This window comes from Antechinus flavipes, chromosome 4, assembly GCF_016432865.1.
Source record: "Antechinus flavipes isolate AdamAnt ecotype Samford, QLD, Australia chromosome 4, AdamAnt_v2, whole genome shotgun sequence".
Classification (NCBI taxonomy): domain Eukaryota; kingdom Metazoa; phylum Chordata; class Mammalia; order Dasyuromorphia; family Dasyuridae; genus Antechinus; species Antechinus flavipes.
In genome coordinates, this window is record NC_067401.1 from 122,288,747 (window position 1) to 122,360,835 (window position 72,089).

Below are 72,089 nucleotides of genomic sequence, written 5' to 3' on the forward strand. Positions count from 1 at the left end.
TTACTTTACAGCTATGGAAGCTGAAGCAAACAGGGCAAAATGACTTGCCCAAGAGATAGTAAGGATCAGAAGCTGAATTTGAATTCAACTCTTCATGACTCTAGGGGTAGCACTGTGCAATCTAGCTTCCCCAGTAATACCCTACTTTTTTCCTATACCCAGTTTGTTCAGCAGTAACCTACTGATATTTATCTACCTAGTTCTTTCTAGTCCTTTGTTGTCAAAAAGCGTACTGCTACAAATATTTTTGTGTATGTGAATTATTTCTTTCTCTCTTTGACTTCTTGTCTAAAGAATCTTTTATACTTTCATCATGATCTATGGAAGGGAAAAATCTAAGGAATAAAGTTTTAGAGAATAAAATTATGTCAAGGGTAAGAACACTTATCATCGCTGATGTTTCCTTGAGTGGTAAGGGTAGGGTTCAGGAATGCAGTCTGTAAGGCAAGAAAATGTTTTCTTCAAAGCAATTCTTCTATGTTGTCATTGCTTACCCCATAATATTCACATATTTAAAAGTCTTTTTTATTGTGGGCTCCTTCTCTAGATCTCTTCAAATCAAAAGGCTCAAGATTTCCCTCTTGGCAAGGAGCCAATATAAGTATCCACTTTCTTACCTATAGAACATGTTAAAAATGCAATTCCTGAGCACTGGCCTTTGTTCTGAAACCTGTGCCTAACAATGATTTTATTGTGGGGAAGGTGGAGAATTATGTGCTAGATGATGTTACAATTAGCTGGGTTCAGCTGTTTGAATGGCAGCATCCCAAGAGTAGTCATTAACAGTACAATGTTAATTTGGAAGGAAGTCTACAATGAAGTTCCCTAGGGATCTGTGTTCAGCTATGTGCTGTTTAACATTTTTATCAATGAGTTAAATGACGGCATCGATAGCAAGCTCTTTAAATATGATGATGATACAAGACCTGTGGTGATTCATAACACTATCTACAAGATCACAAATCCATTTTAGCTTTTGCCTATAATGATAATCATCACAACAGACATTTAGGTTATGATTTCCTAACTACTTTATATGTCTTATCTCATTCAAATCTCATTTTGGGATAATTATGCTGTACAGATAAGGAAATTGAGGTTAGAGGGAAAATAACTTGCATGTAGTCAGAGAGAATAAGTATCTGGAATGGGCATCAAACTCCAGTCTTTCTCACTCATATCCAACAATAAGATTTATTTATTTAACCCTACTGCCCTAGATGGGAACATATCAAAAGTCTGAGAGGTGGAGCAAAATAAATATGAGCATCAAGTTGCTAAAGTTCATTATCGCATCCACATCTTTAAATGAGTTTGACCTTAAACAACTGAAAATCTCTTAGATTCCCAAAGTAAAGGCTCAAAAATCCACTACACTTGCAATTCCCTCCCTCTACACCCTCCAATCCATAATATAAGAGGCCAGTTCTCCTCAAAAAAGACCCAGATTTCAAAGCACTTTCAGTTAATAATTTTCCAGTGAGGGAGAATTCATTCTTGGAAAATGGTGCATTTTTTTAAAACAAGCATGCCAAATAAACATATCCAAGTTCCAAGTCCTTCTCAGCCCTAACAAGTGGATAATAAGATAAAATTGGCTTCATTGTAATCATTTGGAAGCAGGCTTCAGCAGGCACGATGACAAATCCCTATAACTCCATTAAACATTTTCCACAAGGCTACTCAGATGCATCTGGTCAAACACAATACTGCTAATGTTGCTGCTGTTCCCAGATCCTTTCTTGGTGTCATCCTTTGCTCTGTTTCTTTTTAGCACCTCATTTTCTACTCGAGTAAATCCCTTTTATCATCCTGTTTGGGGAGTTAGGATTATATGACTCAGCAGAAAGAAGCACATATTTGGAGTCCTAAGACCTCAGTTCAAACCTTAGTTTTGTCATTTACTACCTGTACAATGCATGACTAGGGTGCAAAATCTGGAGTCAGGAAAACTTGCATTCAAATCTGACTTCAAGCACTAACAGCTGTGTGACCTTGGGCAAGATATTTCATTTCTATTTGCTTCAGTTTTTCTCAATTATAAAATAATGACAATAATAATGCCTCTCTCACAAGGCTGTCATGAGTATCAAATGAGATAATACTGATCAGTATTAGTACAGTGTCAGGCACATAGTAGGTATATAAGTACTAATTATAATGATATTAGAATTAAATGTCATGTTATAAATGCATGATATATGATTGTGTATTCTAATATACAATTATTATAAAACTATCATCAAAATTTAATTAATTGAAAATTTGAATTATCATTAATTTAAATTTTAAGTCATTATTATCACAATCTTAACTTTTTTTTTTTTTTACCTCTACGGACATTGGTTTCCTTCTCTACAAACAAGCTTGATAGGGTAAAAATACTAAGTTTTTAGAGAGCCACAGATTCCTAGTCTTTTAGTGCTAAAAAATACCTTAAATAGCATTTTATTGAACTTTTTATAAAAGAGGAAACAGATGCAGAGTAGAGAAGGGACTTGTCCAAGATCACAAAGCTAATTAGTGGCAGTCTTCAAGCCTGGTTGTAATGTGTCAAAAGACAGACTTTGTCTATTGTGGGTATTTAATATGCATGTTTTGAACTGAAATTACATGATTCAACATGAACTGGAGTTAGCTACTGAACCTGTGACTTCATTACTGATTTCATTGCTGAAGGATATGTGACATCTCTTCTCCAAACAAATTGACACTTTCCCAGCAATTTATAAACTTATATATATCTATCTATGTCTATGTCTATGTCTATCTATATCTATATATGAAAGTTTATACTGGTTTGTCCAAAGTCCTGCAGCATGTGTCAGGGGCAAGACAGAAGCTCAAGCATTTTGGACTTTGAGCCTGTATATATATCTAGCAGATATATATAGGAGTGGATTTTACAAAGAACGGAAGGAAAGAAGAAAGGAAGAAAGGAAGGAAGAAAGGAAGGAAGGAAGGAAGGAAGGAAGGAAGGAGGAAGGAAGGAAGAAGGAAGGAAGGAAGGAAGGAAGGAAGGAAGGAAGGAAGGAAGGAAGGAAGGAAGGAAGGAAGGAAGGAAGGAAGGAAGGAAGGAAGGAAGGAAGGAAGGAAGGAAGGAAGGAAGGAAGGAAGGAAAATTCCTAAGGAAAATTTCTTATTAAATGCCTACTATGTACCAGACATTGTTTTATAAGCACTTAACAAAAATTCTTTTATTTGATTCTTACAACAATTAGAGAAGTAAATGTCATTATGATTCCCATTTTACAGTTGAGGAAAATGAGGCAGTCAGATTTAGTAACTCCCAGGATCACATACTAGTAAGAATCTGAAGCCAGATTTGAACTTCAGTCTTCCTGACTTAGAACACTCAGTACTCTGTCCACTGAATCTAATTAGCCACCTCTACAAGTTGCTACAAAAAGCATCATGCTAATACATATTGACTGATTACTTATTCATATGGTGGCTTAAGGTTTGCAAAATGTTTTGTTCAAAATAATCCTGAGGGGCAAGTTATTCATTTTACAGATAAGCAAACTGAGACTCATAAATATGAAACACTTTGGCTAAGTTATCATATGTATTAAGGACTAAAATTGGGTAATCTTTCAGTTTTATTCTTTTTTCTGAAATACCAAATGGAAGGAGAAGTTATGGCTCTCTTCTAGGGAAATTAACTTATTTTAGAAGACAATAAATACAAATCTAAGAGAATTCAAAAACAATTCCTAGGCAACATATAGAGGGAAATTCATTTTCACACATCTCCTTGTAGAGAATAAAACTTGGGGAATTCAGTGCATTACCTAGAGAGCAAATGAGCTAATATATGTGAAATGTTCTATGCAATGATAGGTATTATTGCTATAACTATTATGATTTTGAAACAAAGTCAGATGGTATAATGTGGCAATTCTCAAACTTTGCTCTCAAAAAACCAAAACAAACAAACAAACAAACAAACAAAAAAAGCACTGACAATCTCCCTGAAAAGAGCTTTGACTTCTGTAGGGCATATCTCTCTTATTAGAAATTAAAATGTCTTAGTATTATTGGTTATTAAGATAACTTCGAGCTCAGGGACCCCTGAAAGGGTCATGAGGAGACTTCTTTGGGGAGACCATGTATTGAGAACTGTTAGTAAGCTAGATATATAGCAGGCTCAAAGTCCAAAATGCTTGAGCTTCTGTCTTGCCCCTGACACATGCTGCAGGACTTTGGACAAACCAGTATAAACTTTCATATATAGATATAGATAGACATAGACATAGACATAGATAGATATATATAAGTTTATAAATTGCTGGGAAAGTGTCAGTTTGTTTGGAGAAGAGATGTCACATATCCTTCAGCAATGAAATCAGTAATGAAGTCACAGGTTCAGTAGCTAACTCCAGTTCATGTTGAATCATGTAATTTCAGTTCAAAACATGCATATTAAATACCCACAATAGACAAAGTCTGTCTTTTGACACATTACAACCAGGCTTGAAGACTGCCACTAATTAGCTTTGTGATCTTGGACAAGTCCCTTCTCTACTCTGCATCTGTTTCCTCTTTTATAAAAAGTTCAATAAAATTCTATTTAAGGTATTTTTTAGCATTAAAAGACTAGGAATCTGTGGCTCTCTAAAAACTTAGTACTTTTACCCTATCAAGCTTGTTTGTAGAGAAGGAAACCAATGTCCGTAGAGGTAAAAAAAAAAAAAAAAGTTAAGATTGTGATAATAATGACTTAAAATTTAAATTAATGATAATTCAAATTTTCAATTAATTAAATTTTGATGATAGTTTTATAATAATTGTATATTAGAATACACAATCATATATCATGCATTTATAACATGACATTTAATTCTAATATCATTATAATTAGTACTTATATACCTACTATGTGCCTGACACTGTACTAATACCTGATCAGTATTATCTCATTTGATACTCATGACAGCCTTGTGAGAGAGGCATTATTATTGTCATTATTTTATAATTGAGAAAACTGAAGCAAATAGAAATGAAATATCTTGCCCAAGGTCACACAGCTGTTAGTGCTTGAAGTCAGATTTGAATGCAAGTCTTCCTGACTCCAGATTTTGCACCCTAGTCATGCATTGTACAGGTAGTAAATGACAAAACTAAGGTTTGAACTGAGGTCTTAGGACTCCAAATATGTGCTTCTTTCTGCTGAGTCATATAATTCTAACTCCCCAAACAGGATGATAAAAGGGATTTACTCGAGTAGAAAATGAGGTGCTAAAAAGAAACAGAGCAAAGGATGACACCAAGATATATTGTAGTAGAGACTACAAAAAACTCCTTCTTCCTTCCCAGCTCTTGGGTGATGTAGAACTTGCAACTACCCAAGACTACTTCCACCTTTGGTCCTACTTCTTACCTGGTTATGGCAGAAATTCTGGGAGCATGAGAAAATGAAAATGAGTGAAATTGGGCAAACTCCTTATGTATACTTCTCCAACTCCACCAATTTCTCAACCCAATGCTAGTATCCTAGATAACATTAATGATAATAGTTATCATTAATATAACATTTGGAGTTGACAAAACATTCTACCTACACTATCTCCTTTAATCTTCACAATGGCTCCAAGTTAGATACTGTTATTATCCCCCTTTTATAGAAAAAAAATTGAGACAAGTGGAGATTAAGTCATCTATATGTGGTCACACAGTATCTAAGGCAAGGTTTGTACTTGTTGCTATTACTGTTGTTAGTCTTTTGTTTTCAAAGAGAATCATTGTCATCATGAGGATGATTTCTTGGCTTGCAAGTTCAACACTGTGATACTTAGCAGCCTTGGTAGGCTATCATCACCAATGTAACTTCTAGTTCTATCACAATCTCTATTGTGCTCTGAGAATTGGGGTAAGAAATATATTTTCCCTAGACAAGATTTGAAAATCTCATTCTTTAGAATAGTGGAGATCTTGAGTCGTCACATTATCTCCTCATATAATAAATCACAGTGAATCAACAGAGAGCAGCATTTTCTTCCATTACAATATAAAAAAAATGAAAAAAGTCTCTCTTATTTTACATCTCGCTAGCTATGTAAATATGATCTACTGATTCTACAACCAGTCTTGCTGTACCTTACCCCAGATTTTCTGACTTAGTTTTTACAATAAAACACCTAAGAGAGAAGTTGAATTTTCTTCTGAAGTATAAATAAATCTTGCATTTTTTCTTTACTCAAAGACTTGTTATTATTACCTGAATGCATCTGTCCCCTCCGGTACTTAAATGAAAGAATATATTTATAATGGAGTCTTTTTACTTCCTATTTCCCATTGTTATTTAGAGTAAAAAAATGCTAAAAATATTAGAATCTTTTGAAAATCCCAAAGGACTTTATGATTCTTTAGGGATAGGAGAAGAGGGAAGGAGTTACAAGATTTTGTTCTGTTCCATGATGAGGCTAGTGGAGAAAAGAAATCTCTCCTCTACTGGAAATAATATGTTTTACATTACAAGAATACACTACCTAGCACTAATTGGTAGAAACATGCTGTTGAAAGGAATGTTTCATTGTCCATTCGGTGGAACTAATACTTGCACACACATAAGCTATATGGCAGTGACAAGCAGTTCAATTTTCAAGGGAGTTAATAGGGCAGCTAAGGGGCCCAGTGAAGACAAATACTAGACCTGGAAGCAGCAAGATTTGAGTGCAAACCAATTTCAAATACTAGCTCTATTGGAATGTTATTATTTTATAAGAAATTATGAGTAAGTTGATTTCAGAAAAGTCTGGAAAGATTTATATAAACTGATTCTAAGTGAAGTAAGTAGAACCAAAAGGATATTATCCACAGCAACAAAAAGATTATATGATGATCAACTGTGATGGTCTTGGCTCTTTCAATAATGAGGTGATTCAAGACAATTCCAATAGACTTAAAATGGAAAGAGCCATTCCTACATTCAGAGAGAGAACTATGGAGACTGAATGTGGATCAAAGCAGAGTATTGTTGTTGTTTATTTGCTTGGTTTTTTCTTTTTCCTTTTTCCCCTTTTGATCTGATTTTTAATTATGTGCCACATAATAAATGTGGAAACATGTTTAGAAGAATTGCACATGTTTAACCTTTATCGGATTAATTACTGTCTAGGGGAGGTTAGAAATGGGGAGGAAGGGAGAACAATTTGGAATACAAGGTTTTGCAAGGATAAATGTTGAAAGCTATCTTTGCATATTTTGAAAAATTAAAAAAAACTATTATTTTAAAAAAGATACTAGCTGTGAGATCCCAGTGAATAATTCAATTTCTTTTTGCCTCAGTTTCTTCAACTGTAAAATGAAAATCATAATGGCACCTATCTCCAAGAACTGTGAGAATTCAGTGAAATAATCTTTTGTAAAGTGCTCAGCACAGTGTCTGACACCTAGTAAACATTATATAAATACAAGCTATTATTAACACTATAGGACTCATATTCAAGCTTAGATTACTACTGATCAATCAATAGGTATCTTTAGAAAAGGGCCAAATGACTTCACAGTAAAGTTTTTCAATGTTTCTGTGGGATTTGGTTTTAATTTGTGCTTAATAAATGTGTCCTTCAGATTTGGTTTCCCACAATGATTAAGACTGAGAAAAAGTCACTCATTGGGATACTCATTGGGATTCTCTAGTGTAATGACCTCGTATTTAAAATCAGCTGGAGTCAGGAATTCAGGTTAAGGGAAAAATCTTCAATCTTTATTGAAGTGAAGAGGTGAATAAGGATTGCAATAGCAATATGGGCAGCTGCGACAGGAAGCCAGCTAACAAAGGGATATCTGAGCTGAAAAGCCATCGCAATGGCAATGCAAGCAGTCTCTCCTTCCCCTTCCTTTTCCACTCCCCTGCCTCCACCCACCAAAATCGTCATTTCCTATATAACACATCAGGACTTGCACAAAGAGTGGGCGGGACCCATTCTTTCTCCAAGCATATATATTAATAGAGTATGGTCCAATTACTATTTAGCCTCATGTGCTTGGGACCTCAGTGCATCAACTCAAGCCTCAGCCCATTACACTCTAGACTTGTCTTTTCCAAAAGCCTGAATGTGAAGCTGAAGCAGGCAAGTCCATTGAGTGTTGGAAAGTATTCTACAAGACAGAAATTCTAAAAAGCAATATGAATGGGGAAAAAGAAGAAGAAACAAATCTTTAGGAGAGTGGAGGAACTGATTTATTGTTATTTCATTATTCCAGTCACTTCACACTCTTTGTGACCTCATTTGGAGTTTTCTTGGCAAAGATACTGGTATAGTTTGCCATTCTCATTTTATATATGAGGAAACTGAGGCAAATAAACTTAAATGATTTTCCCATACTTATACAAGTAATAAGTAATCAAAGTTCAGATTGGAACTCAGGGTCTCCCTAACTTTTCTTTCAGGCAAGGGCCTGAACTATGGTCATAATGGAGTGATCACATATAGTAGTATGATTATGATATCCTTTTACAACCTAATTGAAACTGTACTGTGATACTCTAGAGGTAAGGTTGGAAGTTTCAACCATAGTTCATTTTATACTGAAAGGCTGTGCTAGATAAGAATGGCAGATAGCACCATATTCTAAACATGTACTGTTCAGGTTGTTAGTCTGGAAATGGATGTGTTGTACTGTTTTTCTGAGCAATCAGTTAATTTAAAGATCTTCTGGATGTATAGAAAATTGTGTATAGTTTAAGAGATTATAGTAATATTGGATTCCCTTCATTGTTATTTAGATTATTTCATGTCCTCAATTAATGCTACTATTACTGGATTGATGGGACTATCATATAACCTAGTAAGAGAGAGAAAAGGTTTGTACTAAGTAGAGATTTGGAGACTGTGACTTGAAATAGCTGCTTTTTAAAAAAAATATCCATATTAAATCTAGAATATTGTGTAAAGTTACAAATGACATTACTGACAAATTACATTTGTTGAAGCAACATTATGCAGAGTATGTCTATATAATTATTCATACAATATTTTATGATTGTGAGACATGGAACATTATGTATTTTGAAGAATTAAAATTGAGTATCATTATAATGCAAAGGAATGAGATGTAATGAGTGTGACAAGGCTTCAAACAAACAAAAGGATAAATAAAAACAAATAAGAAACTACAAAAAAAACAAAGTGTTCCTTCACATAGATCTATCAAATTGAACAAATAAAAGAGATAGACTGGTCATACATCAAGAATGAAGGGTAACTGCTGCTGATTCATTTGTTTCACTGATATTTTTGTTATATAAAAAGAAAGCAAGAAAAGATTTTGCACAAATAAAATTAATGGAGTTAGAATTGGCCAGGGAAATCATATGGGAAAAATCTCTGATATCAAAAAGTATAAGGATTTATTGCAACTATAAAAGAATAAGACCATTCCCTTAAGAATATATGACTAGATAGTTCTCAAGGGGAACTATCAACAACCATATGAAAAAAAAATGCTCCAGATCTCTACTAACAAAAGAAATGGCAATTATAATAATTCTGAAATTCCCATCATTCTTGTCAGATTAACAAAAATTATGAAGATGGAAATCAATTGTTGCAGGGTCTGTGGGAGGACAGACACAGCAACGGAGTGCTGTTGGCACTGTGAATTGGTCCAACTATTCTGGAAAACAATTATATATGCTTTAAAAATCACAACTTGACATCTAATAGGCCTTTTCAATTTAATGTTTAATTTTTTCTTCAATTCTTGAAAATACTTATGGTTGTTCATATTTAATAAATTCATAATAAAAAGGGGCATTAAACACTTTTAAAAGAAAAGAAGAAAAAAAGAATGAAGGAGGGGAAGAAGAAAGATAGAAAGATAGGAGGGAGGGAAGAAGGAAAAAGAAAGAAAAGAAAGAAGGAAGAAAGGAAAGAGGGCAGGAAGAAAAGAGATAAAGGGACAGGGAGAAAAAGAAGGCCACAAGCATGTTTTTGGAGCCCATGCGGCAAACACATTACATAAACTAGATTCACAGAATGGGCAAACATGGATGGATTATGATCTGTATCACCAGAGGAGCCATATCAATGAGACTTCAGATGTATTTGAATAATTCTAGTATTCAATAGCATCTCTATTAAAATGTAAATACCATAAAGGCAGGGACTAGACATAACCAAAAGTTAACAAATGTTAATTGAGTGGATAAATGGATAAATAAAGTGTACAAAAAAGGGGTAACAGGATAGAACTGGTCCTGATTAAGAACTGTGCACTTGAAGTCAGGAAGTCTCATCTCCCTTAGTTAAAATCTGGCCTCAGGCACTTAATCCTGTTTGCCTCAGTTTCTTCAGCTATAAAATGAGCTGGAGAAAGAAATGGAAAACCACTCCAATATTTTTGTCAAGAAAACCCTAAATGAAGCCATGAAAAGTCAGACAGTACTAAAATGACTGAACAACAAAAATATCTAAGAAGCCAGAATCCTAGGGATATGCTAAAACCAGGCCAAACCAGTTCCCCAAACCTGACTGTTAAAGTGAAGCAATTATACTTCAGAAATCAGTAAATGCTACAAGTCCAGACTTGATTTATTATTATTTTTTTAATCTTGATTTGATAAAATGATGATAAAAATGTTAGTAATGGAGATTAAGTATGACATGGGTATAGGTGGGTTTTTGATTGTTTTGGAGAACTCAAGTATTAAACATTTACTCCCAGTCTTGCCTTTTCCTGTGAACCCCATGATTTTCTGAATCCCTTATCTGAACTCCCCACCATTCTCAATTCCTGTCCTATCAGATTCTCTTCCTTAAGCCATAGAAGCCATCATCTTGGGAGCCAGAGAAGTCCCTAATTCCAATGCCAAGGTTAAAGTGAGAGAAGATAACATAGCTTCTATTTGACATAAGATCTCCAAATACATTTTCCCAAAGAGATATTGTTCCAAAAGTGGGTTTCATTATATAGTACTATTGTATAGTATATTGTACAGTACTACATGTTGGCTACATTATAGGTTATATAAGTAATTGGGCCTTGTCTGGAAACCTAACCATTTTCTATGGAAAATTGCTTTCTAATTTCCAAACAATTGACTTACAAATAAACCTTTGGAAAACAACCTGTCCATCTCTTGGGGACTGATTGTACTCTGTTCTGCTCTGAGCAGAGTGGGCACTCAATCCACATGGTTGATTATGCTGGATTTTTTCCCATTATCTGAAGAGGCATTCAGGAAAAGATAAGAATAGAAAGGCCACCTAAATAATAATCTGATATAAAAGAATCAGGGAGGAAACACTTTGGCAATGTAAGGGGTGGCAGGATGGGGAGGGGCATTGTACCAAGGCTTTTGTCTTAGGGTGGTGAAAAGTGCAGTGAGATTGAGTCAGAGTACCTGTAATTAAGTACCTATAGAACCTTAGGCAAGCCACTTCTTTCAGGGCCTCTGCTTTCTCTTTTGCCAAATGAAGGTTCAAGATTAGATGACTTCAAAAGTTTCTTCTAGTTATAAATCCTGGAATGACATCCCATTTTCTAATAAATACTTAAAATTTGGGAACAAATTTTAAAGCTCATATTTCTCTACTACATTAAGATTTATAAAAAGTTATATGTAGATTGCCTTTCTTGAGCTTCACAACAAGTCTGTGAGGCAGGAGCTATCATTACTCTTGTTTAACAGATAAGAAAACTAAGGCTGGAAAGTAAATAGACTTACCCAAGTTGTCATGATTAATTAGATATCTAAATCAGAGAAAAAATGTCCCCCCCCCCCATTTTCAGGGCTAGTGCTCTATTGTTAGAACTTACTTGTAAGGAAAGCATGTAACTGTCTCTGTCTCTGTCTCTCTGTCTCTCTCTCTCTGTGTTTTGGACAAGTTCTGTTTGAGATGCCTGTAGAACATCCTATTTAAAATATACAGTAGGTAAATTATATTTTCAGGGCAGGGACAGCTAGATGGTGCCATAGTGCATAGGGCTCTAGTTGTAGAGTCAGGAAGACTTCCTGAATTAAAATCTGGCCTAAGACACTTACTAGTGATTGGCCCTGGGCAAGTCACTTAACCCTATTTGTCTCAGTTTAGTTATCTGTAAAATAAGGAGAAAGAAATAGCAAACCACTCCAATATCTCTGCCCCCAAAAGGCCCAAAAGGGGTCATGAAGACTTTGGAAAAGATTGAAAAATGACTAAATAATGAGTACAAGATTGTAATACAAGATTGACATCCAGGAGAGATATTAGGAATAGACATATAGATCTAGCATGTTCTGTGTAGGAATATTAATTAAATCCATAGAAGCTGCTGCTGCTGCTGCTGCTGCTGATATGTGTGAGAGGGACAGAGACTGAGACAGAGACAGAGCTAGAGGCAGAGAGACAGTGACAGAAAAACACAGAGACAGAGAGACAGAGAGATAGAGGAAGAAGAGACAGAGAGGCAGAGAGAGATAAAGACAGAGGCAGAGAGAGACACACAGAAACAGAGACAGAAATACACAGAGAGAGAGAGAGAGACAGAGATAGAGGAAGAGGAAGAGACAGAGAGGCAGAGAGAGACAGAGGCAGAGACACACACAGAAAGACAGAGACAGAAATATACAGAGAGATAGAGATAAAGGCCGAGAGACAGACAGAGAGAGAGAGATGCCAGAGACAGAGACAGAGAGACACAGAAAGACAGAGACAGAGAGATTGGGATGAGAAGAGGAACAAGGGAAGAAAAAAGCAAAGAGCCTAAGACTCTGGGGTGCACTTAGATTTAAGAAATTTAACAATGATCCAGTCAAGGAGATTAAAGTAAAGGCTAGCTTTACTTAAAGAAATTCCTGTGGCCTACAGTTAGGAAGAGCTGAGTTCAAGTGTTACTTATGAAATAAGCTTGTGTAGATGTGGTCAGTTCTTTAACTTCCCCTTATCCCATGCAACTTCTAAGACTATAAGTAACAGTTGAGTTGCTAATCTGCATGGGGAGGTGCAAAATTTCCATATCAAGAAATCTCTATGCCAATGAAATCAATTTTTTCCCCAAAATAAAATCAGTGTGCTCTTCAAGTGGACTTTCAACACTCCTGTCTTTAGACCCCTTACTATTGTTTTTGTTTGTTTGTTTGTTTTTAATTTCTTTTCTTTTTATCTCAGAGTCTTTCTCCTTTTCCATACAAAGTGTGGGGATCCGTCAGTACGGGAACAAAAGAAGGTGGAACAGATTGTCACATAAGAAAAGGGCTATAAATAACCTGATGAGAGAAAGCTCCAACCAATCCTCTGTCTCTCCCTATTCCCTTATTGCTTCAGGAGACAGCTGGAGCAAGGAGCTGTCTTCAAAGTAACCCTGCTGCCCCAGCTCACAGAAAGGAAATGACACCTCAGTGGAGACACTCAGCATTCAACTACTTGGCATTTCTTGTGTCTTGTGCCAACTATTGGGATGCAGGGGAAACTCAGCTTGGTTTGAAGTTGGAAAGGACTGGAGTTAAATCCCGCTGTTGATTCTGGAAATGACAATCTTTGACAAGTCACTTCTAGGTCTCGGTTTCCTCATCTGTAAAATGGAGCATATTCAGTCATTTCTGTCATGTCTAACTCTTTGTGATCCCATTTAGGGTTTTCTTGACAAAGATACTTTCCATTTCCTTTTCTAGCTTATTTTGCAGATGAAGCAACTGAGGCAAAGACAGTTAAGTGTCTTCCAGGGTCACACAGTTAGTAAGTGTTTAAGTTTAGCTCAGGGAGATGAATCCTCCCGACTCCAGAGCTAGCAGTCTGTGCTCTATGGCGCCACCTAGCTGCCCTAAAAATGGAGGGTGGGAATGGAATAAAACTTAAGGCACAGTCCCTGTGAAGATAATGTATGTAAAAGACTTTATACGCTTTAAAAGTCTGGATAAATGTCAGTTATTATCTTTGCCAAATGTTCCAACTTGGTTTCTGGTTTTGAATCATCTTGACTTTTATTCTCAGGGCCATCTATTTCCTACCTAGAGGTTTTCTAGAAAACCCTTCTCTTAGCAGTGGGGGATAGTTATCTGTCTTACAAATGTCTTTCCTCAGTATCTCTACCCTGAGATCATTGATTTCAGCTCTATAATTCTCTTTGGGCATTGGGTGAAAGGGACCTAGGATAGGCACCCTTGTTTGCAGGACGTCTTATCTATCAAATCTCTTTCCTTCTTCCTGCCATCTTGCATGTAGCAGAGAGTTTTCTACCCTCTAGAAGGCATGGGCAACTTTGTATCCTCAGCATATAGTACAATGCTTAATAGACACTTTGTGAGTCTAACTAAATAATCAATGATAGGCAGGCGGTACGGGCATATTCAATGAATAAATTGGTTCGAACTTGGTTAAAATTTATCCCATTTTGGTGAAGATTTAGACTCAAAGAAATCCTGCATCTAAGTTTATTATTTCTGTGGGAATCAATTTCTTTTTTTCAATTAAAGCTTTTTATTTTTCAAAACATATCCGTGGACAAGTCTTCAGCATTAGTCCTTGCAAAACCCTGTGTTCCAATTAACTTCCCTTCTTCCGCCCTCCCCTAAATGTCAAGTAGTCCAATATATGTTAAACATGGTAGAAATATATGTTAAATCCAATATATGCATACATATTTATACAATTATCATGCCGTACAAAAAAAAGAGAAGCAAAATAAAGTGCAAGCAAACAACAACAAAAATGTTGTGAACCACATTCAGTTCCCACAGTCCTCTCTCTAGGTGTAGATGGCTGTCTTCATCACTGAACAGTTGGAACTGGTTTGAATCATCTCATTGTTGAAGAGAGGCATGTCCATCAGAAATGATCATTGTATAGTCTTGTTGTTGCCATGTGTAATGATCTCCTGGTTAACTTCATTTGACTAGTGAAATCCCATGGTTTGAGGATCATCAGATTTTCCTTTTCTCCTTAGCTTGCTTTATTCTTGGAGGAAATGTTCATCTTTCACCTCAACTTTTATTAAAACAATATGAGAGAAGAGAGTGCAAGGGATAATGTTGTAAAAAATTACCCTGGCATGGATTCTGTCAATATAAAGTTATTATTAAATAAAATAAAATTTAAAAAAACAATATGAGAAAGAGAGAGAGGGACAGAGAGAAAGAGAGAGAGAGAGAAAGAGAGAGAGAGAGAGAGAGAACGAACAGAAGATGTAGAACATGCATATTTCAAAAGTTTCTGTAAACAAGAATATTTCCATCTTGTACATCAATACACACAAGAATTTCTGTCTTATCTTCATCAGATTGATCTCAACTCAGAGATTCAGACAGATGGACTGAAACTTTTTCAACTGGCAATGGAGTCTCAGCTTGAATATCCTCAGAGCTGGAGAGGGAAGAGGTGGGTTGGACAGAAGAGTTTCCAAATTCTAGGAGAAATTGCCCAATCTTTGTTTTCTGGGGTAGGGAGAAAGGGGAAAGATCAGCATTGTGTTGAAAGGTCTGAAAGCACTCAGCAATAACCCTCTATACTTTTTCTCAGACATCTAGGTAGCACAGTAAAGAAAGCACTGGAACTGGTCAGGAAATCTGATCTGAGAAATTTTTGCATGACCTTGGACATATATATATATATATATATATATATATATATATATATATATATATATATACAAATCAAACATTTACTGATAATAAATCATAATTTCATGATCTCCACATTCAGTTATGAGACTCCATATGGGGTCACAAATCAAAGATTAAGAAGCTAAATAGTAATAGCTCTGCTAATCAAAAACAGGTTCTCTTCAAATCTAATCCTATTTCCTCTAGACCACAGAAAGAAGATTCACCACTCACTTAACTTAAACACTTACTAAAAGTGATCCTTAGTAAGTCATTTAACCTATGCTATCTCAGTTTCCTCAAGTATAAAATGGAAATAATAATATCTCAGAGAGTTGTTGTGAAAATCTAATGAAATAGTATTTATAGTAGTATAAGTGATTTATAATTATAATTAGTATAGTGTCTGACATATAGTAGGCACTTCCCAGAAAAAGATCATATGTTAGTAGAAACAGCATGGTAATGTGATGTTAATAAAATAATTGAAACTTCTTGCATTAGTCATAAAGAGTTAGAAGACAACATCTGATCAACTTCCAAATCCTAGTATGAAGGGGGAATTCTGCTTTCCTTTAAAAAGTTAAAATAAATTTTATTGGTATCTTGTTATTATTATATCTCTTAATATAATTCTTTCCCTTATTCCTCTAATTATCTCATAAAAAAGAGGGGGAATTTGCGTTAGCAAAATAAACTAATATAATCATTAAAGGCTGACATTATAAGTACTGTTCTGGACTCATCGTACCCCACCTCTGCCAAGAAGTATAGGAAATTCCTTTTGAAATCTCTCTTATAGAGTTGGAAAGGATTTCAGAGATCATCCAGTACAAGGTTCCCCTTTTATATATGTAGGAAGTGAGGTTTTAGAAAGTTAAATGATTTGCCCTGGGTCATACAAGTAGGGGCCATCAGATTTTCTAACTCCAGAGTCAGAAATCTTTCTACTATACTATGCAGTTCCAATACTTTACCTTAGAAGCACATTATGTCACCTCTCCCTCAATGCTTGTTAGAAGGCATTTGGGCATGCCCCTATCTCCTCCAAGATCTATGGCCTTCAAAAAAAAAGTTTTACTGGTCGAATTGAAACCATTGGTCTTAAAACAAACAAACAAAAATCATTTGAGATGGTTTTCATTTTCCCACCTATTCTCTTTGATCTCCCCAGAGGTATAATCCTCTTTCTTCCTTTGAGTGATGCTGTATTTGTTTATCTGTTCATAGATTGCTTCCTTTTAGTATAATGGAGTAGATATATATTTTTGGGATAGAGATACTTAAGGAAGAGAGGAAAGGAAGGAAGGAAGGAAAAAAGGAAGGAAGAGAGGAAGGGATGGAGGGAGAGAGGGAGGGAGGAAAAGACAGAGGGGGGAAGGAAAGAGAGGGGGAAAGAAGAGAGAGGGAAAGAAAAGAAAGAGAGAGAAAGAAAAAAGGAAGGAGAGAAAGAAGAAAGGAAGAAAGAAAGGAAGATAGAAAGGAAGGAAGGAAGGAAGGAAAAAGAATGAAAGAAAGAAAGAAAAAGGAAGGGAGGGAGGGGAAAGAAAGGAAGGAAGGAAAGAAGGGAAGGAGGGAGGGAAGGAAAAAAAGAGATGACAATACTTCTTTCTAAAAAAACACTCAAAGTAATTAAAAATTTTCACTGTATTCAATTGGCCTTCTCCCAGTTTGTTTAAATAAGATCATAGGATCTTGATCTGGCAGGGATCTTGGAGTTCAGCATTTGAAAAATATAGGAAAACTGAGGTTGGAAGGGGAAAAAGGGATATACCCAGGGTTGTACAAGTAAGGCTGTAGAGCCAGAATTTAAATCAGTGTCTCTAATTCTCAGTCCAAATTGGGTACTCTTCTTATGCCAGCATTGCTGAGGCTTTACTGTATTTTGACAACACACATATTAATTCTAATTCTCAGAATATTAGGAACCAGACAGTGGCTGACTTTATTCACCCTAGGGAGATTTCTCTGTAGTTTGATGGATGTAATCAAGCCATTCCAATCATCCTGCAAGTATTACATTTTTAAAGACAAAATACATGATTACTATTATAAATTACAAACTCTTCCCTCTGGGGCTAGTCATACCACACTTAACGGTCAGATGTGGTCATATATCTAGCCAATAATTAAATGCTGGTATTTTGCTAAAACAAATTGCAAGCAAAGGATATTGGTTGGCAGTCTATATCTAGAAGCAGCATTTTTCAAAACAAAATAGTTCATTCTTTTTAAGATGTCTAGTGCACATCTTTCCCCTCTCCCACTACTCCTTGTCTCATTAATGGAATCTTTAATACAAGATGCTTGTTCTCCTACTCATTCTAAACAAAGGCAGCCTTATGACAATGATTCTTAACAAGTATATTTTTCTTTGGGTTATCAATGCACCTCAATGTATCTTAGGGGAATACAATAAATGTATCCTGACTTTATTTTTTAAATTAGAAAGGAGCCAAGTATGGTACTACATGCCTGTAATACCAGCTGCTGGAGAGGTTGAAATTGAGAGATCCCTTGAACTCAGAGTGTTTGAGCTTTAGTGGGACTAATGCCAAATGAATGTCTACTAGGGCCATTATGACAGGAATCATAGGTTACTACCTATGTAAGGAGGAGTGAACTGGCCCACGTTAGAAAAATGAAGCAGGCTAAAGCTTTTAAGCTGATTAGTACTGGGATCAGCCTCATTAATGACTATTGCACTATCAACACGGGTGGGATAAAGACCCAGGCTCAAAACAAACTAACAATCCAAACAACACTTAGATAGCAAAGTGAGTCCAATGGTTGGGTTGTCAAGAGAACAAGCAAACATTAGCAATATGCTCCAAGAATAGTGTAGAGGTAGATGGTAATGTGTGACAATGTGTACATATGAATAGGAAGTGGTGGAAAGGAAAGAAAGAGAGTGGAAGGATGATTGGAAGATGTGAGAATAATGGCAATGTTACCTCTGATGAAAGTTGAAAGGTTGAGCAGATGGCCCACGCTAAACTAAGCATTTAAGTAAAGTATAAGATTTTGGGGCATCAAAGAGATTTTTTCCTGTCCCCATCTTAGCATGCTATATATTTCATGGCTCCAGAGTAGAAAAGAAGACCGCTGAGAGAAAGAGGATGAAGGAAATGGAAGTTTAAAAAAATGAAAAGCTTATTTTTCTTTTTCCCTGTCCATTAGTCCCACAGATAGTCCCCTAAAAGGGGAGTGGGAAGAACATTGCCCTGAATCAGAACTCTTGGTTCTTACCTAGCTTTGACACTAAGATGCCATGTCATTTTGAACAAGTCACTTTAAAGTCTCAAATCTTCAACTGTAAAAGGGATGTGTTAATAACTGTCTTGCTTACCTCATAGGGTAGAGAAGATGATAGAATGATAGAGCAGATGTGAAAAGGCTTTGTAAAGAATACAATTCTATTAAAATGTAACAAATTAAATTACATTTAACAATGTGAATAAATTTAAATAGTTGATCCAGGCACTTCGTGAATGGAGCCACACAGATTACTACTGGATATTAGTGCCAATCTCTAAATATGTGTCTGTTAGCCTGAGCTCAGGAAAAAATAAATTTAAAAATAAAAATAAAAATAAATTTTTCCATGGCTCTGTGGAAGATACTATGATTGTAAGATGTAGAGATGGACTAGAGTCTAGAGATTATCTACTATAGCACAGTGTTAGTAAGGTTTATTGAATAATTGATCTGATCCAATTCATTGATTTTATAGATGAAAAAAAGGAAGCCCAAACTGAGATGAAGTGACTGGCCTAAGGGTACAGAATAAGAAAATAGAGAGTGAGAATCTAAATTCAGGCCACTGATTCCAAATGGAGGACTCTCTCTACTGTACTACAAGGTCTGAATAAATAAAGAGATGTACAACCTAGGCAAAATCCTACAGGTAGAAGGAAACTCAAAGCAAATATATAGCATGCTAAGATGGGGAGAGGAAAAAGTCTCTTTGATGCCCCAATGAAATATTCTCCTTTACTTAAATGCTTAGTTTATCATGGGCCATCTGCTCAACCTTTCAACCTTCATCAGAGGCAAAATTGCCATTATTCTCACATCTTCCAGTCAATTTCTTCATTTTACGGATGTGGAAATTGAGTCACAGAAACATTAGATGATTTGCTCAGAGTTACAAAGATAATAAGTGGGTAAGCCAAATTTTGAGACAGTATGCTAGAGTGGGAAAAAGTGTATGCTTTTCAAAATTTCTGACACTATATCAATATGACATTGGGCAAGTCATTTAACTACTATGGGCCTCAGTTTCCCCATCTGTAAAATAATAGAACTAGATAACCTCTGAAATCCATTCCATCTTTAAATCTAAATTCTTTTGACTATAGTCACTTCTGGATAAAGTGACCCAACCTTTGCTTTTGAGACTCTAAATTTAGTAATAGATCACAACACTTAGACACCTCTTTAGGGAGGATTAATTGTAGGGGAAGCTGACTACATCTTCTTTACATTGTTAAGAAAGTCAAAGAAAGATGATAATTTATAGTTACTATGGTAGCTAATTAATACCTTCAAGTACACACCGCATTATCAAAGTGAAAGGCTCTGATCTAAGGGGAGACCTTCACTGGGCAACAGTAGGAAAAATAAAACCAAAAACATAAATTTGAAGGTCTCCACACTGAAGCATGCCTCAGTTGCTAAGGTCCACTTTGTTGTAATGAAAGAAGATAAGAGCAAACTCCTCTTGGTGCTAATGAGAACAGAACATGGGGATTAGGAATAAAAGGTTATGGTTTCAATTTCTTGGTCCAGTAGGACCACATTTCTTGCCCTGGCCACATTCATCAAAAGCAAGCAGTGTTGCTCACAAAGTAAGGTTAAGAGAGACAATATGAAATAGGTTGAAGAGTCAATGAGCTTTTATCAAGCACTTATTATGTATCAAGAACTATACTAGAGACTGGTGATGCAAAAGTCAAATAAAGGAAAAAAGTGGTTCCTGCTCTCAAGGAACTTGAATTCCAATGAGAAAGAAAACAGGCAAACATCCATGTACAGTATATATAGTATAAATTTAATTTAATCTCAGCAGGATAACATTATAATTAAAGGGGATTTCTTAAAGAAACAAAAGGTTTCTTGAAGAAGTTGGGAAATATAGGTAAGCCAGGAGTTGGTGATGAGGAAAGAGAGAATTCCAGTCATGGAGGACAGCCAGAGAAAATATTCAGAGTTGAAAAATGAGGCATCATATTTGAAGAACAACAAAGAAACCAATCACTGAATTGTGGAATTATAGAGTACATGAGAGTTGTATTAAATATTTTTTCAGTTATGTCTAACCCCATTTGGCATTTTCTTGGAAATGATACTGGAGTGGTTAGCCATTTCTTTCTCCAACTCATTTTACAAATGAGGAAACTGGGGCAAATAGGATTAAGTAACCTGTCCAGGGTGACCCAACTAGTAATAGTATGTTTAAATTCAAGTCTTCCTAACTCCAGGCTAGATGTTCTATCTAAAGAACTACCTAGTAGCCCTTTAAGAGCAGGCTTTTTTTTCATTTTTATCTTTGTACTCTCAAATTTTAATACAGTATCTGATAGAGTTCATGTTCCTAATAAATTTTTCTAAATAAAATTGAGTGTTTGAAGAAGAATTTGAATCCAGGTGTTATCCTAATTCCTAACCTGATATTAAATCCATTGCCATTCTAATTAGGTAAATTAATTGGGACAGCTGAGCTGTGCATTAAATAGAGCACATATCTGGAAACCAGAAAGACTACTTCTCTTCCTGAGTTAAGTTTCAGACACTTACTAGCTGTGTAAGTCTGGATAAGTCATTTAACCCTGTTTGCCTCTGTTTCCTCATCTGTAAAATGAATTTGAGTGGGAAATAGCAAACCACTCTAGTATCTCTGCTAAGAAAACCTCAAATGATATCACAAAGAGACAGAACTGAAACAATTGAGCAACAAATAAATTAAGATCATTGAAAAGAGTATGGGGATAGGATTGATGCATTGTATTTTGATAATTCACATTTCTCCAAAAAACTTTGGCTTGCACTATGCTGCCCCATCCTTGCAGCTTAGCTACATGTGTCCTTTACACTGAATATGAGCTAGACTGAATATAAGCTAAAGTTCTCACTCCTAATCTCTAAAGTAACATTTAGGAGAGGGGAAGAAAGGAAAAAGACACTGCTAAAACAATGGTGATAATGCATGTGTTCCCAGCTGAAGAGTTTCTACTTGTTCTTTTTCTCATTATGGAGCCAAGAATCCTTGAATTAAATTACTAAATACAGATGACTAACCCCATAGGCTACCTGACAGCACAGGGAAGAATTAGGCCTGTCACAAAAAATGGCTATGTGAGCCCCCAGCAGAGGCATCCCAAATACAGCCCTGAATCTCCAACACCCACCCTTCTAGTTAATAAAATAATACTGGGTGTTCCAACAGTGCCTTTCAGTCTCTGACAACTTTTGCCGATATCAACTCATTCATCTTCCCCATATTCTGGTGGGGTAGGTGGGTGGGAAGCAAGATTATTATTATCAAATCCCATTTAGCAGACAGATTATAATTGCCAGGTCTGCCTACACATAAGCACACACACACACACACACACACACACACACACACACACACACACACACAAAAACGTTCAAGCACAGAGAGGTTGTCTAAGGCCATAAGAGAAGACATTAACATAGTGCCTGCTAGAGAAGCATAATAAAAATAGGACTATGTACTTTTTAGTGGCTAAGAAGTCTGAACAAGAGCAAGGATAAAGGAAAGAGCTTACAGTTTGGAATGGCTCACTTTCCACCTCAATAATTAACTCTCACTATGACCTTTGCAAATCATTGAACCTCTCTAGGCTGCAGCTTCTTCATTTGTAAACTGAGAAGGCTGGACTAAATGGCTAAATTTCCTTACAGCTCTCAATCTATGATCCTTTGAAATCACCTTCCTTAAGCAGAACCACAATAGTCTTTTTTCCCCATCTACAAAATAGGTATGATCTTAATACCTGCAACCACTATAATAATTGACATTTATATAGCATTTTTTAATTTTTTAATTTTAAACTTTTTTCTCAACATTCATCAAGACTTTGCGTTCCAATTTTTTTTGTTCCTTCCTCCTTTCCTTCCCCAAATACTAAGCAATCTGATATAGGTAATAAATGTGCAATCATATTAAACATATTTCCACATTAGTCATGTTGGAAAAACTACAAGAAACAAAAAAAAGTAAAAAATAGTATGCTTCAATCTGCATTTAGATTCCATAGTTCCTTCTTTTATGTAAAGAGAATTTTCCATCGTAAGTCTTTTGGATTGTCTTAGACTCCTATACTGCTTTTTTTTATTGTATCATTTGATCCTCAAAACAAACTTGTGCTTAGTTTATACTGTGCTCTTCTAGCACACAGTCCAGTGTATGCTCTTTTCTCCTATGCCTTTTTATATTCTTTGATTTTTTTTTCAATTGGCACTTAGGTGGTACAGTGGCTAGAGTCAGGAAGACCTGAGTTCAAATGCAGCCCCCAAATTATTAGCTATGTGAGCCTGGTCATTCAGCTTGCATTTGACTCTATTTTTCATCTATAAAATGGAAATGATAATAACATTTATCTTCAGGATTATTAGGGTAAATTGAAATAATATTGATAAAGTATATAGCAAAATTTGTAGCACATTGTAAAATATTTATTGGGGGTAGTTAGATGGTGCAAAAGACAGAGCATTAGGCCAACAGCCAGAAAGACGCCTCTTCTTGACCTCAAACATATTCTCAGACACCTATTAGCAATATATGGCAAATAAATCATTTACTCCTGTTTGCCTCATTTTCATCATATGTAACAAGAATTGGAAAAACCACTTTAACATCTTCACCAAGAAAACCCAGTGTGGTCATTCAGAGATGGTCACAACTGAATGACAACAAACTATTAATTGGAATATGACTCTTATTTTTATAAATTTGAATCAGTTCCTTCTATATTTTTGAAATGAGAAAAAATTTGAACATATCTCCTATATAAATGGATAGTTGAACTCAATAGGATCTTTCATTTCCATGCCTTTTAAAGTATAACTTTCTTCATTTGCTAGAACAGGAAACTTATGGAAGCTCAGAAAGCTTAAATGACTTTCTATGATCACAAAACTAGACAGTAAATATCAGAAGTGGAATTTGAACTCTGAGTCTGACTCTGAGTCCAGCACTCTACCTAGAATATCTACGTTCATATTCGTTTTAGTTGTGAGTCACTTCAGAAGTCATTTAATCTATAGCTCTCACTTTACAGAGGAGGAAACAAGAGTGGAGAAATCAAGTGACTGAGGAAGGAGACTTGGATTTGTAATTCAAGTGACCCAGTTCAAATCCTGACTCTCCTACTTACAACTTGTATGACTTTCACCAAGTCATTTAGTCCCTATGGACCTCAGTTTTCTTATCTATAAAATGAGGGGATTGGAATAGATGGACCTCATGTTTCTTCCCACTTGAAAACCATAATTCTCTTATGCCAGGTCCCTCAGAGTTTTCTCTGTGCTTACTTCACAAGGGTGTTGGGAACATCACTGAGACAGGCAGGCAAAGGGCTTTCTAAATATTAAAGTGCTATATAAATGTCAGATGTTATTATTATTATTCTTTCACTTTCAAGTAATGTTTATATTGAATATAATGGTTCACAGCCAAAGAAATAGATGCCTTCCAGCCTTCCTCCCTGCTACTTGTCTTTTTCAACAGTGACCTGAGTAATTCCCCTGCTCTCTTTCCAATTTATGATTTTCATTTTCCTAAAGATATGGCCCAACTGAGTCTCCAGCCAGACACAATTAATCAACAAGCAATTATTAAATACCTCTATTTGCCAGGCACTGGGGATATAAATGTAAAAATAAAAAATAATGAAATTGAATTCCAAATACTTTGAACTTTCCTTCCATTTCCTACTTTTCACCTCTACCTCCATATTCTCAAATCTTAGCATACAGTACAACCCACAGAAAAAGAAATAAAGAGATGATAAAATAAAAAAAAAATCTGTTTACTTTAATTGAAAAGCAGAAGTGTGTGTGTGTGTGTGTGTGTGTGTGTGTGTGTGTGTGTGTGTGTGCTTAAAGAGGCAGGTTTGATTCCTGGAAAGCTTACTGGAGTTAAAGTTAAAAGTTCTATGCTCAAATCCCAGCTCTGATACATAAAAGCTGTATAGTCCTGGGCAAGTAGACTAATCTCGCTGAGCTTAAATCTTTTTTTTTAATAGCCTTTTATTTACAAGATATATGCATGGGTAATTTTTCAGCATTAACAATTGAAAAAACCTTTTGTTCCAATTTTTCCCCTCTTTCCCCCCAACCCCTCCCCCAAATGTCAGGAAGACAAATAGATGTTAAATATATTAAAGTATAAGTTAAATACAATATATGTATACATGTTCATATGGTTATTTTGCTGTACAAAAAGAATCAGATTTTGAAATAGTGTACAATTAACTTGTGAAGGAATTTTTAAAAAATATTTTATTTTATTTTATTTTATTTTATAATAACTTTATATTGACAGAATCCATGCCAGGGTAATTTTTTTACAACATTATCCCTTACACTCTTTTCTGTTCTAATTTTTCCCCTCCCTCCCTCCACCCCCTCCCCTAGATGGCAAGCAGTCCTATATATGTTAGCTATGTTACAGTATATCCTAGATACAATATATGTTTGCAGAACTAAACAGTTCTCTTGTTGCACAGGGAGAATTGGATTCAAAAGGTAAAAATAACCCGGGAAGAAAAACGAAAATGCAGATAATTCACATTCGTTTCCCAGTGTTCTTTCTTTGGGTGTAGCTGCTTCTGTCCATCATTTATCAATTGAAACTCAGGTCTCTTTGTCAAAGAAATCCACTTCCATCAGAATACATGTTCATACAATATCGTTGTGGAAGTGTATAATGATCTCCTGGTTCTGCTCATTTTACTTAGCATCAGTTCATGTAAGTCTCTCATGTATTCATCCTGCTGGTCATTTCTTACAGAACAATAATATTCCATAATATTTATATACCACAATTTACCCAGTCATTCTCCAATTGATGGGCATCCTTTCATTTTCCAGTTTCTAGCCACTACAAACAGGGCTGCTACAAACATTTTGGCACATACAGGTCCCTTTCCCTTCTTTAGTATTTCTTTGGGATATAAGCCCAATAGAAACACTGCTGGATCAAAGGGTATGCACAATTTGATAACTTTTTGGGCATAATTCCAGATTGCTCTCCAGAATGGTTGGATTCGTTCACAACTCCACCAACAATGCATCAGTGTCCCAGTTTTCCCACATCCCCTCCAACATTCATCATTATTTTTTCCTGTCATCTTAGCCAATCTGACAGGTGTGTAGTGATATCTCAGAGTTGTCTTAATTTGCATTTCTCTGATCAATAATGATTTGGAACTCTCTTTCATATGAGTGGTAATAGTTTCAATTTCATCATCTGAAAATTGTCTGTTCATATCCTTTGACCATTTATCAATTGGAGAATGGCTTGATTTCTTATAAATTTGAGTCAGTTCTCTATATATTTTGGAAATGAGGCCTTTATCAGAACCTTTAACTGTGAAGATGTTTTCCCAGGTTGTTGCTTCCCTTCTAATCTTGTTTGCATTAGTTTTGTTTGTACAAAGGCTTTTTAATTTGATGTAATCAAAATTTTCTATTTTGTGATCAGTAATGGTCTCTAGTTCATCTTTGGTCACAAATTTCTTTCTCCTCCACAAGTCTGAGAGATAAACTATCCTATGTTCCTCAAAATTTATTTATAATCTCGTTCTTTATGCCTAGGTCATGGACCCATTTTGATCTTATCTTGGTATATGGTGTTAAGTGTGGGTCCACCTGTGAAGGAAATTAAAAATGCAGGCGGACAAAAATAGAGGGATTGGGAATTCTATGTAGTGTTCATACTCATTTCCCAGAGTTCTTTCGCTGGGTGTAGCTGGTTCAATTCATTACTACTCCATTGGAATTGATTTGGTTCATCTCATTGTTGAAGAGGGCCACATCCATCAGAATCATATAGTATTGTTGTTGAAGTATATAATGATTTCCTGGTTCTGCTCATTTCACTCAGCATCACTTCGTGTAAGTCTCTCCAGGCCTTTCTGAAATCATCCTGCTGGTCATTGCTTACCAAACAATAATATTCCATAATATTCATATACCACAATTTATTTAGCCATTCTCCAATTGATGGGCATCCACTTAGTTTCCAGTTTCTGGCCACCATAAAAGGGGCTGCCACAAACATTCTTCCACATACAGGTCCCTTTCCCTTCTTTAATATCTCTTTGGGATATAAGCTCAATAGTAACACTACTGGATCAAAGGGTATGCACAGTCTGATAACTTTTTGAGCATAGTTCCAAATTGTTCTCCAGAATGGCTGGATGTACTCGCAATTCCACCAACAATGTATCAGTGTCTTTGTTTTCCCACATCCCTTCCAACATTCCACACTATCTTTCCCTGTCATTCTAGCCAATCTGACAGGTGTGTAGTGGTATCTCAGAGTTGTCTTAATTTGCATTTCTCTAATTAATAATGACTTGGAGCATCTTTTCATATGACTAGAAATAGTTTCCGTTTCTTTGTCTGAGAATTGTCTGTTCATATCCTTTGACCATTTATCAGTTAGAGAATGGCTTGATTTCTTATAAATTACAGTCAGTTCTCTATATATTTTGGAAATGAGGCCTTTATCAGAACCTTTGACTGTAAAAATGTTTTACCAGTTTATTGCTTCCCTTCTAATCTTGTCTGCATTAGTTTTCTTTGTACAAAACACTTTTCAATTTGATATAATAAAAATTTTCTATTTTGTGATCAATGATGACCTCTAGTTCTTCTTTGGTCATAAATTCCTTCCTCTTCCATAGGTCTGAGGGGTAAACTATCCTATGTTCTTCTAATTTATTTATAATCTTATTCTTTATGCCTAGGTCATGAACCCATTTTGACTTTATCTTGGTGTATGGTGTTAAGTCTGGGTCAATGCCTAGTTTCTGCCATACTAATTTCTAATTTTCCCAGCAATTTTGTCAAACAGTGAATTCTTATCCCAAAAGCTGGGGTCTTTGGGTTTGTCAAACATTAGATTATTGAAGTTATTGACTATTTTGTCCTTTGAACCTAATCTATTCCACTGATCAATTAGTCTATTTCTTAGCCAATAGCAAATGGTTTAGTGACTGCTGCTTTATAATATAATTTTAGATCTGGTACAGCTTGGACACCTTCATTTGTTTCTTGACCTTTTGTTTCTCCATATGAACTTTGTTGTTATTTTTTCTAGGTCATAAAAATAATTTTTTGGGAGTCTGATTGGTATGCGCTAAATAAATAGATTAGTTTAGGTAGTATTGCTATCTTTATTATATTTGCTTGCCCTATCCAAGAGCATTTAATATTTTTTTCCAATTGGTTAGATTTGACTTTATTTGGGAGGAAAGTGTTTTGTAGTTTTGCTCATATCGTTCCTGATTTTCTCTTGCCAGATAGATTCCTAAATATTTTATACTATCAGTAGTTCCTTTAAATAGAAATTCTCTATGTAACTCTAACTGTTGGATTTTGTTTGTGATATATAAGAATGCTGATGACTTATGTGGGTTTATTTTGTAGCCTGCAACTTTGCTAAAGATGTGAATCATTTCTAATACCTTTTAATAGAATCTCTGGGGTTCTCTAAGTATACTATAATATCATCAGCAAAGAATGATAAATTGGTTTCCTCATTACCTAATCTAATTCCTTTAATTTCTTTCTCAACTCTTATTGCCAAAGCTAGCATTTCTAATACAATATCAAAAAGTAATAGTGATAGTGGGCAACCTCCTTGTTTTTTATTCCTGATTTTGTTGGGAATAGTTCCAGATTATCCCCGTTACATATGATATTTACTGATGGTTTTAAATAAATGCTACTGATTATTTTAAGGAAAAGTCCATTTATTCCTATACTCTCAAGTGTTTTTAATAGGAATGGGTATTGGATTTTATCAAATGCTTTTTCTTCATCTATTGAGATGATCATATGGTTTTTGTTAATTTGGTTATTGATATGGTCAATTATACTAAAAGTTTTTTTTTTTTAATATTGAACCAGTCCTGCATTCCTGGTATAAATCCTACTTGGTCATGGTGTATTATCCTGGGCATGATTTTCTGTAGTTTTTTTGCTAATATCTTATTTAAGATTTTAGCATCAATATTCATTAGTGAGATTGGTCTATAATTTTCTTTTTCTGTTTTCATTCTATTTGGTTTAGGTATCAATACCAGTGTCTGTGTCACAAAAGGAATTTGGTAGGACTCCTCCATTCCCTATTTTTTCAAATAGTTTATATAGCATTGGGGCTAAATGTTCTTTAAATATTTGGTAGAATTCACATGTAAATCCATCTGGTTCTGGGGATTTTTTCTTAGGGAGTTGATTAATAGCTTGTTCTATTTCTTTTTCTGAAATGGTACAATTTAAGCAATTTACTTCCTCCTCTGTTAATCTGGGAAGCCTATATTTTTGGAGGTAGTCATCCATTTCACTTAGGTTATCAAATTTATTGGCATAAAGTTGGGCAAAGTAACTCCTTATTATTTCTTTAATTTCCTCCTCATTGGTGGAAAGTTCTCCCTTTTCATTTTTAAGACTACTAATTTGATTTTCCTTTCTCCTTTTTCTAATTAGATTTACCAAAGGCTTATCAATTTTATTGGTTTTTTCATAAAACCAACTCTTAGTTTTAATTTATTAATTCAATAGTTTTTTTTTTACTTTCAATATTATTAATTTCTCCTTTTGATTTTAGAATTTCAAATTTAGTATTTGAATGGGGGTTTTTAATTTGGTCTTTTTCTAGCTTTTTTTTTAGTTGCAAGCCCAATTGATCTCCTCTTTCTCTATTTTATTCAAGTAAGCCTCTAAAGATATAAAATTTCCCCTTATTACCACTTTGGCTGCATCCCACAAATTTTGGTATTATGTCTCATTGTTGTCATTATCTTCGCTCAAATTATTAATTGTGTCTATAATTTGCTGTTTCACACAATCATTCTATGAGATGAGATTATTTAGTTTCCAATTACTTTTTGGTCTATTTACCCCTAACTTATTGTTGAATATAATTTTTATTGCATTGTGATCTGAAAAGAAAGCATTTGCTATTTCTGCCTTTCTGCATTTAATTTTGAGGTCTTTATGTCCTAATATATGGTCAATTTTTGTATAAGTTCTATGAACTGCTGAGAAGAAAGCATACGCCTTTCTGTCACCCATTCAGTTTTCTCCAAAGATCTATCATACCTCATTTTTCTAATATTCTATTTACCTCTTTAATTTCTTTCTTATTTGTTTTGTGGTTTGATTTATCTAATTCTAAGAGTGCAAGGTTGAGATCACTGAGCTTAAATCTTAATCTGTATCATAGAGGGAGAAGATAACAATATTTTTGGATCACTTGTGAGAAAAGTTCTTTGTACACATTAGAAAGTGTTATGTATAGGAACTCTTCTTTAAGTAACAACTATAGAACTTAGAGTAAAAGGAGTTTAGAGGCCATCTATTCTACTTCTCCTTTTACAAATGAGAAAATCAGAGAGGAAATGACTGTTTCAAAGTGATGTAAGTAGCAATTCACAATCTGAACAAAGTTTCTCTCACTCTAAATCAAACATAAGCTCTAGTCACTGTATCATCATGTCAATGCAATTTATTGAAGAGAATTTCATTATTTTTGAATCATGATTGGAACCATGATGTCCTGAGTGTCTTGATAGGAGAAAGATGTTCTTCCATTCACTAACACAAGTTTGGGAGTATTATGGGAGTGGTAGAGAGAAAGGCAAGATGCTTCCAAATATTTAATGGTTTCTACAACTAGAGCATCTAATTCTTCTGTCAGAAGCTTGACTATTAAATAGACCCATTATTTTTGACCTTGATTATAGCAAATAACCTCTTCCTTCTATTTAGAGGCAGGGAGAATAGGTTGAGGGAGGGTTATGGAAGAGAATTTTAAAAAATATTTTATTTCTTTGAATTATATGTAAAAACATTTTTTAAAGTTTTTAAATTGAGTTTCAAATTCTCTCCTTTTCTCTCTTCTTCCCTCATCAGGAAGGCAAGGAAGTCAATACAGGTTATACTTTTATAGTCATATAAAACATTTCTATAATAGTCATATTGTGAAAGAAAAAACAGACAAAACCAAGAAAAATAAAGTTTTTTTTAAAAATATGCTTTGATCTACATTCAAGCTCCATAAGTTCTTCCTCTGGAGGTAGATAGCATTTTTCATCATAAATCCTTCAGAATTATCTTAGATCATTGTATTGCTGAGAATAATTAAATCATTCCCAGTTAATAATCATACAATGTTGCTATAACACAATATTCTCCTAGTTCTGCTCACTTCCCTTTGCTTCAGTTCATATAAGTCTTTTATGCTTATAATTTCTTATAGCATTATAGTATTCCATCACAATATATACCTCAACTTGTTCAGTCATTTCCCAATTGGTGGGCATCTTCCCAGTTTCTAATACTTTTCCACCACAAGAGCTAATTATATATACATATACAGATATATGTGTGTATGTACATGAAAATATACACACACATATATGTGTGGGGGTATGTGTATGTGTATTTACAAATAGATCCTTTTTAAAAAAATCTCTTTGAGGGAAAGATTTTGTAATGGTATTGATAATTTGTACAGTTTTATAGCTGTTTGAACATACTTCCAAATTGCTCCCCACAATGCCAACAGTGTATTAGTGTCCCAATTTTCCCATATCTCCTTCATCATTTGCCATTTTCCTTTCCAGTCATGTTAGCCAATCTGATAGGTGTGAGGTGATAAAATGATCGGGATTGGTTCTGTATTATTTTTATTGATCCTGTCAATAGTTAATTGATTTTGTTCTGTAACTGCCTAAAACATAGTTCTTTGTCTCTGGACTGAAGTGGATTAAGTTTAGAAATGCTGTTTTCTTGACAATCACTGCTCTATTCTTGTTTCAAGAAATTCTGCTAGCCTTGGAGGATGTGACTTGTAACAAGGAAGTCAGATCTAATATCTTTATAACACCATGCTGTCCAAAATTATTCTATATATACTTCTATTTATCAGTTCTTTCTCTGGATGCAGATAGCATCTTTCTCCATATATTCTTTATAGTTAATTTGAGGATTAATATATTCAAAATAATTTATTAACTCAAAGTCATTCTTAAAACAATATTAGTTACTGTATACAGTTATCTAAAGATATAGAAGCCACTATCTTGCAAGTAGACTCAAACAATAACCATTTCTTAGTCAAAGAGTAGAAGAGAGGGATTGCTAGTCCTTCATTAACAAATTTTTAATCGATTGTATTGTATCTGGTGCCTTAACTATGTACTCAGTCATATCCTCAGTGCCATGATGTAACTAACGCACCTTGCTTTGTTCTTTGTTCTGTAATCCCCAAAACCTATAAAAGCAAATTGTCCCCCTCAGTCATGGTCTTAGCTTACCAGGGAAGTTAAAATCTGATTTATTGGTAGATTCATGCTTTATTATTAAGCTGATCATATTGGGAGCTTTATACCTCAGTTTAACTTATTTTTATGATTACAGTGGTGCCTCAGATTGATTTAAATTTTCATTTCTCTAATCAATAGTGATTTAGAGCATTTTTATATGACAATAGGTAGCTTTGATTTCTTCATCTGAAAACTGCCTATTTGTTTTATTTGACCTTTTATTAGTTGCTTGATGATTTGCATTCTTTAAGTTTAATTCAATTCAATAAATATTGGAGAAATGAGTCCTTTATCAGAGACACTTCCTTTAAAATGTTTTCCTCATTTTCCACTTTCCTTCTAATCTTAGCTGTATTGGTTTTGTTTGTGCAAAACCTTTTAAATTTAATGTAATTAAATTAAATTTAATTAAGTTAATTTAATTTGAATGCTGTACCATTTGGCACATATATCTTTTCCCTGAAAGATTATACTCAATTTTTCTGGATAAATGATTTTTGATTGTAATCTAGCTTCTTCAGCCTCCGGAATATTATATTCCAAATCCTTTAATATAGAAGCTGTTGAATCCTGTATTATCCTGACTATGGCTCCACAATATTTGAATTATTCTTTTCTGACTGCTTGCAATATTTTGCAAGCTCTTGTGCTCTCCCTTGATCTGGGAGTTCTGGAATTTGGTTTTAATATTCTTGGGAGTTTTCATTTTGGGATCCCTTCTCAGAGATGAACAATGGATTCCTCAAATTTCTATTTTAGTCTCTGATTCTAGTACATAAGGGAAGTTTTCCTTAATTATTTCTTAAAATATGATTGATAGTATTTTTTTTAAAAAAAATAACTGCTTTCAGGTAGTACAATAATTTTAAAATTAGTTCTCCTATATCTATTTTCTAAGCCAATTGTTTTCCTGATATTTCACATTTTCTTCTATTTTTCATTCTTTTGAATTTCTTTTATTGTTTCTTAATGATTTTTGACATTAGCTTCTATTTGCCCAATTCTAATTTTTAAGGAATTATTTTCTCCAGTGACCTCTGTACCTTCTTTTTCATTTGGTCAGTTCTTCTTTTAAAGGTGTTCTCATCAGTGGATTTTTTGCACATTTTCCTTTTTAGCCAATTATATTTTTAAGAAGGTATTATTTTTAGCATATGTATGTATGTGTGTAGATATATGTATGTATACAAAATTATTCTATACATACTTCTATTTATCAGTTCTTTCTCTGGGTGCAGATAGCATCTTTCTCCATATGTTCTTTATAGTTAATTTGAGGATTAATAATATTCAAAATAATTTATTAACTCAAAGTCATTCTTAAAACAATATTACTGTTACTGTATACAGTTGCCTTTTGGTTCTACTCATTTCATTCTTCATTATTTCATGCAAGTCTTTTCATGTTTTTTAAGATCACTAAGTTTATTGTTTTTTATAACATGATATATCACGATCATATACCACAACCTGTTTGGGTATCTATGCAATTTTAAGTTTTTTGTTACCATAAAGAAAGCTGCTATTTCCAGTTTAAAACTGTGTCCAGGATCTCTACTATTTTTTATTCCAGAAATTCACTTTTTCCTCATCTCTACCTCTTAGGATCCTCAGTTTTCTTAAAATTCAAATTCAAGTATGGACTTCTGCTTGACATTTTTCTTACATAACCCCAAATTATATTCTTGGTTAGTTGTTGTTGTTGTTGTTGTTTGTTTGTTTGTTTGTTTTTGAAGAGGATCAAAATGACATCACTACACTATGTTAAAGTCAAGTTACAGTATGTCTGACTGTGGCTGATCAGACCAATATGAGCTCAAATTGCTCTCTCTCAGAGGTCAGACACAAATAATCCCTTTGAACATTTGGAGTAGCTTCTTTAACTTTGTACAACTTTGTTTTTTCTGAGCTAATTTAATTATGCTTTGCTCATAGGACATAGCACTTTCTCTGATGAGGACATGCCATGCTAGGTGGTCTTGTGCCATTGTCTCCCATGCCATACAATTAATTCTAAAGTTCTTAAGAGAGAACTTGAAACTGTTCTTGTTTTGCTTTTTCTCACCACCTTGTAAGTGCTTGCCATGTGTGAGGTTTCCATAAAATAATTGTTTTGGCAAGCATACATTTGATATTTGAACAATGCGGCCAGCTCAATGGAGTGGTACTATCTGAAGTAGAATTGGAATGCTTGACAGTTTAGTTCAAAAAAAGACCTTGGTACCTATAGCTTATCCTGCCAGGTGATCTTCAAAATGTTCCTAAGATAATTCAAATGGAAGGACCCAGCATGGTGCTAGTCTACTGCCCAGGTTTCACAGGCATATGGCAATGAAGTCAGCACAATGTCTCTGTAGACTTTCACTTTGGTAGTCAATCTTATACCTTTCCTCTCCCACCTTTTCCTTTAGAGTTTCCCAAATACAGAGCTAGCTCTAGCAATATGTGTATCTATCTCATTATCAATGTGGATATCCCTGAAAAATATGCTGCCAAGGTATGTGAACTTATCCACAGCTTTCAAAACTCGACCATTTTCTGACTGATGATCCCACATATGGAATATGTGATTCTGACAGATAGAGGACCTGTTTTTTCTTGGTGTCAATCATTCAGCTAAAATTAGCACAAGCAGCAGAGAATAGATCCATACTTTGTATCTTCAGAGGCTGCATCAAGTGCACCATCATGTGCAAACAAAAATTGTGCATCAACACTCCCTCCCCTTAAGTTTTGGCTTGTAGCTTTTTAAAGTTGAAGAATTTGTATCAATGTGGTAGCTAACTTTGATTCCATGTTTGTTCTCATTGAAGGCATTTGACAATATGACTAAAAACATCATTCTAAAAAGCATGGATGCAAACACAGAGACTTGTTTCATTCCATTAGTGATGGGGAGAGCATACCCATTGTTCAGAACCTGGGCAAGCATGCCATCATAAAATTGACATACTATAATGATGAACTTCTCTGGGTAACCAAATTTTGACATAATTTTCCATAAGCCTTCATGATCAACAGCATCAAAGTCCTTGCTCAGATTTACACATTTTGTATATAGACCTCTTTTCTGTTCCTGGCATTTTTCTTGGAGTTTCTGGGCAGTAAAACCATGTCACCTTCACTCTTTCTGAAGCCACATTGGCTCTCAGGTAAATAAAATTTTTTCCAGGTATAGGATTTGTTTATAAAGGAGCACTCTGGCAAGAATCTTGCCAGCAATGACTAAGAGAGAGATCCCATCGTGATTGTCACAGGACAATCTATTCTCTTTACCCTTTTAAAGATGGACAATAGAGGCATTCTTAAATTCTTGGGGCATAATTTCCTCTTGCCTTATAATCTGGAAATTCTCAGTCAGCTTTTGTATGAGCAGGGGGCCTCACACTTTGTAGATATCAGCTGGAATAGAATCAGAACTGGAGACCCTTATCATAAATGTGCTAAAAGAGGACAAGCTTATAATTCTAGGTGACTTTAATGCTAGAGTAAGCACAGACTACCAGCCAAGGCAGGGAAAATAGAATTGGAAACAGCAATAGCTATTGTCATTTAGTTTTGAACACTTGTGCATCTCATGACCTTCTTATCACCAACACTATTCCTTTTATCTAAACACAATAAAATTTTACGGATGCACCCTAAAACATAAGCAGTTAAGAAGATTGTAAGATGAATGTAAGAAGAAGAGACAAACAGGATGTGAGAGTAACAAAGACAATGTGGTACAGAGTACTGGACTGATCCTAGATTTATCCCTGCTAGTGTTCCACCTCATCCTGGTTTTGTAACCCAGAACCATATATGGTCAATGTAACTCAATTCTACTCTTAGTACCAGCAAAGGTCCCCTATAATCTCCTTCTGATCAGCTGTCTGATACCCTTATTCTGTGGCCTGAAATCTCTGGAAGACACTACAGTCAACTAAGTTGTCTCCAAGGCCTGCTGCTAGCTTTCCTGAGTTTACAGTTTAGTTTTTACAGGGTCAAACTGCGATCTATTCACACTCTAATAAGACAGACCTTTCCTGTCTACCTTCCTGTCCTATCTTTGGCTGCAAAATTGTTTCATCCCATCCTTTTGTTGCTTCTCCAACTTTAAAATTTGTTTTGAGGCTTGTTGGAGGGAAAGTTGGGAAAGCTCACGTGAGTCCTTGCCTTTAGTCTGACATTTTATAATAGAATATTAACCACCATCACCCAACCCTCCCCCTCCAAAAAAAAAAAAAAAAACCCTTATTTGGCTTAAACATCCTTTCTCTTCTCCTTTCTATACTTCCTTCATGTACCTTAGATAAAAGTGCCAACTAGCAGTCAATGGTACTGTGTTTCCCTAGACAAGATATAAGCTTTCTGAGGAGAGCAGACCAGTTCCCTTATTTCTAGCATATTTATCTGGTTTAAAATATACTCAATCTGTGTTAATAAATTTGGCTGAATTGTCTCAAAGTTGGTCAGGAATGTGCTCAGGTAGGTACATATTATTTTTCTCCAAATAGAATGTATAATTCTTGACATGAGGGAATGTTTCAGTTTTAAAATTTTGTATGCCTGGAACATAGTACAATGCCTTGAGGCAGCAAAGTGCATAGTGGATAGAGCACTGGGCCTAGAATCAAGAAGACCTGAGATCAAATCTGAATTAAAATACTTTCTGTGTGATCCTGGACAAATCACTTACTTGCATTTGCCTCAGTTTTCTCATCTGTAAAATGGGAAATAATAATAACTCCTACTTTCCAGCATCGTTATGAAGACTAATAAGGTAATATTTGTAAAATACTTAACAATGCAGGAGATGCTATATAAATGTCAGCTATCAGTAAGTTGTAGTATAAATGTTTATTTCCTCTCCTTCTCCTCCTTGAATACACAGTATTTGTTGAATGAATAGGTAGATGATTTAGACAATACTCAAGCATCATTCCCTGTGTTATCAAACAGTGATTTTTTTTTCTTTTAGTGTTGAATACTTGTGTTTTCATCAATGTAAAAACTGGAAAACTTCTACCAAAGCAGATCAACAACTCTTCTATAACAGAGTTGTTTGGATCCCTGAGAGATTGAATGATTTGACCCAAGACAACAAGCAAGCATGTGACAGAAGTTGAACCTGAATCCAAGTTTCCCAGATTCCCTGACTGTTCCTCTCTACCCCTTATCAACAACATCACTTTGTTATCTTCACTTACTCCTTGTATATTTAAGGTAAAAGTACTTGGACCAAGACAGCTATTATTTTCTATTTAGTCAATGTTTAAAAGAATGTTTTAATATTTACATAATTCTAAATCAACTGTCTTAACATTTTTGTATCATAGATGTCTTTGTTTATATGCTGAAACATATGAACTCTTTCCTACAATAATATTTTTAAATTCATAAAATAAAATTAGCAGGATAACAAAGGACACTAATAATATCTAGATGTCAATCAAATATATATGTTTTTAAAAAATCAAATCCATAGCCCCAAGTTCAAAAAGCAGCTGCTGAAAAATCAATGTCACATAATCTGTTGGCATCTTTATAAAATCAAATTATAAAATGAATGAAAAAAATTATTGTGTGTCTCTCCCCCTCCTTTATAAAAATATGAGAAGGCATATACAAGAATCCAAGTAGCACAAAGGAGATTTAGATATAATAACATTATTATATGCATCACTGGAAAGAATGCACATATCAAAAAAGATTACAAATCCATTGTCAATATATAGTACAATAGAAAACATATTTCTGGAGTATAAACAAATATACAGAATTATTTAGTAGGGAAAACTTAATAATCTTAAGGAAATTCAATAATTGGTGTTTAGTACCAATAACTTATTTTTCACACGTTTTAGGAAAAAATTAGAAAATGTCTAAAAATATCTAAATTTCCATGTAGTAATTAACATAACAATAATTTTTGACTAGAAGGAAAAATAATAATAACAAATAAAGCCTAATAAAATCTGTCACTTGGCTGCAAAAAAAAAAAAAAAAGGTAAACACACTTGGTCATTTGCCTCAGTTTCCCTAGCAGCAGAGTAAGATGTAATTTCATCAATATGCAAAGAACAAGGGAGAAAATAACTTGAGATGATTTCCAGAAAAGATGAGCAGGGATCGGGTGGGGAATATGACAGGATTTAAAAAGTTGGCCATTGCACAATCAACATCAAGCCAAGAATATCTAGATTTGAAACTTGTTTCACACTTACTAGCTAAATAATCATAGTGATGCAAGTTACCTAAACTCTCTCAAACAAGCTTTCACGTCTGTAAAATGTAGATAATGATCTCTCTTTACATTTGCAGTGCTGTTAGAAAGGTCAACTGAAATGTCAAATGTGAAGCACTCTGTAAACCTTAAAACACTAAATAAATATAATTATGATTAGATTCTGCTTCTCATATTAATTTGCTCTTTCTAACAATCTTAAATAATAGTATTATTACAGTAGTATTATTAGCCATGCATATGTCATGGGAAAACTCTTATCAGTGCAAAAGCAAAGCTTTTTAACTTTGGAAAGATTAAAATTAATTGCAGCCATGGCAAAAATCTAGAGAGCAGGGATGGAAAAGAATTAAGTAGCTCAAATCTTTCCAATGGCTTAACCACTGCCTATTGTCTAGTTTTTTTTTTTTTCTCTTTGATTTCCAAAGCCTATTAAATCATTAAGCTCTGATTGAAAAGTAACAACAGGTGATGCAACTACAAAGAATACCCTGGTGTTTGACCTCTAAGTATCTGACTTAGAGGGCAAAAGCAAGGATTTTCATAGGCTCTCAGTGACCTACTACCTACTACCCATAATGGCCAGCTAGGAGAACCATGTAAGAAGCCAGTGGAATAAACTTGACATCCCTTTATTGTTTTTTCTTTAAACGTTAATTTTTTTAAGTCTTTCTGAGATCATGCCACTTTTTTTTTTATTTTTAAAGCTTTTTATTTTCAAAACATATGCATAGTTTTCAGTATTCGCCCTTGCAAAACCTTGTGTTCCAGGTTTTTTTTCTTTCCCTTTTCCCCACTCTTTCCCCTAGACAGCAAATAATCCAATATATGTTAAACATGTATAATTCTTCTATACATATTTCACAATTATCATGCTGCACAAGAAAAACCAGGTCAAAAAGGGAAAAAAAAATGAAAAAGCAAACAAAATTCAAGCAAACAACAAAGAAGTGAAAATATTATGTGATCCACATTCAGTCCATGTCCCTTTTATTTTAAGATAGATTGCTGTGAGATTGAGATTTAACCAGGGAAAACTGGGAAAAGAATATCTTTCCTATGACTAGAGTGAAGTGAATAAAATGCTAGATCTGGAGTCAGATAGATCTGGATTCTAATCCTAGCTCAGCATTTATTAGTGGGCAAGTCATTTAGTCTTTCAGGGTCTTATTTTCTCATCTGGAAAGTAAAGTAAATATATTTTTACTACAATATGATAAACATATCATAACATCTCATATATTCATGTAGAAGTCATAAAGACAACAGAAAGAGGACCATCTTTCAAATCTAGCAGATGTGGATCCAATTCCTTTTTCTGATGTTATTTATTTGTATAACACCGAACAAGTAACTTACTATCTATCTCAGTGACTAAGATAACTCTTAAGAGATTATAGAAAGTGACACTGTGAGTGAATGTTGGAGTTAAAGTCAGAAAAAGCTGAGTTCATATGATACCTCAGATGGTTACTAATATGGCAAAGGGTAAATTCCTTAATTTTTCTAAGCCTTTGATTACTCATATATAAAATGAGAATAATAATAGCACATAACTCAAAAAGTTCTTATAAGGATCAAATGAAATAACATGCATATCACTTTAAAAATCTTAAAATGATATGTAAATACTATACATGTTATATATAATATGTAAATGCTATATTGTTATATATGTATATATACATATACATAATATACAGTATACATTAATATTGTATATACACATAATACATAATATACAAATAATATTAACAATCTACATTGGAAAGAAATTGTGGAAGGACAAAAAAAAAAAGAACTTATTCCTTAAAGGGACCGAGTTTAGCCCTTATATTTCAGAAAAAATAAGAAAATTCTTGCAAGGTTTTGGTTCTTATCTGGAGAAGCTGAGTAGTGGGACTTGTTTTAGAAGTGATAAATCAAAACTAGAAGTTATAGCTTACCAAAGTTGTGATCTTTCTCATAAATAAAATGTTTAAATAATTATATCTTTGTTATTATGTTACCATATTAACAAAATTGTATAGCCAATACTTTTTGCTTACTTAAGTCTAGGACTTTAGCTTATAGAAATAGTGATATTTTTATCTATCTTTATAATAATTATCATACATTGTAATATTTGTGTAATATTATATATGCTAAATATCTTTTTATATTTGGAGAGAGAGAAAGAAAATGAGAGAAAAAAGGGAGAAAGACAGAAGAGAGAAAGGAGAAAGAAAAACAGAGAAACTGAGACAGAGACAGAGAGAGCAGAGAGTAACTGCTTTAATAAAAGACCTTTCTCTAATTTATTAAGTAAATAACATTTAATAAAGTAGGCAAGTTGTCAGATCCAAATGATTATTTTGAAATTATAATTTTATAACTAATAAAAATAAACATTCTCTATGTTCTACCTTAGAACCCAAGATGATATAAATGATTATGATGAGAAAAATAGGCTGTGACTAATTTCTTACAGTTGAAAACCTTGTTATATGTTTTTATGTATATAAACATAAAGGAGAAACAACACTCTGTATATGTATGTATGCACTCCCTCCCCCCCCACACACACACATGCACATCTTACAAAATACTTCCAAGATTTGGCACCTACTTTTCTGTGTGTGACTCCCAGAGCCTAGCACAATGCTTTTCATAGAAAAGGTATTCAATAAATGAGAAGTGTGATTTCAATATAAGAAATATTGCCTCTGGTTCCAGAAGACCAAAGTCAAAATCCTGATTCTACTTTTTGCTATCTCTATGATTTTGTAATTTATTAAACATATTAGAAAAATACCTAACTCAGAAAGTTACTTATTTCCCTTCTGGGCTTAGATTTTTGTGGTTGATTTCATTTGCTCAATTTTAATTTTCAAGAGTTATTTTTTTCAGTGAGCTTTTATACATCCTTTCCCATTTGGCCAATTTTGCTTTTTAATGCATTCTTCTCCTCAATAGCTTTTAGTATTTTCTTTTGCACCATATCAAGTCTCTTCCCAAGTTTTCCTCTATATCTCTTGATTTTTCAAAATTCCTTTTGAGCTCTTCCATTGCCTGAGACCAATTCTTATTTTTCTTGGAGACTTTGGATATAGGAGTTTGACTTTGTTAAGTCTGATGTGTCTTTTGATCTTTCTTGTCACCATAGTAACTTTCTATGATCAGAATCTTTTCCTATTGTGTCCTATTTTTCCAGCCTATTATTTGGCTTTTAACTCTTTGTTGAATTAGGGCTTTGTTTCCAGGGTGAAGGGTGCATTGTCCCAAGCTTCAAGGTTTTGTGCAGCTGTTTTCAAAGATCCTTCTAGAGACCAGACTACCAAGGACTTTTCTACCCTGGAACTGTCTGCAGGTCCCTTAAAGCAAGAGAGTCCTTCTTCAGTACTAGTAAAGAGACCTCCTGTGACCTGAGCATCCAGAAGCTATGCCACGACCATCATTGATTATACCCATTCTTAGTTTGCTGGTTTCCCAAGGCCCTCTGACCCTTCTGACAAACCTTTCCTCCTGACTTTACAAGTCCTCTTCAATGTGTCTCTAGGCTAAGAAGTCTAGAAACTGCCATTATTTCCACTGATTCAGAGGCACAAGGTTTGTTCCTGTTTTGCTGGTGTTAGGGCAGGGACCAGGATTGTGTTGACCGGGCTGGGGTTGTGTTGTTGTGGCCTGCACCATTACTGCATATTAGACTCCACCTTGATGCCATAGACCTTTCCTGCTGAACTTCTAAGTTTTCTTCCGTTGGAAAATGTTCCACTCCATCTTTTTGTGTGTTTTTATGCTCTAAAATTTGCTTTGAGTTATTATTTAAATGAATTTAGAGCAGTTTGGGGAAGAATTCAGTAAATCCCTGCCTTTAATCTGCCATCTTGGCTCTGCCCTTTCTAAACCTGTTAATCTCTAAGTCTATTCCAGCCCTGAATTTTGTGGACTAAATGTTCATTTAATTCACTTTTATAGATACAGAAATTAAGAACCAGAGAAATTAGGCTTAGATGAGAGCATATAAGGCTAAATGTGAAGTCTTTTGCCTCTTAGACTGGTACTGTTTCCATTCTACCACAGGTAGAATCAATCTGTGGTGGGATTTTTAGGACAGAAGGGAAGAAGCCAAGGAAAATGTTGTGAACTGGGGAACATGTCTGTTGCCCTGGAGACTTTCTAAATACTTTTTATATGGCAACCCTATAAGGCCTTCTGTTTACCCCAAGATGGTAACTTCCTCAAATAAAGAGTCATGTAGAAGTCATGATGCTAAAAAAAGTGTTTGTCATAGACAATTGGCTCACTAAGGGATTGTCTCCAAAGCCAGCGGGCTAAGTAGAAATAATAATGGCATTAATATAGTGCTTGAATATTTTCAAAGTGTTTTTATGTATATCTTTTCCCTTGTTAGATATATACACAACAATTGCAAATCTAGGAAGTAGATATTATCACCCTTATTTTATGATAGAGAATCTAATATTCAGAGATTTAAGTGACCTACCCAAGATCACACAGCAAGAAGCAGACATTAGGTTCAGGTCCTCCTACCTATTAAGGCTACTCTACTATTCACAATCCCATGTAGCTTCTCAATAGACTAGAAAGGGGCCAAACTTGAGAAGCCATGAAATGTTCTAAATGGGGCTTTCCTTGACTAATAAGAAGGAATATAGTGGAAAATGGCTCATGTCACATCCAGGAAACTATCAAACCTAACACTTGGGTTATTTGCTTAAAATAAATTTGGACATTAGAATTTTTTAAAACTTTGTTTCTTGAGAGTAAGAGAAAAAAAATGTGGTCTAACCTGCATCCCACTAGAATTAGCCACATAAAGTTTCCTGTTCCACCCTGAGCTTCCATTGCCACCATTATACCTTTAATGGCTATTTTTAATGATGAAAGAAAATCCTACCTGACTTGGAGCTGTAAATACCTCCAGGGATTAGAGGAAGCTTCATTGAGTTCTTCTTGCCTTCAGAATTATGAATGTTCAGTCTGACATAGGCAACCCTGGAGAAAAAAGAATAGAGTAGCTTTAGCATAGGATTCAAATCTTTGTAGGGCAGCTGCTTTGACTCCTACATAGCATCACTACTTTTCTGACCCCCAACATATTACAGTTTGCTCTATCTTTAAACCAAATAGCTGAATATTGAAATTTGTTTGGGGAAGGAAAAACTACCAAAAAATGACTGTGCTAAAATATATCATGAAATTTTTCTAGTAAATTTGACAGTGTTTTATTTTTGTCAAAGCCTAAGAACCAAAACTAATAATAAGTAATAATAATTATAACAAATAATAATAATAATAGTTGACAATTATATATGGTTTACTTTGTGCAAGATACTATGCTTAATAAGCTCTTAATGATTATTATCTCATTTAATCTTTACAACCCTGGTAAGTATTGTTAACTTCCTTTTATAGATAAGGAAACTGAAGCAGACAGAAATTAAATTATTTGCTCAGTGTCACACAGCCAGTGTCTGAGGATGAATTTGAAGTCACATCTTCCTGATTCTAGGAATTGACACCTAGCTACCCAAAGGATGAATTAATTTAACAATTTTTCATAATACCTGATACCCTCCTTTGAGGGAGCCAGTAGTTTTGTCTCATGTAATCTGCAATAATGTAGAAGGTGAACAAATCTCACTTAAATTAATCTACAGTCCCTTTGTATTGTACTATGTGCTTTTTCAATACTATGACTGCTCTCCTAACCAAGGTAACATATCCAAAACATATTTCAGACCTTAAAACATTGTGTTTGGGTCAGATTTAAAGTCCTTTAAAGGTGTAATTGTAGCATTAGGATCTGGGGATTGAATGGGAAATATTGTATGACTTATTCTAATAGGATGCAAGTTAGACTACATTTTTTTCTTTTGCTCCAAAAACCAAAGTTTTTTTAAAAAAATGTCAACTGTAATAAAGAAGAAACAGGCTTAAGAGATGAAGGAAGAGGAGAAGAAAAAGGAGATGGAGGAGGAGGAGGGGAAAAAAAGTAAGAGAAAGAAAAGAAGGAAAATTTTCCTTTGCTTCATTTTCAATTTCCACAGCATAATAGAACAAGAGAGAAAAGAATCACGATATTTTACTTAATCCAAAATCTTTGTTTCTTCATTAAGGCTGCCAGATTATGAAATGTGATGAAGAGCAGAGGGTATAGCATTATTATTTAATTCATAATATTCTCACAGAGAGGCAGTATAGTAGATAGAAAGCTAAAATGTTGTTTTAAAAAAGAATAGTGTTTTTCATGACTACACTTGTATAGCCTATGTCAGTTGCTTGCCTTCTCAAAGGGGTTTAGTAGGAAGGAAGGTAGGGAAATTTGAAGTTTAAAAAAATGAATGTTAAAATTGTATGTACTTGTAATTTGTGGAAAATACAATATTACATTTTGTAAAGGGCAGGAACTCTGTATCGTTGATTTAATCCTACAACAAGGTGTTAACTCAGTGGAATAAGACACTGGTTATCTAGTTTAGCAGTGAGTTATCTAGTTCAATTTAATCCTACAACAAGGTGTTAACTAATGATTTTCTAGTTTACATGTACTTAGTACTGAGTATAGTCCTACAAGATTGACACATATGAAAATTATAATAGAGTATATAAGAGCCAGCAAGGACTTCAAGAGATACATTCTATCTCCACCATCTTGATGGCTGGCCAGTCCTCCTTCATTTCCTGCACTAAAACCAGTGGAGTTCTGGAAGGCCTCGAGAAAGCTAGACCAGACCCAGGTGAAGGAAACAGACCATGAAGGAGACAATAAAGACTTTATCCTTGACTATTCTCGTGGTGATTACTCTGCTAAAATGAAGGCTGGTCCCAAGACCTCCAGAAAACAAACCCAGAACCTTACAACATTTTAAAAAGAAAAGAGTATCAGATTTGGATTTAAAAGACTGTGTTTTTGGACAAGTCATTTAACTTCTGGTGGTCATCTGTAAAATGAGGGTGATGTCTCTTTCTAGCTTTAAAACTATGAACTTAAATGACCTAGGTTCAAGACTCTAATATAAATTGTTATATGACCCAGATAAATTATTTAACCTCCCCATGCCTGGGGTGACTCTCTGAGATTAAGTATTGAAGAGAAGTTGCCATTTATATTAGAAAGAGTTTCCTCACCACAAATTCCCCATACTGATAACCCATAAAATTTAGGTAGCATTTTCCTCAAAGCAACCCCATCAAGTTGAAATATACATATTATTTTCCCATTTTACCAATGAAGTTAATACTTAAGGGAAATTATTCGCCCAGTGTCATATCCACCATGAATTAAGTGTCAGAGCTAGAAACCGAGCCCAAGTCTTTGGACTCAAGGTGCATTCTTTATCATCAGGTTAAAACTGTGGGGAAGGAGCAATTTAGCTGTGATTGAGACCAAGAGATGGGGATTAAAATCATGAGAATTTATAGTGACTTTTTCAAAGTCATACAGTTAATATTCATCAGAAACAGTGTTTAAACCCAAGTCTTGTCACTTACAGAGCTATTGTTCTTCTATTGTGCTCCTTCACCTTTGATTCATTTGCCAGACCAACGAGGTCATTACTGGGGATCTCCTGGGCTCTCATACTATACAACAGTACCCGAAGCCTGGAGATGGAAAAGGATCTTTTTAATTGTCTTTTGGCTCTACTGTACTTTTTTTGTTCCTTTTACTTAATCAGTAAGCTTTTATTAAATGCCTACTATGTGTTAGGCATTGTACTAAATGATGAGGTTACAAAGAATGGAAAAAAAGACAATTCCTGTTCTCAAAGGATTCATCAACTTAAAAGATGAAGAAATGTTAAAATGTCTCCTCAGTCACAATTAATCGACCAATAAACATTTAATAAATGTATACTTTCTTTCAGGTAGTGTGCTAAAAACCAGGTATACAAAAAAAGGCAAAAGGTAGTCCCTGCCATCAAGGAACTTGGGATCTAATAGGAGTGACAGATGATATGCAAAAAATATATACAAAAGAAGTTTATATATAAATATTAGGTAGATAGATAGATATGCTGGGTAGGAAATGATCAACAGAGAAAAAGCACTAGATTTAAGAAGGATCATGGAAGGTTTTAAACTAGAGGTCTTGGATCATAAGGAGGTTTGAAAAGGAAAACAGACCCAGACAAAGTTCTAAATTGAGGGGGGAGGGGTTACAGATCAAATCCCAGGAAACTAACTCCATGACACAAAATAGCAGAGCAAGAAACTATAGGGTACTGAATATTTCAGTGCCACAAGAAAAAAAAATTCAGAATAATGCCCTTTCACACATTTCATTGGCAGATGTCAAGGAAAAAAGCTCAGGGAGCATCATCTACAAAGACTACTGGGCCAGTTAGTTTTAAACTAAGCAGACAGCCAGGCCACAGTTGGAGCCAGGAGTAAAATATTTCAGACTCCACAGAAGCCGACTGCCCCTGGCAGCAGTGTTCAGCATGCCTCTGGAGCCAGTCCACAGGAAATCCTTGGTGTCAGCTGGCTAGATGTTACTAACCCTTCCAACATTCATTGATTCCAGCACAGTCTATCCTCAGAAACAGGGCTTCTGAGTTAGTAAGGAGGCTGTATTGGCACAAACAAATTCTGCCTAATTAAATAAAGACATAACGATTTTACTCATTAGAGCAAAGCCCTCTGCTTGATTTTTTTTGCTTGTTTCTGAATCTTCCAAAAAATAAATAAGTAAAAGCCTGCATTATGTTGATCTTGGAGAATACTTTGTCACATATCCTCCCATATCTCATTTTATGAAGATTGAATTTTATGGACCAATTTCATATGGTTGGAGGGTGTAGTGAGAGAGAGGAAGAGGTGGTAATGATTGGGGAGAGTATGAAGATTATAGATCAAATGGGAAGGTAATGCTATAATTAATTCTTTGCCTTGTCTATCCTTTGGCCAAGTAAGTGGCAGCAGTGGGGACGCCAGTCTTATTTAAGGAACCATTTTTAGACCAGGCTATTTCATTTAATCCCTGTTTGTAAATTTATCATAATGAATTCCTCCAGCCATTCTTAAACTAAGGTTTGGCAGAAAGTGAGATCTGAATTTGTAGACTGAATCCCTGGCTCTGCCATTTAATCCTTATGTAAACTTGGGATGGTCACTTCAAATTACCATAGTTTCCTCATCTGTAAGATAAGGACCTTGAATTAGATGACTTCTAAAGGCCTTTACAATTCTAAAACTATGATATTATTAGATATTCTGAATCTCCTCCACACCTCTAAAATTTTGTATTATCATTTTGAAACACCAAAAGAAAACTGCCACAATAACCCTCATAACCAAAGGCTCAAAGACATTTCTTAAACTCCTTTTTTGAGGCATATGACATTATAGAAACAATTTGTGTTAAAGGAAGTTTTGACTTTGAACAAAGAACCTTCCCCATCTCTGACAGTACCTCAGAGATCCTGGTGGTTCAACCACTATCTACATTTATAGCCAAGGAGAAGGCTTCATAAAAATTTTTAAAAGTCACAGGACAGAAAAAGAATACATTGAAGAGTATTTACTAAAATTCCATCCAATCCAGATCTCTTATCAAGGATTTCATGACCCTAGCACCTGGGATAGAAACATTCTATGGCACTAATGCATTTTAAAGATAGTACCCAAGAAAATAAGTAAGGGGTCAAAATAGCTGCTAAAATAAAACAAAATACAACCCTCTTGCATTTATAGTCCTCCCCACCACAGCCCTGTGTACCTGCTGCCTGTGATTATATATCGCTGACTTTTCCAAGTTCCTTTCTTGTAGGCATCAGACTTCTGCCGACTTTTCCAAAACAGCCCCATTATTTTTTCTAAACATAACATTTTGTCCATTGATTGGGTACCCTGTCTCATAGACACTTTTCCTGTAAGCCATGGGAAGCTTTGATCCCTCAAGCTCCTGTCAGAAGGAGAGCTGGTACATTCCTCATTCGAAATAAATAGGGTGCTTGCTTTAAGTCTGTCCAGTATAAGAAGACCTTCTCACAGTCATCTCTTTTCAGGTCCCAGAGCTCGTGTGGCTTGAATCTTCCTTTCTCAAACTTGCATTTCCCTTTCTTCCCTCCTGAGAGATCCAGTCCTCATTTCATAAGACAGATATTTCATTGTCACAAAGGGTGTTAGCTTACTTCAATGTGAAATAATGATTTTTTTAAAAAGTTGTCACCTTGTAACGATTCATGAATTTTTCATTATTAGCCCAACTCACTGCTCTCATGTCTCAACTGTTTAAGTTACAGTCTGGAACAAACACAAATGGTTTGAAATTCAAGCCCATGAGATATATGAGAGAACAGGAAATTTAAATGGGCACTGAAAATCATTCATGGTGGGGCCATATATATTACAATTCCCCATGAGATGGTTAAAGGCCTTTGTTGTTCTTGAAAAATCTCATGACTGTCAAAATCTATAATGCAGGAGGAGGGGGAGAGAGGGCAGGAAGTAGTGGTATTAGCTCCTAGTCTATACAGAGCTCTATGGTTTAAGCAGAAGGAGATTTATGAGTGGAGGTTAAGCAGAAGAATCGTGAGTGGAGCTCCAATGTGGAAGAGCTCTTTTTTTCAGGCTTAGCTAAGGAAAGAACTGCTGCCTGCTGTCAGACCCAACTGATAGGAGGAAGGGATGTAGAGAAGGCTACAGAGAAGGAAAGAATTGAAGAATGTTGATTTTCAATTAGAAGCATATGTAAGAACAAAGAGTAAAATATTAACCCTTTGGCATGTAAGCAAAGAGGCCAGTCCCTTCCCATCTTCTGATGTGATTTGAAGATGAGACTCGTAAAAGCAAAAGCTTTGGGTATTATATTTCACCTCTTTTCTCTAAATATCTTCACTAGTTTACATTATAACTGTAGTCATGGTTGATGTATGTTTGAAACAAAGATTTATGGCTTAAGTCCCTAGGTATGCTGTGACTTAGAAGACAGGTCTGTGGTAAAACTAGAAGGCTACAGTTAAGCTTTTTTCTCACTGTAGCTCAACTCAACAAAATAGACCTTAAACTCGTCAATATTTCAATAATTGAATCTCATAGATACCCTTTCTCCCTATCATTTCACATTGTAACCATTTACTTTTCTGTTTCTGCCAATTTTATTCATTCTATACAATAAATTACATATTAATTTCCCTGTAAGCTTTGTCCTAATTCTCCTAAGTTTTTAAATATTTTAAATATACAAATGCAAAGACAGACCTATCTGTTTTCTAATCATGTGTTTTCTCAATTTTTTTTTCTCTTACTCATCTTTTGGTTCTGTTCCTGACTCTCCAAACTTTTCTATCTCCTCAGCAGCCTTCTTACCCTGGAAGATGTCCCTGTCCCCTTCTTTGATCAATGAGTTTCTTTTCAAACCTCCATTTGAGAAAGTGTTCAAGCCAATCTTACTCTTCTTGTGATTCTTATTCTGACTCTCCCAGACTTCTCTAACTTGCCCCCTTCAATTATGTGTCCTGTCTTTTAGTTCACTTGTACATTTTGGCTTTCTCTAACAGAATTGCAAACTTCTTGAGGACAGGTTAAAGGTTTTTTGTTTTTGTTTTTGTTTATATTTGTATTCCCAACACTTCAGCAAAAAGCTTTTGTTTTGTTTTGTTTTGTTTTTTGTTTTTGATGGTAGAATTCAGGGATAAATTCAAGATTTATAAAAGTCCTGAAATGTTTCAAAGACAATTCAGTTCATTCTCTTCCTTCTTCCCAATTCTGGATATAATCCATTATCCATGAAAATCATCTAAGATACATGCACTTTATCTACCAGATGGCAGTGTTTGCTACTATCTTAGTCCTATTCAATAAGAAGGATTACAGGGCAAGTAATATGCTGACCCTGAAAGTTACTGTTTCACTCAGATATGGAGATGATCAGGAGAAGTACCAAGTTCTCCAGTTCCAGTGATATAGTGAATGTAGATTTTGCATATAATTATCACCTAACACATGTTCCATTTATCTATCTTTCTCTCCATCTATCTCATTTTTGTTTTAATTTTTTCTCATTTTTTTCCATTTCTCATTTTTCTTTCCATATCATTTTATCCATCACAGCATATCTATCTAATCATCACAGTCATTATGACATTTTTTTGAGTATGGATCATCATTGAAAGTAAGTTGTAGCCTACTTGCATTCTCCATGTATCTTTTCACTGTCCTTTGGGCCACCCACAACTTAGATATCTTAGAGATTATGGTGTTCCAAGATTCACAATCATACAGATTACCAGGCACATATTTTTGTTGAGTGTGTATTATGCACTGGTTTTACCATTAGCTTCCATCTCTCTCAGCTTGGCAAGGAGATCAAAAGTTTTTGGCTAAGGCAATCCATTTAGCAGCAAATTCCTTTTGTCTTTTGGTTTCATTTATTGCAAGAATATCCATTTCAGTTCTTCTACTAACATGGAAATTTATTGTATGTTGGTTAGAAACCTCAACAGACATTCAGTTTAATGAGCATTTATTAGTCACCTATTACAGGTCAGGTGATGGACTTAGTGATAGAGATGGAAAGACAAAACCAAAATAAACTTCTCAAAGAGGTCATATTCTACTAGCTGTCCTACTCAGGAGCAAGTATGGTTAATATGTATAAATGGTCTAAGTTATAAACATCATCTGGCCCCTTTTCTACTATTCCATCACTATTATCATGATACTACTTAAATTTTCTTCATTCATCATTAGATTCCTAGCTTTATAATACTGGTATGCAATCTAGCTTCCCTACCATATTTGGCAAGTATGCTTTTTAAAAGTTTGATTGGATCCCACTCAGCAAAAGGTTAGATTCTGAACTGCTTTTCACATCCCTCTGCTCTGTTCCCTATCCACAGGATCAAAGAATAAAGCTGCATTTCATAGAAAACATATTTGGATAACTACCATTTGGCTCAAGCTCCCTTGATTTCTTTCATTTTCTGAGCAAGTGTAGAGGATTATTTATTTTCCTTTTCAAAATGCTAGGTATTTATTTATTTTTAGGTAGGATGCTGAGTGACCCTTTAAGAAAGATTCTCAGAAAGTAAATAAAGATCTATCAAGGAATTCCCTTAATATTTAGGACTTTCAAAAAAATCAGTACTCAGCACTGAATGAGGGAAGAATGGGCAAGTCGGGATGCAAGGGAAATGACATTGAGAATCTTTTGGTTGGGCTTAAATCCATTGTTATGCTTAAAGAAACAAAGAAATAACTTCTCCATAGACTAGTCAAATAGTCTAATTGAGTGTTAGTTGTGGGTGCTGTAAGAGGACTTGTAGAAAGAAAAATACAACTAAAATGTTTTATGCTCTTTTGTTCCAAGATTTCCTTTCATCCAGATCTTCCTTACTAACATTCTCTCTCTCCGCTAGAATGACAAATAATCAGCAGTATTGCTGACCTGTGGGCTCAAGGAAATAGCACATGAAGACTAGAATATTAGTAATTACTAAAATGGCAAGGATTGCTGTGGTGACAGAATATTCCAAGCAATAGTGTGCTGGTAAACATTTAACAACTGGCTCACCAGAGTGGGGTGGGATATGTATAATGACATGCTTTTAAGTTTAATCTCTATTTATTAACATATTCTTTCTTAAATCTAGATTGTCAACAAAATAATAAAAATAAAACCTTGATTCATAGTATTTCTGAGGAGTAACTGTACACTCTGACAATTTATCAACTCTTATGAGCTCATTTGATTTGCCTCCAGCTTACTTCTGCTTCTAAAGATCTCTGATTTCACCTAGGTGGGTATTATTTTGATGATGCACTTTGCAACTTATTTATATAATCTCTTCCTTTGTAACTCTTGTCCATGTCCCCCAATAAATTCTTCACAATTAAATTGTTAGTAACCTTTCTCTACATCTATTTTCCCTGCACACATACATAATGTGCAACAATTATCATTTGTTTTTGACAGATGACTGACCCACTTTTTTTTCTCTGATAACATCATTACACAATTTCTCTTAAACAATCATTTATGATTACAGTCTATTTGTATCCACTGTGGACCTCTCCAATTGCTCTTTAGGTGATTATAAAGTTTAATTTTGTAAAGATTTTCTTTCAAAGGTGGGTCTTTGAGTAGAAATTTGGGATATATAAAAATATCAAATACGACCCATTTCTTTCTCCTATGCAATTCTAGATGCAGTCCATTATTTATGAACAATGTCCTATATATATATATATATATATATATATATATATATATATATATATGTGCTTGACTATCAGATAATCAAATACCCTGAACTTATTCAACAAGGTAGCTCAGGTACTTATCAAGTACCATGCTTATTGGTTCGATGATTACATGCTCCACTCTGATAAGAAAAAATGTTGAAAAACTATCAAGATTTTTTTTCTGTAGTTCTCAGAAAGATGTATGGATTTTGCCAATTAAAATACCACTGGATCTCCATTTCAAAGAAACCTCATTTCTTCTCATAATCTGCTATATTTCTCAGAGCTCTACTCACATCACCTTGGCATAATAGAGTTGCTTTCTCCCTAATCCTGCCAGCTCGATGTTTTACAAATGATGGAAATTCTTAGCTACGGCATAGAGTCATCCTTCATTCCTTTGCATGTAACTAATAAAAGGAATACATAATTCATAATACAACATTCCCATGTAGCTTTGTGTACACAGCCTCTCCTAAAATTAGGCTGCCCACCAAATATTACATAAGCTTTATTTTAGCCTATGAGTTTTGGGAAAGACACAGTTTAGTTGTTTAGTTCATCCATTTCTGGTCCTTCTATGAATGGGCAAAGGAAAAATAAGAAATCCAACATTGTTCTCTTTCTTTTTTCTTGGCTAGGCTATTGGAGTTAAGTAACTTGCCTCACACAACTTGTAAATGTTAAGTGTCTGAGGTTGGATTTGAACCTAGGTCCTCCTGATTCATGATCAATACTCTTATCTATGGGTGCCATGTAGTTTTTCCTAAAGTTCTCAAAGAATATTTTATTCATAGCATTCAGTAGAGCCAGCCATAAAATGTCAGTAATATAGAAAACAAATTTAAATTTGTGCTATGCAGACAATCTATAGCAAGGATTAATTGTAATGGGGATAAATTTAAAATGTGAAGCAAGGAGAAATTTTATCATCCCTAAATGTGTAAATCACTTAAAGAAAACAGATCTATGAACTGGTCATGCATCTAAAAAAAGAACAGATTAAAAATCTCTAACTAAATATCAAAATGACAACTCAGAAAATCAAAGGAAAGATAAATAAAATTTAAAGTAAAAAAAACTAATAAATAAAACTAGGAACTGTTTTTTTTTAATCAACAATATAGATAAACCATTGAGTAATTTGACTTAAAAAAGAAAAAAAAAAACCAAATTCTCAGTATCAAAAATAAAAAAGGCAAATGGATCATTAACAAAGATGAAATTAAAGCAATTATTAGGAATTATTTTTCCTTAATTATTTGCCAGTAAAACTGATGATCTAAGTGAAAAATATTTACAAAAATATAAACTTCCCAGGTAAAGAGAGCAGGAAATAGAATACTTAAATTATATTATCATAGGAAAAAAAAATTGAACAAATTGTTAATGAGCTCCATAAGAAAAAATCCCCAAGATAAGCTGGATTTACAAGTGAATTCTTGCAAACATTTAAGGAACAATTAACCCCAATACTATGATATAAACTATTTGAAAAAAAAATAGACAAAGAAGGATTTCTATCAAATTTGTTTTATGACAGAAATAGGGCTTTTATACTTAAGTCAAGGAGAGCTAAAACAGAAAAAGAAAACCATAGACTATTTTCCTTCATGAATACATGTGCAAAAGTTTTAAATAGAATATTAACCAGAAGACTACAGCAATATATCAAAAATATATGCTATAACAATGTGGAATTTATACAAGGAATGAAAGGCCAATTTAATATTAGGAAAACTACAAGCACAGTTAATCATATTAATAACAAAACAAATTCTATGATTAACTCAATAAAAGTAGGAAAAGCTTTTGACAAAATACAGCACCAAATCTTAGTTTAAATAGTAGGGAGACATTAGACTAAATGAAGCTTTTCTTAAAATGACAAGTAATATCTATCTAAACCCTATATCAAGGATTAACTGTAATAGGGATAAACTTGAACTGTGAAGCAAGGATATACATTATCCCTATTATTCAAAATTATATTAGAAATGTTAGCTATAGCAATAAGAAAAGAAAAAGAAGTTAGAGAATTAAAGATGGTCAATCAGGAAACAAAATTACTACTCTTTGCAGATGATATGATGGATACTTAGAGAGCCCTAGAGAATCAACTAAAAAATGTTTGAAACAATGAACCACTTTAGCAAAGTTGCAGGATTTAAAACAAATCCATTAAAATCAAAAGCATTTCTACTTAATACCTACAAAACCAAGGAGAAAGAGATAGAAAGAGAAATTCTATTCTAAATTACTGCAGAAAATATGAAACATCTTAGAGTCTATATGCCAAAACAAACACAGGAACAATATAAACACAATAGTAAAATACTTCACACAAATAAATATAGTCTAAACAACTGCAGAAATATCAATTGCTTATGGATAGGCTGAGACAATATAATAAGAGTGGCAATTCTATCTACATTAATTTACTTGTTTACTGAACTAAACAACTAATTTATTTTATAGAGCTAGAAAAATTAATAAAAAAATCATCTGGAAGAACAAAAGGCCAAAAATATCAAGGAAATCATTGGGGAAACGTGAAAGAAGGTTGGCTATCATATCAGATTTCAAACTATTTTACAAAGTTGTAATCATCAAAACTATGTGAGACTGGTTAAAAAATAGAGTGGTGGATGAGTAAGATAGTTAGGTACGCCATACACAGGAGTAAATGATCTAGTGTTTAATAGACCCTAAGATCCAAGTTTTTGAAATAAGAATTCACTATTTGACAAAGATTCTAAGAAAGCTAGAAAACTAAGGAACCAAAAGCAGAAACAAGTCATGGACCAGTATCTTGTACCATACAGCAAGAAAAAGTCAAAATAGATAAATGATTTAGAAATAAAAGGTGTTATCATAAGTAAATTAAAGGAATACTTCCAGCCAAGATGGCGGAGAGGAAGCACACTGCTGTGTAACCTCCGTGTTTTTCTCTCACTATCCATTTCATTTCATGCCTCTGAATTAATGGTCGACTGAAAAAAAACATACAATTACTTACCAAGAGAAACCATCCTTGAGACTCGTCAAGAAAGGTCTGTTTTTCGCGAGGGCGGGACGGTTATTGGATCGGAAGCAGACTGCGGGCAGCAGCTGCAGCGAGAGCACAGAAAGCAGCTCAGAGCCAAGCAGAGTGGAGAGGGGGTGGGATGTGATCGCAGCCGTCTCTGAGGGGAGAGCTTTGCTACAGGATTAGATACTTTGCTCCGGCAGCAAGTCAGCAGCCCAGCAGAGAAGCTAAAAACACCGAGGGTGAAGAATACAACCCCAAACAGCTGGAGTCTCTCGGGACCTGGACACCCCTCCATCACAGTGTCTCAGCATGCTCTCGGATCTCAGAGCGCAGGCGCCGCAGTATAGTAGGACCCGTGCCTCTCGGCTATCCTGCCCCTCCCCCAAAGAAAGCAGCCTCCATTCAAGGGTTTTTTTTCTTCTGTTTCTTTGATAGTTTGTCTTTGATTATTAGACAGAATGAGCAAGAAACTGAAAAAGACTTTAACCCTTGACAGCTTCTATACAGATAAAGAGCAGACTCCAAATCCTGAGGAGACTAAAAACAAACAGTCCCCAGGTGAATCCCCAAAGGAGGAGATCATCTGTTCCTCAGCACAGATGAATCTCATGGAGGAAATTAAAAAGGCTCTCACAAGGGAGCTAGAAGAAAAAATGGGAAAAGGAGAGGGAGGCTTTGCAAAAGGAGAGGGAGACTTGGCAAAAGCAGAGTGAGGCTTTGCAAAAGTAGAGAGAGACTTGGCAAAAGGAGAGAGAGGCCTGGCAAAAGAGTCTGGAGAAGTCAGTTAAAGAGAGAGTGGATAAAGAAACCAAATCCTTGAAAAATAGGATTGGTGAACTGGAAAACAAAATTGATGAAATGGAAAAAAATTCCACAGAACAAAAGATCTCAATTGGACAATTAGAAAAAGATTTTTAAAAAGTGAGTGAAGAAAACACTTCACTGAAAATCAGAATTGAAGAAGTGGAATTGAATGACTCGAGGAGACAAGAAGAATCAGTCAAGCAAATCCAAAAAAATCAAACAATGGAAAAGAATGTGAAATACCTTCTGGGGAAGACAACAGACCTGGAAAACAGATCCAGGAGAGACAATCTGAGAATCATCGGACTCCCAGAAAAGTATGATGAAAAAAAGAGCCTGGACACTATTTTCCAGGAAATTATCAAAGAGAACTGCCCAGAAGTCATAGAAACAGAGGGTAAAATAGACATTGAAAGAATTCATCAATCCCCTACTGAAAGGGATCCTAAAATAAAAACACCAAGGAATATAGTGGCCAAATGCCAGAACCCTCAGGCGAAGGAAAAAATACTGCAAGCAGCTAGAAAAACCCAATTCAAGTATCAAGGAGCCACAATAAGGATCACCCAGGATCTGGCAGCATCCACATTAAAGGATCGAAGGGCCTGGAATATGATATTCCAAAAGGCTAAGGAACTTGGTATGCAACCAAAAATAACTTACCCAGCGAGAATGAGCATCTTTTTCCAGGGAAGAAGATGGACATTCAAAGAAGTAAGCGAATTTCACCTATTTTTGATGAAAAAGCCAGAACTTAACAAAAAATTTGATCTACAAGCACAGAACTCAAGAGAAATCTAAAAAAGGTAAAGATTAATCTTGGGAACTATATTTTGGCTATAAAGATGTATAAAGAATACATGTATACCTTGTTCTAGAAACTAGATGTGGAAAGGACATTGTACCAGAAAAAGGGGATAGTGGGGGTACTACATTTCATGAAGAGGCAAAGAAAACCTATTATATCTGAGAGAAAGAATGGAGAGGGATGAATATAGTGAGTATTTTACTGCTTTCAGAATTGGCATTAAGAGAAAAATTTTAGACATATTCAATCTATGGTGAAACTTCTCCCACCTCATTGAAAAGTGAGAAGGGAAAAGTGAAAAGGGAAGGAATAAGCTAAGTGAAAGGGAATACGGTAACTGGGAGGGAAAGGGGTAAGTTAGGGGGAGGAACTCTAAGGGGGGGAGGGATACTAAAAAAGGGAGGGCTGTGAGAAGCAAGTGGTGCTCACAAGCTTAATACTGAGAAGGGGGGTAAGGAAGTAAGAAGGGAGAAAAGCATAAACTGGGGTTAACAAGATGGCAAGTAATACAGAATTGGTCATTTTAACCATAAATGTAAACGGGGTAAACCCCTCTATAAAGAGGAAGCGGTTAGCAGAATGGATTAAAAGCCAGAATCCTACAATATGTTGTTTACAGGAAACACACCTGAAGTGGGGAGATACATGCAGGTTAAAGGTAAAAGGTTGGAGCAAAATCTACTATGCTTCAGGTGAAGTCAAAAAAGCAGGGGTAGCCATCCTGATCTCAGATCAAGCTAAAGCAAAAATTGATCTAATCAAAAGAGATAAGGAAGGGCACTATATCTTGCTAAAGGGTAGAATGAATAATGAAGCAGTATCTATATTAAACATATATGCACCAAGTAGTGTAGCATCTAAATTCTTAAAAGAGAAATTAAGAGAGCTGCAAGAAGAAATAGACAGTAAAACTATAATAGTGGGAGATCTCAACCTTGCACTCTCAGAATTAGATAAATCAAACCACAAAATAAATAAGAAAGAAGTCAAAGAGATAAATAGAATACTAGAAAAATTAGATATGATAGATCTCTGGAGAAAATGTAATGGGGACAGAAAGGAGTACACCTTCTTTTCAGCAGTTCATGGAACTTATACAAAAATTGACCATATATTAGGACATAAAAACCTCAAACTCAAATGCAGTAAGGCAGAAATAGTGAATGCATCCTTTTCAGACCATGATGCATTGAAAATTACATTCAACAAAAAGCCAGGGGGAAGTAGACCAAAAAATAATTGGAAATTAAATAATCTCATACTAAAGAATGATTGGGTGAAACAGCAAGTCATAGACATAATTAATAACTTCACCCAAGAAAACGATAATAATGAGACATCATACCAAAATGTATGGGATGCAGCCAAAGCGGTAATAAGGGGAAATTTCATATCTCTAGAGGCCTATTTGTATAAAATAGAGAAAGAGAAGGTCAATGAATTGGGCTTGCAACTAAAAATGCTAGAAAAGGAACAAATTAAAAACCCCCAGTCAAACACTAAACTTGAAATTCTAAAAATAAAAGGAGAGATCAATAAAATTGAAAGTAAAAAAAAACTATTGAATTAATTAATAAAACTAAGAGTTGGTTCTATGAAAAAACCAACAAAATAGACAAACCCTTAGTAAATCTGATTAAAAAAAAAGAAAGAGGAAAATCAAATTGTTAGTCTTAAAAATGAAAAGGGAGAACTCACCACGAACGAAGAGGAAATTAGAGCAATAATTAGGAGTTACTTTGCCCAACTTTATGCCAATAAATTCGACAACTTAAATAAAATAGAAGAATACCTCCAAAAATATAGCTTGCCTAAACCAACAGAGGAAGAAGTAAATATCCCAAACACTCCTATCTCAGAAAAAGAAATAGAACAAACTATCAATCAACTCCCTAAGAAAAAATCCCCAGGACCAGATGGATTTACATCTGAATTCTATCAAACATTTAAAGATCAATTAACTCTAATGCTAAATAAACTATTTGAAGAAGTAGGGATTGAAGGAGTCCTACCAAACTCCTTTTATGACACAGATATGGTACTGATACCTAAACCAGGTAGGCTGAAAACAGAGAAAGAAAATTATAGACCAATCTCCCTAATGAATATTGATGCTAAAATCTTAAATAAAATATTAGCAAAAAGATTACAGAAAATCATCCCCAGGATAATACACTATGACCAAGTAGGATTTATACCAGGAATGCAGGACTGGTTCAATATTAGGAAAACTATTAATATAATTGACTATATCAACAACCAACCAAACAAAAACCATATGATCATCTCAATAGATGCAGAAAAAGCATTTGATAAAATCCAACAGCCATTCCTAATAAAAACACTTGAGAGCATAGAAATAAAAGGACTTTTCCTTAAAATAGGAGCATATATTTAAAACCTTCAGTAAGCATCATATGCAATGGGGAAAAACTGGAACCTTTCCCAGTAAGATCTGGAGTGAAGCAAGGTTGCCCACTATCACCATTATTATTTAATATCGTATTAGAAACATTAGCCTCTGCAATAAGAGTCGAGAAAGAGATTAAAGGAATTAGAGTAGGCAATGAGGAAACCAAACTATCACTCTTTGCAGATGATATGATGGTATACCTAGAAAACCCCAGAGATTCTACTAAAAAGCTATTAGAAATAATTCATAATTTTAGCAAAGTAGCAGGATACAAAATAAATCCCCATAAATCCTCAGCATTCTTATACACCACCAACAAAATCCAAGAGCAAGAGATACAAAGAGAAATTCCATTCAAAATAACTGTTGATAGCATAAAATATTTGGGAATCTACCTACCAAAGGAAAGACAGGAATTATTTGAGCAAAATTACAAAAACGTTTTCACACAAATAAAGTCAGACTTAATTGGAAAAATATTAAGTGCTCTTGGATAGGCCGAGCGAATATAATAAAGATGACAATACTCCCTAAACTAATCTATTTATTTAGTGCTATACCAATCAGACTTCCAAGAAAATATTTTAATGATTTAGAAAAAATAACAACAAAATTCATATGGAACAATAAAAAGTCGAGAATCTCAAGGCAATTAATGAAAAAAAAAAAATCAAATGAAGGTGGTCTAGCTGTACCTGATCTAAAATTATATTATAAAGCAGCAGTCACCAAAACCATTTGGTATTGGCTAAGAAATAGATTAGTTGATCAGTGGAAAAGGTTAGGTTCACAAGACAGAATAGTCAACTATAGCAATCTAGTGTTTGACAAACCCAAAGATTCTAAATTTTGGGATAAGATTTCATTATTTGATAAAAACTGCTGGGATAACTGGAAATTAGTATGGCAGAAATTAGGCAAGGACCCACACTTAACACCACATACCAAGATAAGATCAAAATGGGTCCATGACCTAGGCATAAAGAACGAGATTATAAATAAATTAGAGGAACATAGGATAGTTTATCTCTCAGACTTGTGGAGGAGAAAGAAATTTGCGACCAAAGATGAACTAGAGACCATTACCGATCACAAAATAGAAAATTTTGATTATATCAAATTAAAAAGCCTTTGTACAAACAGAAGGAATGCAAACAAGATTAGTAGGGAAGCAACAAACTGGGAAAACATCTTTACAATTAAAGGTCCTGATAAAGGCTTCATTTCCAAAATATATAGAGAACTGACTCAAATTTATAAAAAATCAAGCCATTCTCCAATTGATAAATGGTCAAAGGATATGAACAGACAATTTTCAGATGAAGAAATTGAAACTATTACCACTCACATGAAAGAGTGTTCCAAATCACTATTGATCAGAGAAATGCAAATTAAGACAACTCTGAGATATCACTACACACCTGTCAGATTGGCTAAGATGACAGGAAAAAATAATGATGAATGTTGGAGGGGATGCGGGAAAACGGGGACACTGATGCATTGTTGGTGGAGTTGTGAACGAATCCAGCCATTCTGGAGAGCAATCTGGAATTATGACCAAAAAGTTATCAAACTGTGCATACCCTTTGATCCAGCAGTGTTTCTATTGGGCTTATACCCCAAAGAGATACTAAAAAAGGGAAAGGGACATGTATGTGCCAAAATGTTTGTAGCAGCACTGTTTGTAGTGGTTAGAAACTGGAAAATGAATGGATGCCCATCAATTGGAGAATGGCTGGGTAAATTGTGGTATATGAATGTTATGGAATATTATTGCTCTGTAAGGAATGACCAGCAGGATGAATATAGAGAGGCTTGGAGAGACCTACATGGACTGATGCTAAGTGAGATGAGCAGAACCAGGAAATCATTATACACTTCGACAACAATATTGTATGAGGATGTATTCTGATGGAAGTGGATTTCTATGACAAAGAGACTTAACTGAGTTTCAATGGATAAATGATGGACAGAAACAGCTACACCCAAAGAAGGAACAGTAGGAAAGGAATGTGAACTATTTGCATTTTTGATTTTCTTCCCGAGTTATTTTTACCTTCTGAATCCAATTCTCCCTGTGCGGCGGGAGAACTGTTCGGTTCTGCAAATATGTATTGTATCTAGGATATACTGCAACATATTTAACATATATAGGACTGCTTGCCATCTTGGGGGGGGGTGGAGGGAGGGAGGGGAAAAAACGAAACATAAGCGATTGCAAGGGATAATGTTGTATAAAAATTATCCTGGCATGGATTCTGTCAATACAAAGTTATTATTAAATAAAATAAAATTTTAAAAAAATAAGTAAATTAAGGGAACATGAAAAAAATGCCTATAAGATTTATCAATAAGAAAAGAGCTTTTGACCAAAGCAAAAATAGAGAGGATCACTGGAAGAGTCAATGATTCTGAGTACAGATTGAAGCACACTTTCTTTACTTTAGTTTTTGCTTTTGTTTTTGTTTTTCTGTGCATATTTTCTATTACAACAAGGCTAATATGGAAATATGTTTTGTATTACTTCACATGTGTAATTGATATCATATTGTCTGCTTTTTAGTGGGTAGAGAACGGGTAGGAAGAAAGAAAATTTGAAACTCAAAATTTTAAAAAATGAATGATTTTTATATATAATTGAGATATAGCTAATAAAAGGTGGTGGTGGGAAGACTAGGCATATTTATATGGCTTTAACTTTCCTGATTTTTAATAGAATGGAAAAGCACAAAAACAAGAAGCTAAATAAAAAATAAAGTTGAATTCACAAAAGAAGAAACAAAAGTGATTTTTAAAACATAATACGTAGGTTAGCAAAATTGAGATATTTTATTATTGAGATATTTTCAAAACATATGCATGGATAATTTTTCAACATTGACCCTTGCATAGACTTGTATTCCACATTTGCTCCTCTTCTCCCCCACCCACTCCCCTAGATGGCAAGCAACCCAATATATGTTGTGCATGTTAAAATATATGTTAAATCCAATATATGTAAACATATTTCTATCTTGCTGCACAAGCAAAATCAGATCATTTAGCATCAATTCATGTAAGTCTCTTCAAGCCTCTCTAAAATCATCCTATTGATAATTTCTTATAGAACAATAATATTCCATAACATTCATATACCATAATTTATTCAGCCATTTTAAAATTGAGATTGTGATAAGAAGTACATAATTGCCTTTAAAATATAAACTGCTGAGGGGCAGCTAAGTGGCGCAATGGATAGAGCACCAGTCCTGAGATGAGGAGGACCTGAGTTCAAATCTGAACTCAGACACTTAACACTTCCTAGCTGTGTGATCCTGGGCAAGTCACTTAACCCCAATTACTTACTCTCTTTCTCTCTCTCTCTCTCTCTCTCTCTCTCTCTCTCTCTCTCTCTCTCTCTATATATATATATATATATATATATATATATATATAATATATATATAATGTATATATATATATATATATATATATATATATATATATACATATATACCTCAAATTAAAGGAATATGAAGTGGAGCTCTTATTTAACCAAGTTGCAGAAAATAATATCAAACAAATGAAAGGAACTGCAAAAATTAGGAAGGAGAAAGAAAGATAACACTCCTGCTTCAGATAAATTAACAACTGAATTATATCAAAAGAATAAAGAACAATTAATACCTATCCAATATAAATTATTCTGAAAAAGTGAGAAAGGATATCTCCTTTCAATCCTTTTATGAGACAACTAAGGTTTTATTATTTAAATCACAGAAGGATAAAGCTGAGCAAGAGAGTTAAAGATCAATATCACTGATGAATATTGGTGCAATAAATTAAAATAAAATATTAATAAGACATCCAAAATTATTCTTTTAGACAATTTTGGATTTATGTCAGGAATGAAAAGATGGTTTGACATGAAAAAATAATTAACTTAATTAATCTTGCTTAAAATAACCAAAAAGTCATTATTATATCAATTCACAGAAATGACCTTTGACAAAATTCCACATATGCTAAAACCCCAAAGAGTATAGCCAAAAAAGCACCTCTTTAATAGGATTAAAAATATATATTGGAATAATAATAGCATTATTTGTAATTTTTTAAACAAGGTTGTCCTCTCAATTGTTTTTGGGTATAGTAAATTTTAGATATATTAACATCTATGCTAGCAATAAGAAAAGCAAAAGAGGAGAGGATTCTGGAAAAGTGACAGAGTAGGTAAGAAAAATCCAAGCTCTCCAGATTCCCCCCTCCCAACCCCCTTCACACCTTTGGGAGAATTCACACATTAGAGGTCACACATTTAAGAGAGTTTACGCATTGGCTCACACGTTGGAGTTCACAAGTCGGGAGATATCCAAGTTTACACCTCCCATAATCCCACTCTTGGAGGAGGAGTCATCCTTTGAGTTTACACCTCTAAAAAAACATAAAAAGAGCTCCTGGAGTCGGTTGAGAGGAGAACCAAGATTCAGAGAGAGCTGGAGGCTGAAGCTAGAAGACAAGCTGCAAGAGCTCTTGAAACCAAGGAAAGAGATAGGCCTCTAAGAAAACTAATCGGGCTACTTTGGAAGAGATAATAAAAGATTGGATTTTAACTCCTGCCTGTATTTGAGGTGATTATTATTTGGAATGGAAACTAAGGCTGCCTTCAGAAACCTCTCTGAGAAATCTGCTCCCAGAGAATAATCATATTATACGAAAGAAGAACACCCCCCTCAAATATATATAATTGTGCCTCAGGGTGAACACAGACCAATGAAAAACAAATAAGACTTGGGGAAGAACAGGGGTCCTTCTGGGACAACCTGAAAAGACCAGAAGAAAAACCCCAAGACCAAGGTTTAACTGATGTGAAGGCTAACTCAACAAAAAATATCAAGGGGAGAATCCTGGGGCTATCTTGGTTTGGCTGGAGTCTCAGCCTGAACCATAAAAAATTTCACCTACCAGACAGCTTGGAAACTGGGGGAGGGAGCTTTGACACTGAATTGGAGAAGACTGAGGGAACCTCTGCAGATTAGGAACTTGCTGTGCTACAGAGATGCAACCATGGATAAGAAGGAACCAGTACACTGGGTGAGTGCAGATGCACTGGAGCAGAGACACTGCTGGCTGCAGGCTATGAAGGGTAATAGAGCTTTTATTTGAGGTCCCAGGTCAGAGGAGAGAGTTGAAGTGAAGCTAGAGGCATCACTACCTCACTCCATGATTAGACATGCTTACACTTATAATCCTCATTAAAAAAAAAAAAGAAGAAGAAGAAAGAACCCAACTACAGAAACTTACTATGGAAATAGGGAAGACCAGTATTCATCTTCAGAAGAGAACACTTAAGCAAAAAGGTGGCTTTCTTCAGAGGATTCTGGAAAGATGTGGAGAGGGTCAGAAAATTCCAAAGCTTTTTATTTCCCCAACAAACAAAATAAAATTGTGCTTTAGGGCAAACATAAACCAGCAAAAATCAAATAAGACTTGGGGCAAAACAAGGATCCTCTTGGACAATCTGAGAAGATTGGAAGAAAGACCCCAGGATAAGGATTAATCAGTGTGAAGTGCAAACATCTGCAAGCTAGTACCACAGGAACAGCAAGAAGTCCTGGGCTAGCCTCAGATGGAAGCACAAGAACTTTGTCCTCCCAGACATGGGGTAGGGAGTGATCTGGAATACTGAGGGAGCCTTTGCTGATTAAGGTTGCCAGGCCCAGTTGTGAGCAAGAAGGAACCATCACACCCAGTGAGCACAGAGGCAGAAGGGCAGGGACACTGTGGACTGTGGGCACTGTAGAATGCTGAAGCTATTGGTTTGGGGTTCTAGGTCAGAGGGGAGACCTGAAGTGAAGCTAGAGGCACTATTTTCCCACCCCAGGATTATAGGTACTTACATCAATAGTTATCATTAAAATAAAATTGAGTGGGTAAAGAAGAAACAACCATAGAAACTTACTGTGGGATAGGAAAGACTGTGGTTCATCTTCTGAGAAGAGTGAAGTAAAAAAAAAAAAAAAAAAAAGAATAATGTTAAATGGCTACCTACTCAGAAAAAAATTTTATAGAATTCAAAAAAACCTTCAAAAATCAAATGAAAGAAATTGGGGGAAAATTAAAATTAAACAAACAAACAAACAAATAAATAAATAAGAACTATCAAAAATTACCCAAAAAGAAGTAACCAACTAGAAAAAAGAAATAGACATATTTAAAGAAGAAAATCATTCTTTGAAAATTAGAATTGGACAAGAAGATTCCATTGAAGCTAGAAGAAACCAAAAAAAAATAATAATAATAACACAAGATATAAAGAATGAAAAAAATAGAGCAGAATTTGAAACATTTTATAAGAAAACAACATATCTGAAGAATGGATGAAGAAAACAAAAATAATTTGATTAACTACCTGAAAGCTATGATCAAAGAAAAAAAACCATACCAGAATTTTGACACAATGATACAATAAATAATCAAAGAAATTGTTCTGAAGTGATAGTTCTACACAAAAAGAGTAGAAATAGAAAAAAAAAAAAACCATCCATTACCAGCTTAGAGAATCTCTATAAGGATCTCACATAGGAACATAATTGCTAAATTTTGAAACCCCCAGATCAAAGAGAAAATTCTATAAGAAACAAACAAAAAAAAGTCAAATATGCTGGAGATACAATTAGAATTGAACAGATTTATCAGCAGCTACATTAAAAAAATGCAGGTCTTAGAATATTTATATCAACAATTGAAAGAACCATTCCTGTAGCTAAAAATATCACATCCAGCAAAATTAAAAATAATATTGAACAAAAAAATTAATATTCAATGAACTCACAGATTTTTCAGGATTTTGTCTCAACTAAATTTGAGATCAATAGAAAATTTAACGTGTAAGAGTTAACATCAAAAACAAATTTGAAGAGACTCAGCAAGGACACACTTTATTTTTTTATATAGATTTGTGTATATCATATGTCTAAGACTGACATAACTAATTGGGTAGTTTAAAAGAAAGATTGAGGCAGAGCTGAATAATATTTGAACATAAAAAACAAAACTATCTAGGAAAAGATAAAAATACTCATTGTACTACATGAATGAGGTTCAGAGGAAAAATTAACACAGAGACATTAGATGGTGGAGGAGGGTGGATAATTCTGAAAACCTACTCATACTAGGTATGAGTTAAATAGAGAACAATGGAGAGAGAGAGAGAGAGAGAGAGAGAGAGAGAGAGAGAGAGAGAGAGAGAGAGAGAGAGAGAGCGCAAGAAGGTTATAGCAGTCTCCAAAATCTATAAAGAAATAGGGAAGGAATAGGATAAGGTGGGGTATAGAAGGGTATATAGATTAATTGGAAGAAGATAAAAAGAGAGAGAAAGGTTGGCTTAGTATAAAATGTGGTACAAAATTATGTTTAGATTAATGAAAGTGGGATAAGGTATGTTGTGGTTGTTGCCCTTTATTCTTGAAGAGTTTCAAAATGACATCACTACATTAGAGTTGAGTTACAGTGTATCCAACTGTGGCTGATCAGATTAATAGGAGCATGGAATACTCTGCCACAGGTCAGATACAAATATTCCCTATGAACATTTGGGGTGGACTCTAACTTTGCACATCTTACTCTTCTGAGCTAATTCAAATGCTCATGGAGCATAATACCTTTTCTGAGGAGAGCACACCATTTTGGCCAGTCTTGTGCCAGTGTCTCATGTCATACAAAAAATTCTAAAGTTTTTAACAGATACCTTGGGAGTGTCCTTGTATCACTTTTTCTGACCACCTTGTAAGTGCTTATTCTCTCTGAGTTTTCCATAAATAATCTTTTTGCATTTGGCAATGTGCCCAGCCTAATGAATCTGTGTTCTCTGCAGTAGAGGTAGAATGCTTGGCAGTTTAGTTCCTGAAATTACCTCAATATCTAGTATCTTGTCCTGCAAAATGTTTTTTTCAGAATCTTCCTAAGACAATCCAAATAGAAGCTATTTGGTTTCCTGGCATGGCACTGGTATACTGTCATAAGTTTCACATCTAACAATGAGGTCAGCACAACACCATTGTAACTAATGATGGTAAATTCTTCAACTTGAAAAGGCTACAAGCCAAAACTAAAGTGGAGGGAAGTATTGCTGCACATTTTTTTATTTGCAGATGATTGTGTCCTCAATGAAGCCTCTGAAGTCAAGATACAATAAAGTATGGATTGATTCTCTGCTTCTTTGTGCTAATTTTGGCCTAACATTTAATACCACGAAAACACAGGAATTTCATCAGCCAGCACCACACCATCCACATGTAGAAAACTCAGTTATAGCAAATGGTGAGATTTTGAATGCTGTGGATAAGTTAGCTTATTTTGGAAAAATACTTTCCAAGGATGTCTACAATTGATGAGATTGACACAAGCATTGCCAGAGCTAGCTCAGTGTTTGGGAGACTCTAAAGGAAAGTTTGGGAGAGGAGAGGTATTAGACTGACTACCAAACTGAAGTTGTGTTAATTTCACTATTGTATATCTGTGAAACCTGGACAATGTACTAGTGATAAGGTATATATGTTAATAGTAATATGATAAAGAGGGAAGAAAAGACTGGAGGGGAGATAAGGTAGGGATCCATGGCAGGGACAGATTAAGTAATAGCAAGGCAAGTTAAGGAGTAGAATTAAAGTGGAAGTGTTAGCAGGGATAGGAAATAAGTGTGTGTGTGTGTGTGTGTGTTTGTGTGTGTGTGTGTGTGTGTGTGTGTGTGTGTGTGTATAAATATATCTAATTGTAACTCACTTGTGGAAGTGGGGAGGATGAAAGGTGGAAAAATAAAGTAAAAAGTGCACAGCAGAGAACAAAAGAATAAACAACAAGGAAGCAGAGAAAAGATAGATAGTCATGAATATAATGTCTTCTTTTATATATACTTTCTTGAAATGGAAACTTACTGTTGCATACTTTGAATTCTCCCTGGAGTTCTGCCAAGTTTTTAATTGTCTTTTTCTGTCTTTTTCTATTTTGTTTTTTTTTTTCTTATTTTGTATTTAGTTTTAAATAAATAAATATAAAAAAGAAAAGTGATAGAAATCAAAGGCATAAACATTGATCAATAGGCAATTAAACTGTTTACTGAAGACGATGCTTTTACTTATAAAATTCTGGAGAATCATCAAAGAAATGAATTAAAACTAATCATAGCTTCACTAAATTATATACAAATAAATCCACAAACATTGTCAATATTTCTTTTTTAAAAAGCAATAATAAACATTTGTAAGAAGTAATAATTTTTAAAAAAACAGATTTTATTCAAAATTGCTAAGAAATATACTTGGGCACAAATTTACATACGAGTCATCTAAATACAATTACAAGGAGAAGCTAGGTGCAGTGGATAGAGCACCAACCCTGAAGACAGGAGGACCTGAGTTCAAGTCTAGCCTCAGACACTTAACACTTCCTAGCTGTGTGACCCTGCGCAAGTCACTTAACCCCAAATGCCTGAGCAAAAAAATAAATGCAATTATAAAATGTTCAATAGAAATAAAAGAAGGCTTAAAATAATTGCCTGTTATCCATTCTTCAAAGAGTGCATGTCAATATAATGACAATGAAAATACTATGAAAAATAATACTTATTTAGTGTTATGACAATTAAATACAGTGCAATTATTTTTAGAGCAAGACAAAATAATAATAAAATCATTCGGAAGAATTCAAATGTAAGTAATTACATTTTTAAAGGTAGAAATGAAGGAGAAATAACATGTGCAGTCCAGTGGTCCTCAAAGTGTAGTCCAAAGAATTGTTGGGGTCTCTGAAACCCTTTCAGAAGGTCTACAAATTCAAAATTATTTTTTATTTCTAATATAGTAAATAGCTATAAATATAACCCATGTGAACAAAAACTCTTTGAACAGATCCTCGATAGGTTTTTTTTTTTTTAACAACATGAAGATACTGAGAACAAAAGTTTGAGAACCACTGATTCTTCACTCTAGATTATAGGAAGCAATAATTAGTTTTTTTTTAATTGTAGTAAGTTTATTTTTAGTACACATTGCTTTATGAATTATATTGGGAGAGAAAAATCAGAGCAAAAGAGAAAGCCAATGGGAGAGATAAAAAAAAAAACAGAAAAACAAATGAACATAGCATGTATTGATTTACATTCATTCTCCTTAGTTAACAATAATTAGTTAAACTGACTCTTTTTTTTAAATACATCAATGGAACACAATAGGAAAGAGAGAATATAATCTAAACTAATTCAATTCAACAAACTCTTCTTTTGATGTTGGTCAAAAATAGACACCAGTGGAGTCATTTTGTAGCCTTCCCTCTTTCCTTGCCTCAGCTACTCAGACTCCATTATGTGTGTGTGTGTGAGTGAGAACAAACCTTTTCTCCAAACTCTCTTCTCCTTGATTCCTTCTGGCTGGGCTTTGACTCCACTCTATTTTTACCTCCAACTCACAACTTCTGTAGTAGAAAACTCAAATATCCCATTCAACTCTAGTCATTTCCCATATTTCTCACATTCCAGTGATGGAAAAAAGAAAGTGGTCAGTGAAAGGTACTAGAATGAGTATTAGTTACCTGTAATTGTTTTGATTTGATCACATTCCTTTCCCACTCATCTCTTTATCCAGCTTAGATCTAAATTGCTGGATTTTACACATTTTTTCTTTTAATCCATTCATTATAATCTGTCCTCCAATATGTGTGTGTGTATGTGTGATTACTCTTCCCAATTGATCTTTCTCTGTTAAACCTTATTCTTCCCTCCTCCACAACTTCCTATTTATCTGTTGATTGAAATATATTTCTATATTATATTTTTTCTTCTTCTTCTGCCTAGTTATATAAGAGTGAGGTTCAGTCTGTTTGGTCTCTTTCCCCTTTAGTCTCTCCCCATCCTATTTCATCTTCCATTAAGTTACCAAAGCATTCTTCCTAAAGTGTAGGACTGACCATGTCCACTTGCCTTCCACCATTCAATAACCTCTAGTGGCACCCTAGTGTATTTGAGATCAAATATAAAATTCCTTGTTTATCTTTCTTTTTCTTTTTTTTTCTTTTAAAAAAATTTATTGAATTAATACAAAATAAGAAGAAAAACAGAATTAAAAAAAAAAAAGACAGTGAAGGAAAATAAACAAACCAAAACATTGTCATGTGCCCAGCAGAACATCAGGGAGAATTCAACATTTATAAGAATTTCCATTTCAAAAAGGCACATATAATAATAGAAGAGATTATATTCATACATCTCCATCTTTTCTTTGCATCCTTATAGATTATTCTTTTGTTCTCTTCTGTATACGTTTTACTTTATCCTTTTACCCCTTTCATCGCCCCCCCACCTGCCCCAAGTAGACTACAGTTAAGCACAGATATATTTATATATACATATATTATATATAGATAGATATAGATATATTCACATGCACTCACAGACCCATCCACATATGAATATATTTATATATACACATACATAAATCTTACATGCCTATATATAGGATAAATGCATATCTATACATGTATATGTATAAACACATTTACCCATGTATACACATGCATCTGAAACAATAATAATATGGCTGACATATAATATATTTTTATTACATTATAATACATTACAGTATTAATGTAATTTTTCTCTTGACTGGGTCTTTAGATTTGATTTTGTCTAAGATCAATGATTACTAGCTATACTTTTTTTCTAATAAATTCTACTCCTGATCCTTTCAGGGTTTCTGTATATCTCTAATTTCCTGTTCGTACTAACTCTTCTACTTTAATTCTACTGCTTAACTTGCCTTGCTATTACTTAACCTCTCTCCACCCCTGGATCCTTCCTTTATCTACTCCCCCTATCTTTTTCTTCCCTCTTTATCTTGTTTTCTTTCATCTATATGCCTTATCCCATTCAGCTTAATCTAAACATCCTTTTGAATCCCATTTTATCATATGCTTTCCTTTCCTCCTCTTTATCCTTTCCCCATTAATCTACATACCTCCTCTCATTACCATTATTCTATCCATCCTTCTATCCTTCATCTTATCATTTATCCCTCACCCATTAATCTATATACATAAATTAACATAGCCTTTTATATCCTGCCTTATCCTATTCCTTCCAACCCTCTTTATTTCTTAATAGATTTTGAAAGATGTTATATCCTTCATGGTATATATATGTAGTGTCCCCTACCTAATCCATTCCAGATGTGAAGTTTTTCAGAACTATGTCCTTTTCCCCCTCTAATGTTTTTGTATCAGTTCTTCCTCTGTACCTCATTTGTATAATACCATTATATTTTTATCTTTTTTCCTGTTTGTCTTTTGAAGCTCTTCATAATCTAGTCTGTTCCTATCTTTCCAATGTCCCTATATCTTCCTCTCATCTATATACTCTTCAATCCAATGACACTGCCATTTTTCACTGTTCCTCACACAAGACACTCCATCTCTTGATTCTGTTCATTTTGATTAACTTAAATAATTTAATGTTTGTGAT